Here is a 72,089-nt window from a genome sequence, read left to right on the forward strand (position 1 = left end):
GTCAGTGTATCTTTTTGCCCTTTGTAATGTATGAAGAAGCTGATCAGATTTGGTTTTAGCTTAGCTAGACATGCAAAGTATTTATTACAATTTTGCCTGGAACATGTTATGTTGTACACTAAATCAGTGTTTCCCAAACCAGGTCCTTGTGTATCCCCAACAGTACACATTTTTATTGTAACCCTGGACAAGCACACCTGATTCAACTTGTCAACGAATCATCAAGCCCTCAATGAGGTGCGTTTGTCCAGGGCTACAACAAAAATGTATATTGTAGGGGGTACTCGAGGACCAGGGTTGGGAAACACTGCACTAAATTATAATCTGAAGTCCAAAATACAAAAGGCTACAGGGGATGTACAGGACATAATGTATTGAGAATTATGTTACAACAAACTGTGATTGTTTTAAAATGAGCCAAGGAATTCTTTTGAATTAAAAAAAAAAACATTACAACATTTGAATTAGGCCTAATCTGATTATTGCCTTGGAAACGGACTGTTATTCAATTACACAAATTAATCAAAATTAAGAAGATAATACAGTGCTTATGTAAATTTCCCTCACTTACAAGCACAAAAAAACGAATCTGTGTTCATTCTTCACTCAACAATGGTACAAGGCAGGTAATTGAGCCTTATTCGCACATTGGACAATCAATTGTGCTGTCAGCAGACGACTAGGCTAATTGCGGTGCTTTCCGATTAACTGCCATCGTAAGTCAAATTTGATTTCATTTTGTTGGAGGTTATCACAATAAGCGGTCACTCTCCTGTCCATTAACTGGCTGAATTGTCAACACGCCAGAGACCTCCCTGATGCAGGAATCTGAAGAGAGGACCCCCACATCTGATTCTCACTCTCCCCATCTACTCAAATTGTTTCCTCACTGGCCTCACAATAATAATTTCACCCTAAACAGTGACAGGCTATCCCCTCATTGTTGTTTCAGGGTAGATTGATGCCTGCCAAGTGATCCACTTCACCATGTATGCCCACATTGTTTCAGTGAAAATGACCATGACAGATCCTCACAAAAGGGTCCATTTCAGATTGTCTGGCCTGAGAACAGTCCCTATTTCCGGCTCTGTCCTCAAAGCCGGGCTTCCCCTTTGACAGTGGGCATTTTACACCCATGTATAGCCTACTTGTCATTCAATCAAAAGCCTCCCCAATGTCCCCATTCAAGCACGTCTATTCATTAAGTGCAATATGCTTTTATGTTTACCTTGCAATTTCTTTATAATTCTGATGAAGAAACACATCTCTTTTTACTTCCCACACAGTTCAGTTTTTAGTCTAAACTGTTTTATGAAAGCAACCGAGTACCTATTGTGCATGGTGGTAGTGGTTGTGTGGCTGGTCTGTATCTCGGCTGCCATATAATAGCCAATGGGTGTTGTTTTGTGCACGGTAAAGAAGGTGTCGCCCAGCTGTGTTGCATCCATAAAACATTCTCCAGCTTGTTGCAGTTGAGTCATTACTGAGCCATCCCTTACCCTTTTGGCCTCATTGAGTGAAGTGCCCTACACCTAGGAAGCCCCACGCAGGGGCATCATGAGATGAGGAGTATGATTCCCCTCATCTGCAAAGCAGCACAACAAAGAGGCACTCTGCTAATTATTTTAATGAGATCTTTTCATCACCGTTAGAAGGGGCACATTAGGTAGCAATTCCAGTCCATTTTATCAGCTGAAAATGTCCATTTGTGAACCATTCACCAGTAGTAGTCTTCAGACACTCCCTCATTAGTGGATAAGGAGGTGAAAATACGGAGATTAGGTAGAAATACAGGCAGATAATGTGCTGATGTCAAATTCAATTTGAAACAGCGGCTTGTCTGTTCAAAGTAGTACTCACTCGCATTGCTTAAGGACACCATCAGCATCATTGCGATGTAAAGTAACACCTCTTGTCCTTCTGACCTTTCAAAGCTTGTTGTGTTCTAGTTTTCCCAAAATCTTTATTTCAGGGATGGTGGCCTACATGGTCCCAATACTTTTGAATTCAATGACAATAATAGGATCTTCCATTTCTCTTTTATTTTAACATAGGCCAGCCTATTGTGCCTTTGATGATGTTTTAATCAGTCACATTGAGCTTTGACATTATAGTGTTCTGATTGAGGTTGGTAACTAAAGAAAATTCAAATTCCTCTAGTTCTACTATTTATAGAAAGTATGTGGACACCGCTTCAAATTAGTGGAATCGGCTATTTCAGCCACACCCGTTGCTGATTGGTTTATAAAATCGAGCACACAGCCATGCAATCTCCATAGACAAACATTGACAGTAGAATGGCCTTACTGAAGAGCTCAGTGACTTTCACCTTGACACTGTCACATGATGCCACCTTTCCAACAAGTCAGTTTGTCAAATTTCTGCCCTGCTTTCACAGTCAACTGTAAGTGATGTTATTGTGAAGTAGAAATGTCTTGGAGCAACAACAGCTCAGCCGAAAAGTGGTAGGCCACACAAGCTCACAGAATGGGACCAGTGGGTGCTGAAGCGCATAGCACGTAACAATCTCCTGTCCCTGGTTGCAACTAGGGCTGTGGCAGTCACTCAATTTTGTCAGCCGTTGATTGTCAAGCAAATAACTGTCAGTCTCATGGTAATTGACCGTTAATTAACATAAACACATTTGGCATCTCCAAACACACAGCCTACAAGCTACAAAACCATTGGAACATTACATTTTAAAAAGTCCAATAAATCCATGTACTATAGCTTACACTTTCACAATAAATCCATTATTTATTTTAGACAGTTCTAAAGAAGCATGATTTGAAGAAAATGTAGTCTATTTCAGAAGAAAAGAATAGCATACTCTAAGTTGTTCTTATGTTAGGTCCTGATATGCCAAATGGCTGTGGTCTACACTAGATAATTTACCAGACAAGATTTGCTTAGAATTCCGTGGCATTACTTTATATTATTTTATAGTATGAAGAATACAATTGAACAAAGCTGAATATAATGTAAATATTTTCTCCAAACGATTTGAGGGAGTGTGCACATGCGGCTATCTGTGTTGAGCGGTTAACAAAGAAATAGCTACTCCTATATGCTTAATTTAGAGATATTAATATAACTTTAATTGTTCTACAAACGTTGGGCTATATGTTTTGATTTGAAATACATTGGAAGCCTGCCTGATGAGACTAATGATGATTTGAAAAAAAGTCACTTGAAGGGCATGAGTCTGCTTTAGTTTTTGCGCAGGCTGTACACACTTCAATAGTCTAATTTCCCGGTGACATCCCCTTTGTGGCCGTAACGCACACAAAAAAATCCATGTCTTTTGTGGCTCAGAGTGCTGGGTTGTGCCCTTCTCTCTGAGTGCCCTTCTCTCTGAATCCGAAGCGCCTCTCACTCACATGGCTCTCCATCAGGTGATCAGGTCTTTCTCACAGGCTACAAGTGAAGACAGACACATCAGGGATGCAACTGCACGTGTCCTTATATATCCCAAATTATTATTTTTTAAATGCTTTATGCAATGTGGCTGACGCAACAGATCAGAACGTTTAGCTTAAAATGTTGATAAACTATTAGGTTATTTCTTCACATTATAAGCGCAGCAATGCACACATGGCAATGGGCTATAAGCGTGAATATTCCATTAGAGGGAAAACACCATAATCAAAAATGACTGCACTTGAAACTCACCACTGCTTATTTATACCAGTTAGGCTCTAAACCCCTTGTAAAGTGGATTAATGTGCTTCAATTTAAGAAGTTATTTGTCCACTCTAGTTGTGATACAAAACATATAGGCCTATGGGCTAGGCTACGTGAGGTGTGTGACTACGATTAGAAAAAGTCACAAAAAAAGGCAGTTCCTTATGCTGGGCATCATTCACAAATTATAATATAGAATTCACAAGTGATAGGCTAATATTGTCACCGAACAGACTATTCTTGATTTAATCTTGTCTTTACATATACTAAATAATATGGGTGAAATTTGTTTTGATTTAGAATGGACCATTATCATGCACCTGTCTAGAAACAGGGGCAGCGGGAAAAAATACATGTCATCTATGCACTTAAATAGTGAATGGAGGACGTTTTTCCTGTGGTTCATTATCATGCCAGCCAGGTAGGCTATACTCCTGTTGTAAAGAGAAGCAATGTGCTTAATATTAAGAAAGTTGAGAAATAAATATATTAAACCTAGTCTATAGAAATCTAATGGGATCCTCCTATTTTTAGTTGAGGTCATCACTCTGTTTTCTCACGCAATTGCGTAGCCTATAGAAATGTTGCGCAACATGAGCTCATGGGCTCTCATGAAGTGTTTGATTAGATTTTGGATTACATTTGCATTGATGTCAGAGTGATTAGAGAGACAATAGAGTGCTGAGTACCAGGCAGTTAGCAAGTTTTGCAGGCTACTAATGACCATGAGCAGCATTACCATGACTAAACGGTCACGTGGAATTTGACTGCATTCATGACTCGTGACCTCCGGTGTAGTGGTAATACGGTCACCGCAACAGCCCTAGTTGCAACAGTCACTACCGAGTTCCAAACTGACACTGGAAGCAATGTCAGCAGAATAACTGTTCGTTGGGAGCTTCATGAAATGGGTTTCCATGGCTGAGCAGCCACACACAAGTCTAAGGTCACCATGCGCAATGCCAAGCGTCAAGTAGTGTAAAGCTTGCCGCCATTGGACTCTGGGGCAGTGGAAACGAGTTCTCTGGAGTGATGAATCACGCATCACCATCTGGCAATCCAACGGAAGAATCTGGGTATGGCGGATGCCTGCCCCAATGCAGGGCCAACTGTAAAGTTTGGTGGAGGAAGAATAATGGTCTGTGGCTGTTTTTCATGGTTCGTTCTAGGCCCCTTACTTCCAGTGAAGGGAGATCTTAACGCTACAGCATACAATGACATTCTAGATGATTCTGTGCTTCCAACTTTGTGGCAACAGTTTGCAAAAGGCCTTTTCCTGTTTCACCATGACAATGCCCCCGTACACAAAGTGAGGTCCATACACAAATGGTTTGTCGAGATCGGTGACATCATTGAATGCAACAAAGTGACACTGGGGATCAACTCAGCCAGAAGGAGGTGAAATCAGATAGATTTATTTGGTGAGGTAAGCTTTTCATTACAAGGTTTCTGAATTGGTGGTTTGGTAAGCAGTTATTCTAGGTTGAAGAGAAATAAGACCACATGTGGGCTCTCCTGCTGTTCACTCACTCCCTTCACTCCATTGCTCCATTATGTTTGCCTCTCTCTCCTTGAATAGGTTGCAGTTATAAAATCTGTCACTAGGAGCTGCACAAACATAGTGATAAATTCACTTCCTTTCACCTGATCTCTACTAAACCCACTCACTACCTGATGTGTGTGTAGTGTAAATCGACAGGATGTTTAATGGTTTGTTCTGTACTCCAATTTAAACGAGCTAAGAGGGATTAACCAACAGACATTTACACGTGAAATGTACATTTTTTAATTTTCCCTCAGGAAGGTGCGAAGATATACACATGCCGAATGGAAAAAGAAAGTCTCCCATGTCTTTCATTTGACAAGCTTCCAGTTCCCTCAGATGTAGCAGCAGAAAATGGCATTGTCCTCAAAGGGAGTTTTTGTTTTTACACAAGACATGATTATTTACACTTACACAAGAATAGACAATTATTTAATAGACAATTATTTAAGTTTCTTTAATAACATGACAATTTCAATAAATCAAACAATCTCACCGGTATAGTGAAAAACAAGTCATATTCTACTCATAGACCTACAGAATGAAGAGATTCTACTGTTGAAAATGAGTGAGAAAATGTTAGTTATAAATCCCCACTGTTCAGTGTAACCTATTACATGCCATTACGGACTTAGGCTATTTGCTATTGGATAATGATCATTTCCAACGGTTTGGATAGTTCACACTCTCACTGGATTAGTGAAGGCCATGTCCCATACCACTCATACACTAAGGCATTTTGTATTGTGGAAATTAACATTTGGGCTAGTCGTTTTGAAATTCTTGTAGTAAGGTGCTGTGTCTCTGTATAGGGCAATGGCGAAAGTGTGGTATAGATATTAGGATGGACAAACAATAGACATGGAGAAAAATTTGCAGTTTTATAGCTCATCTCGTGCTATTCTTCACATTTTGCTATAAGGATGAAAGATAATTCTGCCGTTTTAAAGCAAATTTCTTGCTACTCTACACATTTTGCCATGAGGCTGAGAGAAAATGTTGCACTTTTAAAGTAACTATCCAGTGAAAATCTCACTTTTGAAAGTACATATTCTGTTAACTCATACACAAATAATGTTGCTGACTCATCCTATACTCGCATTTGTGGTCAAAGCATAAATTGGATTTTTAAAAAACACTTAAAAAACACTAAGGAGGATGAGCTGGCCAATCAGCGGTCAAGTCGCATTAATATTTGTAATGACTGGTATACACCCACACCATTCTGTTGTTGGGGTACGCCCATTCCAACACAGGAAGCTGCTTTTTAACATACTTAATTAAAAACTTTTGGAAGGAAAAATATTTCACTCATATTGTAATTAATTATAAGTCATATTTAATAGTACTCTGGAAACACTGGGTTTAAAAGTTGACTTTGTGCAAAAATTCTAAAATAACGGCTTTAAACTGTATAACTGATCGATGCACCATAATAGCAGGTCATTTTAATGCTTAGAAACAAAATAAAATACGATTACGATATTTGGCTACAGAAGTGCCATTCTTATCAATGTCTACAGCTTCCGTCCAAAAACAAATCCTGTGAAATTACATATTTGTATTTATTAAGGATCCCCATTAGCTGCTGGCAAGGTAGTTACATCCAATGAAAAATATTACATTTCATAACACTTTTCACAACACATTAAGTGTGTTCCCTCAGGCCACTAATCTACCACCACACTACTCATATTTTATTTATTTATTGTAAAATATTTAAAAAATACTTTTTAGATCAAACTATACTAAATATAATCACATCACCAAATAACTGATTAAAACACACTATTTTGCAATGAAGGTCTACAGTAGCCTCAACAGCACTCTGTAGGGTGGCACTATGGTGTAGCCGGAGGATATCTAGCTTCCATCTTCTGGGTACATTGACTTCAATACAGAACCTAGGAGGCTCATAGTTCTCATCCTTTCCATAAACCTACACAGTAATTATGACAACTTCCGGAGGACGTCCTCCAGCCTATCAGAGCTCTTGCAGCATGAACTGACATGTTGTCCACCCAATCAATAGATCAGAGAATTAATCTAGTACTGAAAGCATAAGCAACAGCTAGCTAGCACTGCAGTGCATGACATGTGGTGTGTGGTTGACTCAAAAAGAGAGAAAGACAATAGTTGAACAGTTTTGAACAAAAACATTTCTTCCAAAATGAAGGAGAAGCAAGAGAGAAATAGAGGGAGCAAGAGATTGTCATTTTTTTTCAGTTTCACTTACTTATCTAGCAAATGCAGTTGGCTAGTTTAGCCTACAGAAACACCCTGCTCAAACAGAGTGATGCTATGTTAGCTAGCTTACTATGACTATGTACACTAACGTTACTGCATGATTGTAGCAGATGTACTAATGCGTTAGTTCGATTATCTATGCTGACTATGATGTTACTTTAGCTAAAACGGTGACAACTATGTAGGCTGTGTGTAGTGGTTTGGTTTGGAAAGTTTTTTCACCTGGTCACATACAGCTGTTGTGTTGTGCATTGAAGTCCTTTTATGTGGCTGTTATGAGAGTCAACTCTGTTTATGCGTGATCAGGAGTGTATTCATTCCGCCGATTCTGTTGAAAACCTTTTCTTTTAAAGAAAGCAAACAGAACAAAACGGGGATAAACATACCTGCATGTGTACAATAGAAACTATTGTTTGCAACTGTTGGACTAATGATTACACCCAACATCAACTAGAAGCAGGCAAGAGTCTAGTGTGCAAGGCAGGTATAGAATGTCACTGTCTGCCACTTAGTTTCTCGACCTGTGTGCACCTACTTTGTAAACTTTCATTCATAGACTAGTTTGTAGCAACCTCATAATGAGTATAGGGGAAATTAGAGTATTATGTAGTAGCCTAAACCTAGCAGCCTAAATTGCTGTCACATTGAACTGGGTGAATGGAATATGAATGAATGAGAGTCATCCAATATGCTGTTATAGAAATAAGGCCACTGACCGCCACTGGTGTAAGTGTGGTAGAGTGCATGTGTCATCATGTTTATGTGTGTGTGTGTGTGTGTGTGTGTGTGTGTGTGTGTGTGTCTCTTCACAGTCCCCGCTGTTCAATAAAGTGTATTTTTTTATCTGCTTTTAAAAATCTGATTCAACTGCTTGCATCAGTTACTTGATGTGGAATAGAGTTCCATGTAGCCATGGCTCTATGTAACACCATGTGCCTCCCATAGCCTGCTCTGGACTTGGGGATTGTGAAGAGTCCTCTGGTGGCATGTCTTGTGGTGTACCCTGTGGCAATTTTGCCTATGGAATAGGGGAGGGGAGGGGCATTGTCTTGGTCTTGGGTCAATGTCTATTTTATTGACATTCTATTGCACCGTAGTACACTGGTATTTGATACCTATGATGATACTTGTTATGTGTTTTTTAATTCCATAATGCTGACTTTAAATGCTGCCCGGCGTCTCTGAAGAGAAGTCATCTACATGTGCTAGGTCTGTAAACGTATACTTTGCCGCTTAAGAAAATATATATATATTACGCTGAGTTTGGCATTTATGACGCAGACGGAGGCTTTGACATTGACCACTTATATTCCATTAGAAGGATTGCAGAGTAGACTGCATCTCACTGAAATATATAATATATGAAATTCTTTTTTTTGTCACTGGTTTTTAAATTCTTATGAGAATAGCAGACACTCGTTCAGGCAACAACAACAATTGGCTGTTGAAGATGCCAGTGTCTTCACATGACATGATCCAACACCTTAGTGTCCACACTCTCCTGATGTGAAGATTGTCGGATTCTTTGGAAATAGCCTTCTCTAAACGTGTCCATTGTGTTCCTGAATATTAAGCGTTGCCATTATCAATAGTCAGCTTCAAATTTGGATGATCTTTTGAATCCTCTCAATTGCAAATATGAGCAAAATTATATGTGGTCCTTCTGTAGCTCAGTTGGTAGAGCATGGCACTTGTAACGCCAGGGTAGTGGGTTTGATTCCCGGGACCACCCATACGTAGAATGTATGCACACATGACTGTAAGTCGCTTTGGATAAAAGCGTCTGCTAAATGGCATATATTATTATTATTATAGACTGCCTTTCCTTAACCAGAATATTTGAACACATCTCCCTAGTTTATCCTCATATCTTTTTAAATAAAAGAACGCAAAAGGCTAAAACTTTTATCTAACCAGACTCACGCCCGTCCATTTCTATCATCCAAAACATGAATATGTAATTCCGGCTCACATGGAAACAAGAATATGCAGCAGCGGTCTCTGATCCAGTCTGGAAAATTAATTTGGCAGGAGCAATGCTGTTTTCAATTGCCATCCACTCTGAGAGGGGAAAGGGAGCCATGTCTGGCTATGTAGTGCCTATTATGAGTTGATCTGTACAACAGTAGCTATTAAGAACATCAGAGAGGCATGGTTACCAATAGCCTCTTAGATATCCCCCTGCACCTGGCACAGGGGCATAATTGGCTGAGGACGGTAACCTGCTCCCTCTGTGCTGGGGTATATGCTTCTCTGGTTGCTATATCTCCGAACCCTTTTCCCCCATCTACCATCTATCCATCTGAGCCCCTAGGCCTGTCACAAAGTCTTGTATCATCCAGATTAGCATAGTCAAGAGCCGTTAGCATTGTACAGCAAAAGGCCTTCTTCCTCCACCAAAACTGTCTGTTTTGCCAGTCTCCTCTGACTTAGCTTGTTAGTTTCAAATTGCTACTACTGACTACACAACATATTTTTCTCAAGGGCTGACATTGTGGATAAAAGTTTTGGTCAACCATTTGCATGTAGTGTAGACTAAATCCTATTTTAGTACATTCAAGAATGATCCAGCTTGTGGGTGTTACCGCCTCCTTGATGAAACTCAGTACCATGAAATGAAGCAGTCCAACATTCTTAGAACATTTGTAGAAGGATTTGTTGTTGTATAATTGGTATAAGGATAGCCATTCGGCGAAGATGGAGTTGCACTCTTCAAACAGCCAAAAAAGCAGAACAAACACAAGTCACAATTACCAGGCCTACTCATTCTGTTCTGATATCATTTAAGGTTTGGATACTTCTGCTGCACATTTTGCGCTTCCTTCTCTTTGTCCACAATGTCCTTCAAAAGAAGCCAATTCCCTAGCCAAATCGCATCAGTTTCACCACCATCATTATCCAAGCCCAGCTAAGCATGCTCCTTGGGCTCTCTTTAAAAGGCCCAATTTGGTATTTGACTGACGAGACCGTTCGAAACCAACTTGCGATAATTAGCAGTGTTATTAAATGTACACAATCTTGTAATGCGCCAACTTTGTAGCCGGCGAGTGGCAGGAGCAACGATGGGCTCCAGCAGTGGCCCCCTTTGATAAAGACAGAAGTAGCAGCAGCAATCTTCAGCTATTGCACTCAGCCCGCCGAGTCCCTCGCCTGTCTCTCAGGCCCTCACTTCAAAGCCATGGGACATAATGTACAATCTCTTAATAGCTTTAGACCAAAGCCTCCCGGGGGCTCTCTGCCACTATATACCCTACCTCAGTGTAAACACCTAATCAAGATTGCCTGGGCCTGGCCACAATAGCAAGCAAATAGCAATCCAAGATCCGCAGCCCTTTGAAGTCTTCATTGCAAAAGCTGATATTTCCTGGGCGGCTCGAGGTAAAATGGCATGCCGCGATTGCTTGGACTTTGTTGTGGCCCATCTCGCCGAGAGGAGGACAATTACGACCCCAATTTAGCAGAATAGATATTACACAGCTTACGATGCTCAAAATGCAATTTGGCTTAGATCATTTGGCTCCAATTGATTGGGACTTTTATAATGGCTGACAAAAGGCAGTGGCAGGGGGCACGGGCAGAGGTTGTGGCCTGTCTTGCCATGGGAGAGCTGGGGAGAGAGAGGTGGGTGGGTGGGTGGATGGATGGTGTATGTGGTGGAATCATTGACACCTGTTACTGATCTATACACAAAACAAATGCTGCTCCAACAGTGTCACACCTGGACACTGTTAGGATCACCTTGAGATGGATGTGCCAAATGACCAACAACTAACTTAGTTACAAAACCAATCTTTAAATATCAGCATTTAAAGAGACCTGTTTTTAAAATATTTGCCATTGAAATGATACAATATAGGTCTAGTTTCCCCTAGTTTCACGTTGAGAAGTTAGGCTACTACTCATAAAATGTATTCCTACTGATTTCTTTTGGTCCACCTAGATTATTAGCTGGCAGCCATTTTAGCACCAGTTTCTGTTAGAGGACAGGCCATAACGTCACATGTATCCTGCACCAAATCCCACCATGATAGTAATACAAAAATGTCCCTCTTCAGACCAAAATAGAATATCATTCAGTTACTTTAATTTGCTTTTTATTGCAACCGGTTCTGCTTTTTTCGCCGCTTAGCTATCATCTGTGTGCCTTCTTGCCCAGATAGGGAGGACACGGCATCGTGTTATCAGCCCAGCTCCCCGCATACCTGGCCTTTCAGCAGATAGACAGAACAGTTTGACGCCACACTTATTGATGGATATATTACAACTCCATCCACTCACTCTCTCTGACCTTCGCCTATTCACTCTCCCAGAATTAGTGGCATTCAACAAGGAACTCCTCAGTCTGTCAATACCATCGATCCTCTCAGATTGTCCTTGGGATGCCAAGGGAGGCCTCCAAGTTAACTAAATGATTTTCATTACGGCATTAGCTGAAGACATTCTCTCTCAAAAACGGTGCATTATAGGACAACATGAAGGAGAATGGATATAATGTGAGGGTTTGTGGAAGCTTAGGCCGAAACGTGAGGGAATTGATTGTTGTGCAGACTACTAAAATAATATATATATATATATATATATATATATATATATATATATATATATATATATATATATATAGCTTAGGCCTATGCTACAGATTTGACAGAGTAGAGTGGGTTTGGTGGCTAGCGAAGCATCAATACTATGTTTTTTGCCCAGTATTCTTGTAATACATTTTAATCATGCAGTTTAGTGCCTCAAAATGCATTCTCTCAAAATAGTATTTGTCTTTGGAGTGTTTTTGTCATTATTTGGAGAAAATAAGGAATATATTGGGCGGTTTTGAGTATTGTGCACCTGACTGGACTGTCATTGATTAACTCACAGTTTATCGTGCCTTGAAATGTTTACCTCTTTCGCAAACCATGTATTCATACAGTGTTACACAGCACAAATGTTCCCATCTAGATACCTGATGTCTTTCAATATGTCCCATGAGGGGCTCTTTAATTTTGAATGACACTTTTTGCCCCACTCTCCTTAATCTTTTCTCCATTTCTATCCAAAGATGTCAGATACTACTGAGGAGATTACCATTGGTGGGAGCCAGGAGAAGAAAAGCCAAGAGGACAATTCAGACCCAGAGCTGAGGTGGCTCCTAAAAACCCAGCAACTCAAGGTGGGACCCTCTCCACTCCTTTTCACATTATGATCCCATTGATTTTCTCTCCTGTGTGTGTTTTTGGTGGGGGTTGCTTACGAAAACACCCTCATTGCCTTATAACGCATAACTTCCAGCATGGGGCTTTCTGCTCAAGATGAAAATGTCTGCACAGTGGGTGCACTACTGTCACCTGGGATTTTCATTTTACCCCCACGACAGACCCAATCTTCATCTGATAGAGTTGTCGAGGCACAATAGGGCCTTCGCCCGAAAACACTCCTGAAACGGAGCCTCTACAGGCGGGAAAAAGCGAGGGGAATGGAGAAGCATCATTATTTTGAGCACTTGAGCGGTCACCCTAATGCCGCCTTGGCAGAGGAGAGGAGTGTAAATATTTTCCCATTAGAATGAGGGAAAGCTGGTGTTTGCTAAATCAGAGGCATTAGATGCTGAGGCACACAGCCTCGGAGCCCGGCAGAATAATTTGTGAGGGCCATGCTCAGAGGAGCTCCGACATTACATGAAAGGCCCTCTCTGTACATGGCCACGACAATAGCCACAAAGCATCAGTTACATAAAGAAAGAGGGGTATTTTTTCTGCATTTTGGGTGGAATCATCCATCCATCGTCCCACTGATACGTTGAGTTAAGGAACAGATGATACCCCTCTTATGTTGTTCACAATTTGAAAATGTGATGGTTTAAAATAATAATTTTAAGTGTATTTTTGTTTTTCTCAATCATGGGAAGTACATTATGAGGTTGTATTTTTCAAAATAATAATTTTAAGTACTTTTTGTTTTTTCTCCATCATGTGAAGTACATTGAGGTTGTTTATCAATTAAAGAAAGTGTCCAGTACATTGGAATCCTCTATATTTTCCTTGGTCAGATAGGGTCCTTCTTAGATGCATTACAGACTGTAAGACTCATCGTTCAAGCGTTATTTCCATTTCCTACATCATTGATATTGACCTAACCCTGAACTAGTACTTTGTTTTTTCATTATTGTTGATAGCCTATTGCCTATTGGTTACTGTGATGTTATTCCACATGTGTGTTCTGTTTTTTACAATCCCTACTCACAGGTTACTCAGATCTCCTAAGACAGTAAAGCTCAGTGGACAGTCAATCCCAAACTCAGGTGGGCAAAGCCAGACAGAAAGACTGCCACCTGAGCCCCCCCACTGACATCCCTAGACCCACAGCCAGGATCCAGGCTCACTCCCACTCCCACTCTTACTCTCACCACCAACCACAGCATTAACCCCGCCTCCAAGCACAGTGGCACAGACTTCCAGTCTAGCATACTGGAGACTGGCCACACATGTGCCAACGCATATCCTTAAGACAGCCCCCCACCGTCCACCTCAACATCAACCTCAACACCTCTCCCTTTCCTGTAACACAGTCACCAGAACGTGGTACTCACCACATAACCTCACCTCACCCTGTAGCGGTCCTGGGCCCCTATGGAAGCCCCAGTCTACAGATGGATACAGGCCTAATGCTAACGTACCGCTTAGGAAGGCCATCCTCGTCAAACCTGACTCCCACCCACCCAAGCACTCACTCCTTCCACCATGACGGTTGGGTACAGCTCGCTTTGGTTCCACAGGCTGCTGTGTCTCCACCAAGCCCAGGTTGGGGCTCTCGCTGCAAGTAGGGCTTCCAAGGGATGCACCTCTCTCCCAAGGCTGCAGAGAACCACTGCACCTCTGGCACCAGGAGAACGCCCCATGGCACAGTGAAAACCGCATTGTCCTGCAGTATGATGATGAGGATGGTCACATGTCTACTTGCACCTCCGAGACGCAATGCTCCTCCGGCTCCTACATAGTGCTGCCCTCTATAGGTAATACAATGATGGGAGCTGGTCAGTGACAGAACCCCCCAGAGATTTACCTCCATGCAGAGAAGCAGCTCTGATGGCTACCTTCTGTAGCTCAGTTGGTAGAGCATGGCGCTTGTAACGCCAGGGTAGTGGGTTCGATCCCCGGGACCACCCATACGTAGAATGTATGCACACATGACTGTAAGTCGCTTTGGATAAAAGCGTCTGCTAAATGGCATATATTACCTGGCTCAGATGAGGAGAGAGAAACAATTGAAATGAGAGAGTCACTTACAAGGTGTGTGTGTGTGTTAATCTGTAATTGCCACACTAACTAGCCAGGCTATTGTTACATTTCTCTATATGGTTACTGGGCTGATTACAGTACACAACAGTCATTTGTCTAATCTCAAATGGCATAATCAGTCACACAAGTCACACAAACAATGTGCTTTGACGACAGATGATATCCTCACATTCTCCTTTACAAACGGAACTACTAAAGGAGGGGCCCTTTAGTGGCAACGAAGGCAAAACAGCAGGTTAATTGTCTAATTCCTGTAAGATGCACTTAAACCTTTTACTGCAGTGGAATAAATCAGGGACACGTAGTGTTTCTTGTAGTGTTTCAGTGGGCACTGAAAATGTGTTATATTTCTTTGCCGTCAAAGATTTTCCACTATCCTTCGTTTTTGGTATTTTTGATACTTGTCTCACTTTAATTTAGGTGATTATTAGCGAGCTGGACACAGTCGATTTGGTTTTAGTCATTTTAAAATATATTGAGTTTTTCCTCCCCCCACAGTGGTTTAATTTTTAAAAATCAAACCACCCGCTGTCCAGATTTAACCCCCTCAGCCAGGATCCAGGCCGAATCCAGTTGTTAGAAAATAAGGTGAATAAAAGAGAGCAAGTGAGGCAAAGACGTCCATCTGCATGTAATGACGGCCTCTTTGTCATTCACCAGCTTGAGCCCTGCAGGTGTGTTCCACTGATGAACAGAGAAAGTCAGCCCCATAAGGTAGTGTAGCACAGACTGCAGACATCCACATCCAGTAGTAGATATTCACTTTAAGACAAAACACTCAGTTAATGTTATAACGTAACCTACTATTTTCTATTTAGTAGGTAGCTAACGTAAAGAGATACTCTACTGATAATTAAGGTACCAATTAGTTTGAGAAAGTGTATTTTATGACATTAACATATTTTAAGCATAGATTGGAAACCCAGTGATATAGCAGTACGGGCCAGTGTATGAAAGGATATCGATAGGTAATTGATGCTCTTACGGTGGTTACGTTTGCCAAGTTTGGATCTGACTAGCTTTTTTCCCCCTAACCCATCAGTGTATGTGTATTTAGAGGTCACTTTACACCACAATTGCCACTAGCCTCTCCGCCTGCCCCTTTTCTCTCCATGTATCCCCACTTTGCCATGTTCACCATCATCTGACAAGATTACAGGGTAGATTTGTAAAACACCCCAATGTGGAGGGTATCACAAAAGTGAAAGCGGATGAGGGTGGGGAGGGGGTTGAAAAGAAAGAAAGATAAAAACAAAACAAGAAGCCGTCCCACAGTGTCCATGACCAATGGCTAATTCCAAAGTGGCCTGAGCCCCTAAAAGGAGCCAGTCTGATCTGGAATGATTAGTCCCCTATTGTCTGGGGCAGCTTGTGGATTGCTTCTCGAGTGCACCTCAGACGTACATAGCGGATTAAGGCGCTTACCCTCTCTCTCTGCCTAAGAGAGAGAGCATCTCTGTCAACCTGTCCCTTGGACTCTACTCCCCAGGGTGCAATACACACTTCTTTATACTAAAAGACCCAAACATACAGGCACTTAGGAGTGACCAGTGTAAAGGAAAAATGTAATATTTTTGTACTTAGGCAGGCATCTTTTCCGGAACCAAATCTAATGTATGTGTGTGTTTCTCATCACCTGCCTGTATAATAACTATTCTCTAGTAATATTGTCACAATCTTGGAAATGAGCGGACCAAGGCGCAGCGTGAGTATAATTCCACATATTTATTTAAGTGAAACTAACAAAACAAAATAACAAAGCTTACAAAGACCGTGAGGACGTAGTGCCCAAACACACTAACACAAACAATATACCACAAATGCAGGTGGGAAAAAGCCTACCTAAATATGATCCCCAATTAGAGGCAACAATTACCATCTGCCTCTATTTGGGAACCACACAAACCACCAACCTAGAAATCTATAAACTAGATAACCCCCCCAGTCACGCTCTGATCTAAGCACCATAGAGAACCGAGGGCTCTCTATGGTCAGGGTGACAGTACCCCCCAAAGGTGCGGACTCTGGCCGCAAAACCTGAAACCAAATGGGGAGGGTAGAGGGGGTGACTAGTGTCGGTGGCAGCTCCGGTGCGGGTCTTTGCCCCTGCCCAGACCACGGGTACGGCCATGGAGCCAGGTAGAACGCCGTGCCCGGACTGGGCATCGGCGCAGAGTAGGACCCCGGCCATGGAGCTGGGTTGGACGCCGCACCCGGACAGGGCACCGGCGCCGAGGAAGACTCCGGCCATGGAGCTGAGTTGGCCGCCGTGCCTGGATTGGGCATCAGCACAGAGGAAGGCTCCCACCCTGGAACAGGACTGGACGCCTTGCCTGGAAGCTCCAGAACCGTCGCCGGGAGATTCCGGACTGTGGACCATCGCCGGAAGGTTCTGGACCGTGGACCGTCGCCGGGAGGTTCTGGACTGTAAATGCGCACTGGAGGCCTAGTGCGTGGAGCCGGTACAGGTGGTACCGGACTCGTGTCACGCTCTTCAGCACGCCTGTACGGCAGCATTCTCATCGCTACCACCTCTCTCCAGAATCTTTCATCAAATTCCTCCTCCGACTCCCAAACAGGCTCTGGCACCCTCCTCTGCTCGACCATCAGCTCCAAGTGCCCCCTCCCCCAAAGCATCTTGGGGTTTCTGTGGCTGTGGTCCCCGGTGTCGTCGCTGTCCTTCCATGCTCCTTGGCGACTCCCGCCAAGGAAGGGTCTCATGTCCTCCCAAGTCCAAAGCGTCCTTACCTCATTTTCACGCTGCTTGGTCCTTTGCTGGTGGGATATTCTGTCACGATCTTGGAAATGAGCGGACCAAGGCGCAGCGTGAGCATAGTTCCACATATTTATTTAAGTGAAACGAACGAAACAAAATAACAAAACTTACAAAGACCGTGAGGACGTAGTGCCCAAACACACTAACACAAACAATATCCCACAAATGCAGGTGGGGAAAAAGCTTACCTAAATATGATCCCCAATTAGAGGCAACATTTACCATCTGCCTCTAATTGGGAACCACAAAACCAACCAACCTAGAAATCTATAAACTAGATAATCCCCCCAGTCACGTTCTGACCTAAACACCGATGGCTCTCTATGGTCAGGGCGTGACAAATATTTAGCATTTACCTGTGTGTGTGTGTGTGTGTGTGTGTGTGTGTGTGTGTGTGTGTGTGTGTGTGTGTGTGTGTGTGTGTGTGTGTGTGTGTGTGTGTGTGTGTGTGTGTGTGTGTGTGTGTGTGTGTGTGTGTGTGTGTGTGTGTGTGTGTATTGTCTTAGGCCTCCTCCCTGAAGGACTACAAGCAGCTGTTTCAGAACGTGAATCTTGGCTGCCTTGGGCCTGATTACACCACCACAGAACTTACAGTGTGCCTCTTCCCACCTTATAAGCAGTCCATCATAATAATATGGCCGTGTGGCTTCCAGAAATCCTGTACACTATGCTTTACTTCATTCAGTAATCTTAAATTGAACATTTGAAGAAATTATTACTTTTAACATGTATAACTTGAAACACTTATTTAACTTTAACACTTAAATAATAAGTGCTTGTTTTAATAAAACAACAATGAAGGTAGTTATAAAACAGACAACAGCAATGACTAGATCGCCCATAAATCCATTTACCCAGTTCATTTTATTTGGCTGATGATCTTCAATAGTCTCTTTGTGCTTCCATTATCTCCCGCCCCTCTGTCCCTGTTTCTCATTAATGACTTGCCTCATTCTGAACAGATTAAATTGGATTTACAAAGCAAATGAGAGTATCCCTGGAAGGTTGAGTGGTATTTGGGGTCTGATGTATCTTTTGTTAATCCCTGAGAGTAAAAAGTGAGCATGTATGGCCAATTTGGACTAGATTGAGGCTGCCTCTGTCTCTAGGGCCGGCCCTATTAGTGAATGATATGTGTAAATGTTGATAGGTCCGCTGAATGGTTTGTTGTATTTGGTTTTGTCGGGCGGTGTGGAGAGGCTCCGCCAAGGTATACACAAAGAGAATAAGGCCTTAAGGGAGAAATGGCTCAGTTAATTAAACCCACTCTTTTGTAATCTCCCCCTCTGCTCTCGCTCTCTGTTCTTTCACAACATGGCCCAGGACAAGAAAATGAGACGACAGAAGCTGTATTCAAATGTGATCCGTGAGCAGAACAAGAAGATAAGTAGGATTACCTTTTGCCGGACGCCAAGAACCCATTGGGCAGTGACAACAAGGACAACATGGTTCCCAGAAGGAAGGTAACAGAGAGAGAGACCGAGAGAGAATCAGAGACCGACAGACAATCAGAGACCGACAGACAGACAGACAGACAGACAGACAGACAGACAGACAGACAGACAGACAGACAGACAGACAGACAGACAGACAGACAGACAGGCAGGCAGGCAGGCAGGCAGACAGACAGGCAGACAGCAGGCAGGCAGGCAGACAGCAGGCAGACAGACAGACAGACAGACAGACAGACAGACAGACAGACAGACAGACAGACAGACAGACAGACAGACAGACAGACAGACAGACAGACAGACAGACAGACAGACAGACAGACAGACAGACAGACAGACAGACAGACAGACAGACAGACAGACAGACAGACAGAGAATCAGATAGACAGAGAGAGAATTAGAAAGACAGAGAGAGACTTCGGGAGAGAGAGAGTGGGGGTGAGAGAGAAAATGACTTAGAGGTGAAGAGACAGAGACAAACAGAGAGAGAGAGTTAAAGAAAGAAAAAACAAACAGAAAGAGAGAGTACATTGCTTCATAACAAGTTCATCCATCTCATCCCGGTTTCCTCAGTCAATTTGTCCCATCATCATCATCTGTCAGCTTCAGTGTATTGCAACTCCAGTCCCCACTCTTAGTTATTTACAGTACCAGTCAAAAGTTTGGACACACCTGCTCATTCAAGGGTTTTTCTTTATTTTTTAATTATTTTTTTATACATTATGGAATAATAGTGAAGACATCAAAACTATGAAATAACACATATGGAATCATGTAGTAACCAACATTACTCTTAATGATTGGCCCCCTTTTTTAAAATGTTCACCTAAAATGACATACCCAAATCTAACTGCCTGTAGCTCAGGACCTGAAGCATGTATATACATATTATTGATACCACTTGAAAGGAAACACTTTGAAGTTTGTGGAAATGTAAAATTAATGTAGGAGAATAAAATACATTAGATATTGTAAAAGATAATACAAACAAATAAACATGCTTTTTCAACAACAAAAATCATCTTTGAAATGCAAGAGAAAGGCCATACATTCAGATAGGATTTTAGGTGTAATTTAGATGTTGTCCACAAGATGGCAGCAGTGTGTGTGCAAAGTTTCATACTAATCCAGTGAAGAATTACAACACTACACGACATTTTGTATCAAGTCTGCCAGGAGTTTGCCCAAATGTGAGAAATTGGTCAATTTATACATTTTCAAGTACAAAAAAATATAAAAAATGTAACTAGGCAAGTCAGTTAAGAACAAAATATTATTTATAATGACGGCCTACCCCGGCCAAACCCTAACCCGGATGACGCTGGGCCAATTGTGTACCGCCCTATGGGACTCCCAATCACGACTAGTTGTGATACAGCCTGGAATCAAACCAGAGTCTGTAGTGACGCCTCTAGCACTGAGATGCATTACCTTAGACTGCTGCGCCACTTAGGAGCCCAACTATAGAGAACATACAAAAATGCTATGGTAATAAAAAATGTACGTTTACACCTCCAGAAATGTCATACGTGATGGATCATTAGCTTTCCTACAGGAAAGACACTAACCTCCACACATCTAGATGGCGGGGGCGGGTGGAGCCAGCAGTGGGGTCAAACTGTAGAACCCAGTTCCAACATTTGAATTTAAACTAGATTTTTTTCAAACAAAACTATGCTACATTTTATCTCTGGGACCTCAGGATGACAAATCAGAGCAAGATTACTGAATGTAAGTACATTATTTAGCTTCAGAGGTAAATGTAGCAAACCAGTTGCCGTGATAAAAGCGTTTCGTTGTTGTGCACTCAAACAATAGCATGGTATTTTTTTTGTAACAGCTACTGTAAATTGGACACTGCAGTTAGATTAACATGAATTTAAGCTTTTGTTTTTTATTTTACTAGGCAAGTTAGTTAAGAACAAATTCTTATTTACAATGACAACCTACCCTAACCCGGACGATGCTGGTCCAATTGTGATTCCAGTTGTGGTACAGCCTGGAATTGAACCAGGGCCTGTAGTGACGCCTCTAGCACTGAGATGCATTGCCTTGGAATGCTGCGCCCCTCGGGAGCGTTTTGCCCATATACGTTATGTCTATGTCCTGGAATTGTCTGAATTGTCATTCTAGTCGCATTATCGCGTATTGAGCAACAACCGTCCCGGATTAGGGACACCGGTCCCTTAGAGGTTACAAATCAAAATATGTTTTATATTTGAGATTCTTCAAAGTAGCCACTCTTTGCCTTGATGAGAGCTTTGCACACTCTTGACATTCTCTCAACCAGCTTCATGAGGAATGCTTTTTTCAACAGTCCTGAAGGAGTTCCCACATATGCTGAGCACTTGTTAGCTGCTTTTTCTTCATTCTGCGGTCCAACTCATCCCAAACCATCTCAATTCAGTTGAGGTTGGGTGATTGTTGAGGCCAGGTCATCTGTTGCAGCACTCCATCACTCTGCTTGGTCAAATAGCCCTTACACAGCCTGGAGGTGTTTTGGGGTCAGTGTCCTGTTGAAAAAACAAATTGTAGTCCCACTAAGCGCAAACTAGATGGGATTTCTTATCGCGGCAGAATGCTGTGGTAGCTATGCTGGTTAAGTGTGCCTTGAAATCTAAATAAATCACTGACATTTTTTTTCACCAGCAAAGCACCCCCACACCATAACACCCCCTCCATGCTTCAAGGTGGGAACCATTCATGCGGAGATCATCCGAGAGATGACAAGGTAAAAATCTGAACAACGCAGTTAACCCACTGTTCTCCGGTAGGCTATCATTGTAAATAAGAATTTGTTCTTAACTGACTTGCCTAGTTAAATAAAAATATTCTTATTGGTGTCCTTTAGTAGTAGTTTCTCTGCAGTAATTCGACCATGAAGGCCTGATTCATTCAGTCTCCTCTGAACAGTTGATGTTGTGATGTGTATGTTACTTGAAGCATTTATTTGGGCTGCAATCTGAGGTGCAGTTAACTCTAACGAACTTATCCTTTGCAGCAGAGGTAACTCTGGGTCTTCCTTTCCTGTAGCAGTCCTCATGAGAGCCAGTTTCATCATAGCGCTTGATGGTTTTTGCGACTGCACTTGAAGAAACTTTCAAAGTTCTTGAAATGTTCCGTATTAAATTACCTTCATGTCTTGAGTAATGATGGATTGTCGTTTCTCTTTGCTTATTTGAAGTGTTCTTGCAATAATATGGACTTAGTATTTTACCAAATAGGGCTATTTTCTGTAAACCATCCGTACTTTGTCATAACACAACTGATTGGCTCAAACACATTAAGAAAGAAAGAAATTCCACAAATTAACAAGGCACACCTGCTAATTGGAATGCATTCCAGGGGACTACCTCATGAAGCTGGTTGAGAGAATGCCAAGATTGTGAAAAGCTGTCAAGGCAACGGGTGGCTACTTTGAAGAATCTCAAATATAAAATATATTTTCATTTGTTTGACTCCATGATTCCATGTGTTATTTCATAGTTTTGATGTCTTCACTATTATTCTACAATGTAAAAAAGTATTGAAAATAAACAAAAACCCTGGAATGAGTAGGTGTGTCCAAACTTTTGACTGGCACCTATAACAATTAAATCCCCATGCACTGAGATTGCGAGTCTGAGAACGATTACAGAAACATTCTGTCACAAAGTTCAATCGCCAAGTTCACTCAGCCATATGAAAGCCTAGTTGTTTATCAGCTCTTGCAGGTGTACCTTTCCCTCCCCCTCCATCTCCAAACTATTCTTCTGTAACACTTTACTTAAAGCCTACAGGTATAATGCTTTATTACTTGTTATAAGCATGAGCTTTTATGTCATCTTAAGTCTTTATAGCAAATGTTCAATTGACTCAAGGTGGCTGTTATTTAGACAATAGGCCTGATATAGGAAATTATAAGAGCACCATACAGTCTTACAATCAATTATAATGGTATTATACTGCATCGTCATTATACCTGTCAGTGCTAAATCAAATGTTACCTTTATTTCCATTGTGTTTCAGGCCCTGGAGTATGCCAGGTGCATCCTGCGGCCCAAGGTGGCGCCCCTGCCTCAGCAGACCAAGACCAGAGAGCCAGAGTGGGCCCAGGAGGGCCCCAGGGGCCACACTCACCTCCTGGAGGGCTTCGACATATCCCAGCTGGCCACACTGGAGGCCCTGAGGAAACGGCAGGGGCAGGAGATACAGACCATGGCCCACTTCAAGGTGGTGCACACCATCTGACACTACACCGGCCCAGTTACTTTACAACACACTAGAGTCACGCAACAACAGGTTTCCCCTTACAGCTGACATGGCCATTTAACTTTTGGGGAAAGGCAGTATATGGACTATATATTAATATACCTTATTGAAGTTTGAATAATATGCAAATGTTTGTACACATTTCAGATAAATAATGCTCTTGCTATTGACAATGATTCCACAATTGCTTGAATATCTCTCTGCTAATATTCCTTACAATTGCTCATGAGTCATGATTTGAGTGCACATGACCTGAAAATGTTTAATACAGCTGCTCAAGTCAATTCAGGCATAACACATATGGTTTGTTGTTGTACAATACTACACATACAGTGTTAATAGTACAATACTATATACAATCTGAGAGAACATGTACACCTTCTAAAGCTGTGTGTATGTTGTTTTATGACAAGGAATCGGCAACTGAGTACAGAGACCATGGCTAGACCATTGGTAGAGATCTAATGGTCAAATTGTTGTCATAATGACAAAGGACACTTATGGAAACACTAAAAACATAGTGCTCTCCGCCTTTTCTCTTTTTTTTATAGTTTTGATAGCACTCGACATTGAAACATCCTTTGTAAATTCAACAATACATCATTAAATCGGAAAGCCTTTGGTACTGCGGGCTATATTGTCTCATTTTTGGGGGGTACTAGTCGGTAATTCACACGTTGGCATTTTATCCACATTTCCAATTTGCCCCCTTTCACCCTCTCACGCACCTGGTTCCTACTGTTAATCTGAAATAATCTGCTCTTTTTGTTCTGTGCCTGATTATTTTCTCCCTGTATCCCCCAGTCTCTACTTCCAGATACAAATGAGTCAAACAAAGATGACCCTTTGAAGCCCACCTGATTAGGGCTCCGTAAACTAGTGATAATTTTCCCACCAATAAAACAAATCTCAAGCACCCCCCATTTCTTTAATAGAACCGTCAGATCATTATAAAAGAGATATTTACTCCTATGTAATATTTTAATTTGATTATAGTCTCTATTTAACCCATCATGGCGTCTTTGATGCACTGTGTTTTTAGTGTTTAAGCCTCAGATGCGTGGGGGTAATAATAAATACCGGACCTTTTGAATTAATGAGAAACACTGCCTATCCAGACCAACTCTCTTTGCATCTTTCCCCCCACCCCTCTTTTGCCATACAAATCCAGTTAATTGAAGGAGTCTCTCACCACCACACATGAAGGGGACTAAATTAGCATCCCTTTCTGCCGATTGGAATAGCCGGGGCAGACGCGCACGCTTTGATGTGAGGACAGCGCCTAAGTAGGCGGCAGGCCCCTGAAAATGAGCTGATGGCCCCACTATTAGGCCCAAATGCAGATGCATCCATGTGTTGCAAAACGCTTAATCTTTTAATTGATCACCTTCCGCACAGCCTATTCTCTTCAACGCTTTTTATTTTCTCAGTAAATCTGCATCACGTTTTGAAAATGACATGATTTGCTTTTCAAAGGGCGGGAGAGTGCTGTGTATCCTGTTTGGATGAGCCTGTTAATGTAAACCTTCTAAATTGATGGGGAGCTGCCTCCTGGTGCACATTTAAATGACTGAATAAATTAAATAATAGCTGGTATTGATGATTTTGGCCTGTGTGCGTGTGAGTGAGTACGTGTGTGTGTGGGTATGGTGTGTACACATGTGCATGCTTTTCAAGGCTAAAGCCCAGAAGGCTAAGGCCAGCTCTGACTGCAAGTGTGGGTATAGATGTGGGTACACAGACCCGCTAGACACTGCGGCCCCTCATGATGAGTTCAGATTTTTGTGGCCATCAAAGTTGCCCATGCCTGCTATAGATGATCACAGTTCACTAATTGAGCTATGAACGATGACCATTGAAGTTCCATTACGTTCTGATCAAACCAATGTGGTCTCAGGGATGACCTCTATGGATTGGAATCCACCCACTCACTCTTGTTACACTACTACTTTGGGTGTGCCAGGTCATCTAGAGGTTAGAGAGGCGGTGCAGCAACCGGAGGGTCACCAGTTCAATTCCCAAGTCTGATAGGAAAATCTTGTGACAAGTGGCATGCGGAAAGCCTTTGCACACTTGAGCAAAGCACCTAACCCATAATCTGCTCCAGGGGCAGAACCTGGCATGCAACTCCTTGGTGTAGGTGTTTGTGCTTCTCTGGGGTTTGGGTTAAAAGGCAAATTGTCTGAAAAGAAAATGGATAAGAAAGTATGTTTCTACTAGAGGTGATACCTAAAGAAAAATGTAGCACTCATTGCCATAGATGAAGAAATTGGCGTAGTTACTCAAATGTAAATCATTATATTTCTATGTTTACTCACCTGTAGGCCTAAAGGGTAGTGTCTGCATGCTATTGGTGAGTATTATCTAAGGTGAGTATCTTCTGGGTAACAGTTAAGTACCTTACTGCGATTGTTTTAAATGAAAATGATCAAGGTGGGGGTCAGAAAGGGATGCATGACAGAATTAGATGCATTTGAACAACAGCATAAATGCAATGAATGAACTTGTGCATGTCAAAAACAGAATGACCCCCCCCTACACATGCTGCCACTGTTTGGGACAGATTGATTATAACATTTAGAATGAGCAGCCAGCTCACAAAGGAAAGAGTGCACCAGGGAGAACGCTACAAAGCATGCAGATGCAATAAGTGAAAACACATGATCTAACTGGGGATAGGTAGCTAATATAAAGTCACAAAGCATGATGTGCTAGCCAGTTAACTTTCATTCTGAAATAGCTTAATATTTACGAGTTAGACAGATATTAGTTTAGATAGACTGTTTATCAGTTATATGACTGGTTAATTTGACCCCCAAAAAATCGACCAAACTATTTCTCAATATTTCTCAAACTGATTGTAGCTGGCTAATTGATTTGATTATGCTTTGTGATACACACGGTTTTATGCTGTTTTAGTCCACACAACATGTCACCCTGCCACCTACAGTACAATGTAACCTAATGAACACCACGGGGGAAACCATCAAATTTACCAGCCACATTCATGCTTTCTGTCCTACCAGATCCGCGATGAGAAGGTTCAAGCTAGTGTATCCCTCTGTCCTTTGGCTCTTGTTGGATGTAGATGACTGTTATGACAGGCTTAAATGACTGTTATAATCGTTTATTTACAAGTTAATTACAACTTGCTTTTTGCTTTCGCGCCATCGGTACCTGATAGCGCAGATCTAGCCTCACGTGCAGAAGTAAGCCATCTGGCTCTAGAGACTCTTTGGGAGGGAGACTAGATCAGACCCATAAGTTCTGAATGAGCGCACATGTGAATGACCAAGGACAGTCCATTTACTTTGACTGTTACATTTTATGCAATGAAATCCGGCAAAACAATCCAAGCAATGTTCGCACAGCCTATGTGCTCGTGGAGCTGCTGTTGCTGGCAGAGTCACTGAGGGGCAGAGTAGTTAGTAACATAACAGCTTGTTGTGAACAATATATTTTGCAAACAGAAAAAATGTACACATTTACTGCACTCTTGAGCATTTAAAACACAAGCCATCAATTATATATAGAGTTTTAATAATACAAAAATATCAAATCGACCTAATGGGCCACACTAAGATTTCATTAATCAATGCATATTGTTTTCAAGTGTGGCAGTGGTGTGCAAGAGCTGACAAAATTCCAGGACTGTAGGCTGCTGAATTACTTGCTTTTATCCTGAAATCTTTCCTTACTTCCAGAAAATAATTGTTTTACAACATTCCTCAAATGTTAATACAATTCTCTGAACAAATCAGCTGACTTGGGTGTCAAATGTTGTTTGTTTGGAGCGGGTGGCCTCAATTCATATTCTACCATGGAGAGGCAAAGACCAATGGTTGGTTTACTTGTAATTTCACCAACATTGTGCACACATTATTTGAGTTAAATATCTGTCCAAATGTCTCCATTTAGCTTAGCATTCCAATTTCCAAATGTCCCAAATGAGCTTACATTGAGCGCAATGTTTTTTGTGACAGACCCATGTTTTCTTGAGCTGGCTGCTTGAGTCAGTGGGCGAATTATATTATGCTGAGCCGCTGGGCATCGGTCTATGGCCCTTGACGTGAACGGGCAAAACCTGTGAGCGAGGAGCACCTTTCCCAAATCGAAAAGTAATCTGCACAGCTTGATCATGTTGTCAACAAGGCAGTATTGTGTATCGTCCCATATCGTCTCTTTCCCATAACACGATTGTTTTCATTTTCTGATTAGTTTTCGTTGGGAAGACAGATAAAGCGTTTTTTATCAAAATCAATTACTTTCGCATGTGAAAACACAGAATCCTATTCATGAATCATTGTGCTTAATTTACGTCACTTTTGTTTTGATCCGATTACGCCGTGGGCTTTGAAGGGGGCACTTTGTTCACGCCAGAGATGCAGCCCGTTCCGAAACGAAAGCAATCAACTTTCATCCGGTGCAAAACACGCCTACCCGGGCGCCCGGGACAGATTATTCGAATCCCCTCACTGGTGCTGGTGTGCCTCGTCAGCCTTTTGTGCGCGTCTTCTCTTACTGCTCCTTTCAAGACATGTGGTGATCCAGTAGGTCTAGCAGTAACCAATAATAGCCTAACTCAAGTTCAATAAAAATCATGACAATGTTTATGAATAGCTACCGCTCTACGTTTACATGCAACAACTATTTGTTATTGTATGATGAAATATATATTTGATTCCACAGCGGGGTCCCAGCTACCAAGGCGTCTACCACAGCATGAACACATTTAACACATAGCCTCCGATTAACATCTCCTCCACTGCTAAGTGACTCCTGTAGTAGTAGTGGTTCTGGTCCATGGCCTCGTTTCCCAGAGCCTTCGTAGCGTTAAGATCCTCCGATGTATCTTTAGTAGCCGAGCTGTTTAACACAGCCTTTGTTAGTAACGTGATTCTTAATTAAAAACCTTCACACATCTATGAGTGATCCAGATTATTCGTAGAGCAGCCAAAGTGCATCGTTAGATGCTGCTTTGCCCTTCTGCATCACTTTATCCACAGAAGATCTCCGCTAAACATCGAATCAAGATTATTATATCTGTCTGACTGACCGCAATAACCTCAGAACGAAGTTGACTACAATTACAAAGCTCACAGTGTTTGCACTTGTTACAAAAAAGTGAAAGATTAAACGATGCTTCAAATAAAAACCGACATGACTTCGTTAAACGATAAATAGGCTACATGTGCCTATTTCAATCATATTGAGTTACATTTTGTCAATAGGCTACTGTCTGTAATTGTAGCTTCAATACGGTTCATGACGTGTGACAAGATGTGCACAGTGATATGCCAATCTGTTAGTTAGTGCATTAGTATTGGGTAAGCATAATTAGCCGCCTCAATATTTGCAGCAACAGGTGGTAATATTTCTCTAGGAGCTGATCCTTCGTCGGTAATTTTGAATAATTCTAATGTTAAGGTAGATTTGAATGGAGAAAGCTGATCTGAGAGCAGCGCTACTTTTCTTTCGAGCCTATCAATATCGACACATGGTCTAATGACGCACTTAGCGAACGGCTTCTCTATGTGCATGTTTGGGAAAAACTGTTTGGCTCGTAAATAACGATGCATTGGGTAGCCTACGATCATCGCAATTCTTAAATTACACCGAAACTGGGAAACGAGGCCCTGATTCTTCAAGCAGGTGGGTTATTTTAGTAAAACGCTATTACAACTGACCCCTCAAGATACGGCCGGGGAATTTCCTGTAAGCCTAAGGTTGGCTATGTGAATGTCGAAAGGCCTATGCAAAATAATAGGCTACTTAAAAATATTCTTATAACCATAATTCGTAGGTATTATTAATTAATGATCATTATTCGAAATATTATTAAAGTACAAAGAGGTCGTAGAATCGGACTGCCAGGAAATAATCATTGGCTATAATTGTTTTTCAAAAGTAGGGTTAGGCATACTTCCGAAATATAATGAGTTATGGATAGGTATTCCAAGAAACTATTTCAATGAAATACAAATATTCTATTCAAATAGTTAAATCTCTAGTGTCCTGTAAAGATTGACTTATTGACTAATAGCTAACTAATACTAAAGTATTAATGGCATTAAATTGAAACATTGGTCAGTTCATCCAAGTTTATAGGAAAATGCAACTGCAATCCCTAATAATAAACCGGTAAATGTACATGATAAATGGTACAGGCTAAACAATTAGTTATGTTTATCATGCACGTTTTAATAGTAAAGCAATAACACTCCAAAGGGCATATGCTGCAACATACTTCGATTACCAGAACGAAAGTGCAAAAAAAAGGGTAAAAATGTGACATGCTGAAATTAAGAGCTAAGTTGTTTTTGTTTATCAACGTAGGAACATACAAATGTATTTTCTCACAGATTGTCTCCCAAAATAATCAACTGGTCCTGCATGGGTAAACGTAAGTCGTCTGCATAACTGGTGGCTTCAAACATTCACCAAAAAACTATCTTAAGATGAAAATGACTGTTTTTGGTTTGATTCGAAAATGATATTAAAAATAATGATAATCATATCCTAATAATGAACATGGCTTCAGATTATATTTTGTAGGCCTATGTACAATTGTTTGACATGATGCATTTTACACAGCCACGGAAAATATAAATATAGACAGCCTAAAGGGAATGTGTAGTGAGTGACATATTACGCATATACGAATAAATAATACTTTGCATTATTGTCATTGATTTGTTTAAAAAAGCAATATATTTCATATGTAGCCTAAAATACACGATTCAATATTGACATTTACACTGGGTTATGGCTATTTGTTTTTAAAACAACTTGCCACTTGCACTATAGTGAACGTTCTGGCGAGCAAATATCATCCTCGATATCAACATCGTCCTCATTTTCCTCTAACATGTATGAGTCTGGGTCGATTCCACTGTTTACATCATCTGTGTTTTTTTCGTTGAGTTCACTCTCACTTGAGTTCTCCATGGATCTATCTATGTCATTCGGATTTTTCTGGTCGTCTTGTGTTTTCCTCAGTTGCTTTTTATGCTTCATCCTTCTGTTTTGAAACCATGTTTTCACCTGTGTGACAAAGGTGGAATATTTCATAAACTTGCTTTGCAGCACAATGCGACCATCCCGAAAGGTATGATTAGTGTGATGTAGTTTAGGTTTTTACCTGGGTTTCCGAGAGACTTAACGCTGTTGCCAACTCCACTCGTTCTGGTGTGGATAGGTACCGTTGTATCTCAAATCTCTTTTCCAGACCAGATAGTTGCGAATCCGAGAAGACCGTTCTCGCCTTCCTTCGTCTGCAATGCTTGCCGGGTAACTCCGGATGATGCTGAAATAACCCCGGCATTTGCATCCCTGTGAAATATATAAGGCATTCAACATTGAAATTGCAACACAACTTTTGCAATTATATTAACAGTTTAATTGTTAAGTTAAATTCAATGTACTCCATGCAATTTCTTCACACTGTAGAATATTACTTTAGGCCTCGTTATATTTAGCACAACATTATATAATGGAGTATGATTTGTTTTTCTGATTGAGTTGGATTTATTCGAAAACGTTTTGCACGAACTTTTACGCATGAATTGGCCAATGTACCTGTTGCAAAACGCCCAAGACCCACTCCATCGTTTTGTCAGGCTGTTAGGATTGGTAGACTACTAAAATGGAAATTATACATGCACCAACATTATGAAATAACATCCTTTTGGAATTAAATCATTATAGGCCTAATGAAATGTCGACGTTGTCTTAGCTGTTCTTGCACTCTGTAACTGCCTTCGCTTCATTGAATGCATGAACCAATCCAGTGCCTTCCTACTTACTTACCAGACGTGAAGAAATACTGGTGATGGTCCGGCTTGTGTAGATGATGGTGCGGGTGAGGCGCTAGTATCGGAGTGGGCATCAGTGGGTATCCATATTCTAGGAGAGGCATCCGGGAAGCCAGAGAGCTTGAGAACGGCAAGTGGAATACCTCTCTCAGGGGCTTTGGTTTGTGTAATAAAATATCTTCGATGAAGAACGACGTTGACCTCTGGGCTGGCATTTGAGGCACCGGGGACGTGTAGTTTAGATTCATCTTATATCTCTGAAAACACCTTCACAATTGAGTCCGTGTGGTGTTGATTTTCTGTGCACCCTAACAAACCAAGGAAGAGAAGCACTAAACTTCTTGCCTCCGTCTCCTCAGTCTCAAACGCTAGAATGGTCGTCTGTGTGGCAGCCAGTGAGTGGTGCCAGGTAGATTAGCCTACTATTTATTCAGAGGGAGGTAGATTACTATTTATCCAAGTGGAGCGACTGTGGCAAATTATAAAACTGATATGTAATCAGCCAATAGCACGCCGGTGGGGCGGAGAATGGAATTAGTTGTGTATGGATTAATGATTGTGACGACGGAGAGGGAGGGTCGCTCGCCATGGTGCTGAAACAGCCTTCCCACCGGAGCCCTGCAGTCTTTCCCCCCTGCACCTCAGTCAAACTTGCTTTCATTCGTCCCCTTTCCAGTGAATATAAACTATAGACATATATCCTACTGTTTTAGGCCGTTAGACTATTATTTATATTGTCATATTACCAGTATTTAAAAAAATAAACAACATCAACATTTTTAACAAGGCATATGCTACACAATTAGGCAACACGAATGATTAACAACTGGAGGTGATTTGTATAACGTTTCACTTTCTACATGTAGCATATTTTATCATGTTTAAATGACCTCAATAGGTGGGATTGCAGTTGGCATCCCCAAATATACGACAGAAAACGAACATTTACTGATCTGAATAGCATTTTATTTTTGTGCAACAGTTCCTACCTGTTGTTTCCCTAAATACCTAGTAGGGTGTCTGTCTCCTACTATCTTTTCATAGTCATCCCCCGGATCACTGATGCGGGGGATGACAGGTGTATTTGCTAATTCCGCCATAAATTGGCTGTAATTGTTGGTATTAAAATCTGGGAGAGTACAAGTGGTGCTCCGGCGCCATTTAAGCGACGGAAGCCTTAATTTGTTGATATCGTGTTGTCATCACATTTCCAATCACGCTAGCTAATGTGAAAGTGTCTTAATGCAGGCAGTATTCTCGCTGCAATGCTATTAGGCAATTAGGGGAGATGTTAGAGCGGAAGTAGTAATCCTTGTGCGCGAGGACAGAATTTCCATTTGATCAGGTAGGCATAACAAATGAATTACTGAATTCAATTACTCCCGAAAGTGCATTTACTGCGCCAAATCTAAAACACGTCCTCCATATGCATGAGTTTATATAAGGAAAATGCGTGTAGACCTTGCAAATGACTCAAAGTGTCAGTTTAAAGATTGTGGAAATGTGACAGATTTAGACACTGTTCTAGTTTGTGTTTCTTTCCCTGAGTCCATACATCATAGAGTACACTTTTATGGCAACCACACAATTAGACAGTTGAACGAGTGAAATGGAAGAGTGAACAGAGACATTAAAGTGATGTAAATATAATATGACTTGAAAAGCTTAGCTCACTTTGGTAATGCTCTCGATGCCTATTTTTATTATTTTTATTTTACATATGGCCTATCTGTAGAAGGCTATTTGGATAAACATCTGTTGAAGATAATTGGCCTATAGGACAAATGATCTGTCGGAAAAAAACTTGCAAAGCATTTTAGGCCTATTATTTTAAATGTCAAAGTCTTTCCAGATACATTGTGGACTAATACGCGAAGGCCTCGGATGCACGTGCATCTCCACTATCCTTAAAGGGACATCAGGGTAACTAGTTGCTTTTAGATGAAAATGAGAAAGTAATTGAACAAATGACAATTACATCGTCTTTGCACGGATAGTCAATAGGATCCGTTCCGTTCTTAAGGTGGGGTTAAGCTGCTTTAACAGCCAACTTCATCAAGTAAAATGTGGTGCCTGGGAGCCATTGCGTCACTCTAAAGTAAGTGGCGTATTATTTTCGTTCGATAAGCGGCTTGCAGCATTGCATTTTGGTAATACGTCGGTTAGCTTCAAAGACGACGGGTCATTCTTAGCAGTTACAATATTTATTGATCTGGTAACAAGAGAAATCAAATTCAATCTAGTGGAAATAAGTAGTTTTTGTTGTTGTTGCAATTCATTTTTGTTTCATGTCAGGGTTAACATCACGCACCAGTGGCTCGGGCGCATGGATAGGTTATATTAGATCATTACGTTTCAGTGACTTTTTGGCATCAATAAGATGATTGATTGTGAAACACCAGAGGACATTGTTATGTCATATTAATTTAATATGTGTCAATTTTTCCAACACATTTATCTCAAAACATGGTCCTATAGGCCAAAACCAGCATTTCCCAAACTCGGTCTGGGGACCCCAAAGGGTGCACATCATGTTTTTTGCCGTAGCACTACACAGCTGATTTAAATATTCAACTCATCCTCAAGCTTGAATATTTGAATCAGCTGTGTAGTGCTAGGGCGAAAAACTAAATGTGCACTCCTTGGGGTCCCCAGATTTGAGTTTGAAAAACGCTGGCCTAAACATTTCTGACATCCATCAATTAACTCCAGTCAATGTTTAACCAATCGAAGTGACATCTTCACACAAATTTCACACACAATATGGCTGTGTTTTCACAGGCAGCCCAATTCTGATATTTTGCCTTAATTATTGGCAAAAGAGCTGATCTGGTTGGTCAATAGAGCAATTAGTGGAAAAATAATCAGAATTTGCCTGCCTGTGTAATCGCAGCCTACAGTATGTGTTTTGCGAATATGTATACCTGGCACCAGTGCATCATCTTGCATGCAATATATTTGGCTTCCTTGTAAGCCTATATGACATCTGGGTCTTCCACTTAACCAATCTTGTTAGCCTGGACAAAATATAATTCATAATGTTGTACAAGAATGCCTGCCACAGGAACACAACATTGGTGTATGATCCAAACACATACATGTTTTTTTTTACATAGTTCAACATAGTAACTTGTTGTGCATCCCCTACATACTATACTAAAATAATTTCAAGATGTACACATGAAAAATACTATGTTTATCTGCTGTAGGCTGACCCTGGACAGTAATGTTATATATCATTTCTTGATGCCTCCCAAACTCTGCTAAAGCGCTAACTAGGTTGTTATAGCTATTCCACAATATGGATTGTCATACCTGGAGACAGTGCATCTGTCACAATTTCTTTTAGGTACTTGGATCACTTAACTTGACCAGATCTGGGATAGTTTGTCTGTATATATCATATCAGATCTGTAGAGTCAAAATGGGCAATATGTCTGACGTGTAAAAATGGGCCATACAAATATAAAAGAACAAGCATTTAATCATTGAAAAGGTGACACGTTTACCCCCAACGTCCTTTATTCATATCATTTCAATTCTATAATCCATGTTCCAAAAGTAAATAGTGGGTTGATCCATCTTGACTCTCAAATACGGGGAACAGCCACAAGTCAGTGGCTCTCAAAATCATAAGAAATGTATGATCATTTCTGAAGTCTTCTAGTGAGAGTTTGAGTTTCTGGGGCATTCATGCATCCGATAGGCACACATATAGAATATACCTTTATAAAAAAAAAGACAAAGACATCATGTTGTACTTTTGCGCGCACACACACATACATTGAAGGACCTAGACCAAAATAATATAAAACACAATTCAGCTGCCATTAAAGATTCTATATTCCAAAAAAGCAGATAGTCTGTAAGGAGATTGAAGCATGTTGAAGTAAATAGGAGCTGTACATATTCAGTCTGGAATCGATGTAGCACACATTTGTTCTCAATGAATTACCTGGCTGAATAAAGGTTAAATAAATCTAACAAAAATATATGACTCCTTTATAATACTCTTGGGTCCGTATTCACAAAGCATCTCAGAGTAGGAATGCTGATTTATGATCGCCCCCCCCCCCTTTTATTCATTATGATTAAAAGGCAAACCTGATCCTAGATCAGCAGTCATTTGCTCTGAGACACTTTGTGAATATGGGCCCTGGATTGACCATTGACTATAATACATTTTCTTACATAAAACATTTGTTCACAACTGAATGTTATGTGGGGAGTGTGACCAGTGATGTCTTGGTTTTACCTGAAAAGAAGGTTAGCACTACTGACACCCAGCCGATGATGTAGGACCAGGAGAACCTCCAGTTGCCATAGCGTTTACCATAGTAATTAATCGTCACACCAGTGTATACTGCCATTGCTAGCAACACGAAAAAGCCTGGAGAGAGAGAGGAGATCAAACTACTTAATGTAACATTACATCATTTAATGATGGCATCCACAGGCATCCATGTTTTTGCATTCTTTGATTCTCAAAAGAGTTTCATGCGTTAGGTTTTAACATGGAAATTATTATGCACAATCATTTAGTGAACAGTTTGCATTGGGGGAGGCCCTGTGTTAAACTCAACTGCATGTAATTCTCACAGAAACCACTTTATGTCACCTCATATCCCTCCCAGCTGCCTCTACTTTTGCTCAACTAAACATTTCATCTGTCTCATTTCAACTTGGGAAGTCACTCCAACAAAACGAGGATGAGGTACATTGATCTTATATTTGTTATTTAGAAAATGTCATATTTAATCTAATGAAGTTAAATCTGTAAACATATATATATATATATATATCATGGGGGAGCCTAAAGATAAATCATTCACTTGATTAGAGATACATTTTTAAATCAGTTTTTGATAAAGTAGTAACACTTAAAGTTAGCAAGTTAACATGGGCAGTGACACATTTTTTTTTATTGTTTTGTACTTCTATACTTGATTTGAAATGATACATACTGTCACCTTTAATTTGAGGGTATGTTCATCCATAAAATGTGAACCGTTTAGAAAATTACAGCACTTTTTATACATAGTCCTTCCACTTAATGGAACCAAAACTATTTTGACAAATTTACTTACAGTGCCTTCAGAAAGTATTCAAACCCCTTGACCTTTTCCACATTTTGTCAAGTTACAGCCTGAATTTAAAATATATAACATTGAGTTTTATTTGTTCACTTGCCTACACACAATAACCCATAATGTTAAAGTGGAACTGTGTTAAAAAGAATAATTCTACAAATTAATAAAAGATGTTAAGCTGAAATGGCTTGAGTCAGTAAGTATTCAACCCATTTGTTATGGCAAGCCTAAATAAATTCAGGAGTAAACATTTGGGGAACACTTTATATGACACCTAGCATCATAACACACCATGACATGGTCACAACCATGTCATAATATGTCATAACAGGTGATATAACCTGTCATAACATTGTCATAACACTGTCATGACACAGACTTTTTGTGACAAATATTGCAATATTTTATGGCTGGTTATGAGAACCTACCACAAAAGGCAAACCATTCCAATCTACTTGTAAATAATATGTTATGTAACATTTCCTAAAATTGGCCATTTTTTTACCATTGTAATTGTACACACATTGATGTCCAACATTAGCCTAGCCTAATGCTCTGTCGCTGATGACTGGGGTGAATGCAGGAGCAGGACAAAACACGCTCTTTGGGACTTATGACTGACATATGGTCATGTAAGTGATAGGTCTATCTGGCTTATATTATTAGCCTTACAGCAACAACACATTTTCTATGATAGATTCTATAAAGGTCCATATTTTGGAATCAAAGGTAGTTTGTTCACAACAATTTTATTGGAGTCCTCCATGGTGTTGCTTTAATATACATGTATAATTAGTGCTACCACTAGGGGGAGACATTCAAACTGTTAGCAGCAGGCACGCACCTCATTCATTGGAAGAAGAGAAACAGGATGAGAAGCCCAGTGGAAAATGTATAATTGTCCATGTCTCATTCATCTTGTCTTCTGGTTTATAACATTTATAAACATTTATAGCGATAACATGTTTATTACAAAATCATGAGTTTTCTTGTCATTTTGATGGATAATTTAAGTGTTTTGACAGCGAAAATGGAGTGAGATTTTCCACTTCATATGAGCTAGCTAACTTTGTATGTAAGTCAATGAGACAAGATGACATCTTGGGTTAAATGTGTTTTCGTTAAAACATTTTGGCTCTTAAATGGTTTTATTTTTTGACAAAAGATGGCTTGTATTAAGTGTATTTACATGGGTACATATGAACCACGCTAATGATATGTATTTAAGAAGGTTACTTTTGAATGAAATGTGTATCTAACGGGGGTGCTGTGAGTGTTATTTAAGAGGTAGGGTTCCAGAAGTTTTGGAAGATGGGCAGGGACTCAGCTGTCCTGACTTTAAGGGGAAGGTTGTTCCACCATTGGGGTGCCAGGACACAGAAGAGCTTTGACTGGGCTGAACTTGAGTTGCCCTCCCGTAGGGGTGGGAGGGCACATAGACCAGAGGTGGCAAAACGTGCTCGGGTTGGGATGTAGGATTTGGGCATAGCCTTAAGGTAAGGTGGAGCAGTTCCCTTTGCTGCTCCGTAGGTAAGAACCAGGGTCTTGAAGATGATGGAAGCCAGTGGAGGAGCAGGTGACATGGGAGAACTTAGGCAGGTTGAACTCCAGGCGGACTGAGGCATTCTGGATAAGTTGCAGGGGTTTGATGGCACAAGCGGGGAGCCCAGCTAACAGAGAGTTGCAGTATTATAGATGGGAGATGACAAGTGCCTGGATTAGGACTGGCGCCTCTTCCTGTCTGAGGAAAGGTCATACTCTATGGATGTTGTAGAGCATGAACCCGCAGAAGCGAGAAACTGCTTTGATGTTTGCAGAGAATGACAGGGTGTTGTCCAGGGTCACACCAAGGTTCTTTGCACTCTGAGGTGGACACTGTGGAGTTATCAACTGTGATGGGGACTTGGAGCAAGCCTTCCCCAGGAGGAAGAGCAGCTCCGTTTTGTCGAGGGTGAGCTTAATGTGGTGAGCTGACATCCAAGCTGAGATGTCTGCCAGGCACACAGAGATGCGTGTCGCCACCTGGGTGTTGCTGTTGTTTTTTTGTCATCCTATTTTCTATCAATTGTATGACACTGTCACCATAAAGCATTATGACCATCCTGTGTCACTTTACTTGGACTTAGAAAATACACTTTATGACACTGTCATGAAGCATTATGACCAGGGTTGGGAAGTAACAGATTACATGTAAACTCTAACTGTAATCTGTTACTTTATCCCGCAAAAATATTGTAATCAGATTAGATACTTTTGAAAAACGAGTTGATTACTTTGAGGATTACTTTTGAATCCCAAAAGGGTGTTTGCATAAAAAAATCTTTGACACTTTTCTGTTTTCTCAATGTGATTCAAATCAGCATTTAAAAAATGTGCACGTTTAAATTTGTTCAATGTGAGCGAGTCTGACCATAAGTCAGAGACCAATAGGCTTTTGTAGGCTACAGCCCAAGCTATGCCTACCAATGGTGCGACTGCTGTCGGCATCCAAAGATTATCCAACTTGAATACACACTTGGAGGTAAGGAAAACAGCAATGGTTAAGTCTATGGCGATACGGATATCACTTATTATTGATATCTACACAGCGCATTGATGTGAATCACACTGCTGCTCTCTCATTTAGCTATTTGTGCCTTACGGCTTGTGATTGTTGTGGATGGCTGTTCACAAATCTAAATTTGCATTTGAACTCAATAATACAAGAAGTTTAAACTGCCTAACAATCATTGTTTTTGAAACCAGTGGACAGCTAGTGAAAAATGCACTCTTTCAACAGCTGCATAGTGCGAATCTCAGCCTATGGAATAAAAGTGTGGCTTTTGTTGCTTAATCTAATTCATGTTGATAAAAAAATCCATAGGCCTAATGGACACATGCTCAAACTCACACAGTTTTGATAGACTGAAAGGGGAAATCTGTAGTTGCTACATCCATTTTTGGACTAAATTATACAGTGCCTTGCGAAAGTATTCGGCCCCCTTGAACTTTGCGACCTTTTGCCACATTTCAGGCTTCAAACATAAAGATATAAAACTTTATTTTTTTGTGAAGAATCAACAACAAGTGGGACACAATCATGAAGTGGAACGACATTTATTGGATATTTCAAACGTTTTTAACAAATCAAAAACGGAAAAATTGGGCGTGCAAAATTATTCAGCCCCCTTAAGTTAATACTTTGTAGCGCCACCTTTTGCTGCGATTACAGCTGTAAGTCGCTTTGGGTATGTCTCTATCAGTTTTGCACATCGAGAGACTGAATTTTTTTCCCATTCCTCCTTGCAAAACAGCTCGAGCTCAGTGAGGTTGGATGGAGAGCATTTGTGAACAGCAGTTTTCAGTTCTTTCCACAGATTCTCGATTGGATTCAGGTCTGGACTTTGACTTGGCCATTCTAACACCTGGATATGTTTATTTTTGAACCATTCCATTGTAGATTTTGCTTTATGTTTTGGATCATTGTCTTGTTGGAAGACAAATCTCCATCCCAGTCTCAGGTCTTTTGCAGACTCCATCAGGTTTTCTTCCAGAATGGTCCTGTATTTGGCTCCATCCATCTTCCCATCAATTTTAACCATCTTCCCTGTCCATGCTGAGGAAAAGCAGGCCCAAACCATGATGCTGCCACCACCAAGTTTGACAGTGGGGATAGTGTGTTCAGGGTGATGAGCTGTGTTGCTTTTACGCCAAACATAACGTTTTGCATTGTTGCCAAAAAGTTAAATTTTGGTTTCATCTGACCAGAGCACCTTCTTCCACATGTTTGGTGCGTCTCCCAGGCGGCTTGTGGCAAACTTTAAACAACACTTTTTATGGATATCTTTAAAAAATGGCTTTCTACTTGCCACTCTTCCATAAAGGCCAGATTTGTGCAATATTTGACTGATTGTTGTCCTATGGACAGAGTCTCCCACCTCAGCTGTAGATCTCTGCAGTTCATCCAGAGTGATCATGGGCCTCTTGGCTGCATCTCTGATCAGTCTTCTCCTTGTATGAGCTCAAAGTTTAGAGGGACGGCCAGGTCTTGGTAGATTTGCAGTGGTCTGATACTCCTTCCATTTCAATATTATCGCTTGCACAGTGCTCCTTGGGATGTTTAAAGCTTGGGAAATCTTTTTGTATCCAAATCCGGCATTAAACGTCTTCACAACAGTATCTCGGACCTGCCTGGTGTGTTCCTTGTTCTTCATGATGCTCTCTGCGCTTTTAACGGACCTCTGAGACTATCACAGTGCAGGTGCATTTTTACAGAGACTTGATTACACACAGGTGGATTGTATTTATCATCATTAGTCATTTAGGTCAACATTGGATCATTCAGAGATCCTCACTGAACTTCTGGAGAGAGTTTGCTGCACTGAAAGTAAAGGGGCTGAATAATTTTGCACGCCCAATGTTTCAGTTTTTGATTTGTTAAAAAAGTTTGAAATATCCAATAAATGTCGTTCCACTTCATGATTGTGTCCCATTTGTTGTTGATTCTTCACAAAAAATACAGTTTTATATCTTTATGTTTGAAGCCTGAAATGTGGCAAAAGGTCGCAAAGTTCAAGGGGGCCGAATACTTTCGCAAGGCACTGTATATACTGTACACTACCGTTCTATATCTACATATCTATATCTCTATATCTATATCTAATATCTACATAGGCATATAGAGGCCCATTATCAGCAACCATCACTCCTGTGTTCCAATGGCATATTGTGTTAGCTAATCCAAGTTTATAATTTTAAAAGGCTAATTGATCATTGGAAAACCATTTTGCTATTATGTTAGCACAGCTGAAAACTGTTGTGCTGATTAACGAAGCAATAAAACTGATCTTCTTTAGACTAGTTGAGTATCTGAAGCATCAGAATACACTGCTTTGATTAGAGGCTCAAAATGGCCAGAAAGAAATCACTTTCTTCTGAAACTCATCAGTCTATTCTTGTTCTGAGAAATGAAGGCTATTCCATGCGAGAAATTGCCAAGAAACTGAAGATCCCGTACAATGCCGTGTACACCAGTCTCAATGTCAACAGTGAAGAGGCGACTCCCAGATGATGGCTTTCTTGGCAGAGTTGCAAAGAAAAATCCATATCTCAGACTGGCCAATAAAAATAAAAGATTAAGATTGTCAAAAGAACACAGACACTGGACAGAGGAACTCTGCCTAGAAGGCCAGCATCCCGAAGTCGCCTCTTCACTGTTGACGTTGAGACTGGTGTTTTACGGGTACTATTTAATTAAGCTGACATTTGAGGACTTTTTAAGGCGTCTGTTTCTCAAACTAGACACTCTAATGTACTTGTCCTCTTGCTTTGTTGTGCACCGTGGCCTCCCACTCCTCTTTCTATTAGTACACAGCGTTGTATGAGATTTTCAATTTCTTGGCAATTTCTCGCATGGAATAGCCTTAATTTCTCAGAACAGGAATAGACTTGACGAGTTTCCGAAGAAAGTTCTTTGTTTCTGGTCATTTTGAGCCTGTAATCGAACCCACAAATGCTGATGCTCCAGATATTCAACTAGTCTAAAGAAGGCCGGTTTAATTGCTTTGTTAATTAGAACAACAGTTTTCAGCTTTGCTAACATAATTGCAATTCGCCTTTTAAAATTATAAATTTGGATTAGCTAACACAACGTGCCATTGGAATAATGGGCACCTATTTTTTTTAACCTTTATTTTACTAGGCAAGTCAGTTAAGAACAAATTCTTATTTTCAATGACGGCCTAGGAACAGTGGGTTAACTGCCTGTTCAGGGGCAGAACGACAGATTTTGTACCTTGTCAGCTCAGGGTTTTGAACTTGCAACCTTCAGGTTACTAGTCCAACACTCTAACCACTAGGCTACCCTGCCACCCTATGTAGATATTCCATAAGCAAATCAGTTGTTTCCAGCTACAATAGTCATTCACAATGTCTACACTGTATTTCTGATCAATTTGATGTTATTTTAATGGACAAAAAAATGGGCTTTTCTTTCAAAAACAAGGACATTTCTAAGTGACCCCTTTTGAACGGAGGTGTATATCCATTGATTCTTGAAGAATATAACTTATAAATGCCTCATGAGCTTAGTTCAACGGTCGCATTCGATGACAACCCAAAATATAAGCTTGTTTTTCTCCAATGTTTGTAAACATTGTAAATGTAAACAAACATGGTATAGTCATAACATGGTTAAAACAATCATTTTGATGTCATGGAAGGTCGATTAATCTGAACAGAGTCAGCGGCAGCCATTTTGCCATTGTTTCATCTGTGGATTTACCCTTTAAACAGCTGCATATTATCAAGATATCAAAGTGTCACCAACATAAAGGTAAACAATAGGCCTATAGCAAATGCAGCATATGGCATTCATTTTTCACATGTAAATAACACGTTTCAGTAGTGCTCAAAGCATGCCATTCCATGAGCGCAGCATTTATTTTTCAAATCAATGAGCCCAATCAGTCCTCCATGACATCCATGACATAAACAACAGAGTAGGGCTGGCAAATAAGTCCTTAGTTTTGGGGTTATGCTCAGGTAAAACAATTTTGCTAATCTATACTTCCATATTTCCAAGTCCTATTCTTGAAGGTCAAGGGGTTGTTTATCAGAATGACTGAAATTCTGATAGACTTTGGTTTTGAATGTAAATATATAATTTCACTATTATATGTAGTAAAAGGAGATGAGTTCGAAGAAGCCTACATAACCAAACCATAAAGTAGAATTGAACATCCATATATGGCCAGCTATGTAAACTTAAACATTGATTTATCCTGCAATAGATGTCGTTCAATTGGTAACATACATTTTTGTCTTCTTCTAATGGCTCTTTAGGGGAAAGTAATCTGTAACTGAATGTAATCAGATTACGTTACTGAGTTTGGGTAATCCAAAAGTTACATGACTGATTACAATTTTGGACAGGTAACTAGTAACTGTAATCAATTACATTTAGAAAGTAACCTACCCAACCCTGATTATGACCATCTTGTGTCACTTTACTTGGACTAAGAAAATACACTTTATAGCACTGTCAAGAAGCATTATGACCATCATAATCCTATAAGCCAGATAGGTCTATCATATACATGCCTTTATGTCAGGCATCAGTCACAAAGAGGGTGTCTTTTCCTGCTCCTGAAATCTGCTCCTGCATTCATCCCAGTCATCAGAAACAGAGCATTGGGATAGGTGCATGTCTAACATCAATGTATGCACAATCTAGGCCATCTGCGTAACACTGTTGAGAGTTGTGCAAGACTTGAAAAGTAGCTTGGTTTGTTGTGTTCCTGTATTGAACACAGATAGACCCGTCTTCAATTTGATCGATTATTAACATTTAAAAATACCTAAAGTTGCATTACAAGAGTAGTTTGAAATATTTTGGCAAAGTTCATAGGCAACTTTTGAAATATTTTGTAGTGACGTTGGGTATTTTGGAAGCAGTTTTTTTCTGGATCAAACGCGCCAAATAAACTGACATTTTGGATATATATGGACGGAATTAATCGAACAAAAGGACCAATTGTGATGATTATGGGACATATTGGAGTGCCAACAAAAGAAGCTCGTCAAAGGTAAGGCATGTTTTATATTTTATTTCTGTGTTTTGTGTAGCGCCTGCAGGGTTGAAATATGCTACCCTCCTTTGTTTACTGTTGTGCTATCATCAGATAATAGCTTCTTATGCTTTCGCCGAAAAGCCTTTAAAAATCTGACATGTCGTTTGGATTCACAACGAGTGTAGCTTTAATTGAGTATCTTATATGTGTGATTTAATGAAAGTTTGATTTTTATATAATAAAAAAAAAAGATTGCAGCGCTGCATTTTCCCTGGCTTTTGCCAAAGTGGGATGCAAGCGTCCCCTATACCATAAGAAGTTTTAACAAGTCACATAAGTTGCATGGACTCACTCTGTGTGCAACAATAGTGTATCACTACATCATCTCTGTACCCCACACATACAATTATCTGTAAGGTCCCTCAGTCGGGCAGTGAATTTCAAACATAGATTCAACCACAAAGACCAGGGCACCTAATAAAAAGAATGGTCGATGGGTAAAAAAATAAAATAAATTGAATATCCCATTGAGCATGGTTAAGTTATTAATTCCACTTTGGATGGTGCATCAATACACCCAGTCACTACAAAGATGCAGGCGTCCTTCCTAACTCAATTGCCGGAGAGGAAGGAAACCGCTCAGGGATTTCACAATGAGGCCAATGGTGACTTTAAAACAGTTACAGACTTTAATGGCTGTGATAGGAGAAAATGGAGAATGGATCAACAACATTGTAGTTACTCCACTATACTAACCTATTTGATAGAGTGTGAATAAGGAAGCTTGTACAGAATAAAACATATTTCAAAACATGCCTCCTGTTTGCAACAAGGCACTAAAGTAATACTGCAAAAAATGTGGCAACGCAATTCACTGTTTGTCCTGAATACAAAGTGTTATGTTTGGGCAAAATCCAGTACAACACATTACGGAGTATCACTCTCCATATTTTCAAACATAGTAGTGGCTGAATCATGTTATCAGTATACTTGTAATCATTAAGGACTGAGGTGTTTTTCAGGACAAAAAAAGATGGGATGGAATGCAGCTAAGCATAGGCAAAATCCTAGGGGAAAACCTGGTTCAGTCTGCTTTCCACCAGACACTGGGAGATAAATTCACCTTTCAGCAGGACAATAACCTAAAACACAAGGTCAAATCTACACTGAAGTTTCTTACCAAGAAGACAGTGAATGTTCCTGAGTGGCCAAGTTACCGTTTTGACTTAAATGTACTTGAAAATATTGCTAGACCTGAAAATGGTTGTCTATCAATGTTCAACAACCAATTTGACAGAGCTTGAAGAATTTTGAAAAGAATAATGACAAATGTTGCCCAATCCAGATGTGGAAAGTGCAACATTGCCAAAGGTGCTTCTACAAAGTGTTGGCTCAGGGGTATGAATACTTATGTGAATTAGATGTGTGCATTTCACTTTCAATACATTTGCAACAATTTCTAAAAACCTGTTTTCACTTTGTCATTATGGGGTATTGTGTGTAGATGGGTGATCAATAAAATGAAGTGAATCCATTTTTAATTCAGACTGTAACACAATAAAAGTTAAGAGGTTTGAATACTTTCTGAAGGCACTCTGTATGTGTATTAAAGTAGTCAAAAGTTTAGTATTTGGTCCCATATTCCTAATGAGCAATGACTACATCAAACTTGTGACTACAAACTTGTTGGATGCATTTGCAGTTGGTTTTAGTTGTGTTTCAGATTATTTTGTGCCAATAGAAATTAATGGTAAATAATATATTGTCATTTTTGAGTCACTTTTATTGTAAATAACAACATAATATATTTTGGAACACTTCTACATTAATGTGGCTGCTAATAATTAATAATGATTGATTATTGATAATCCTGAATGAATCGTGAATAATTATGAGTGAGAAAGTTACAGAGGCATAAATATCATACACCCAACTAAAAGTTGTGTTCATCATCCAATAAAGTGCATAGATCCTCAAATAAGGACAACAACATTACATCACTTCTCATACAGTTACAACAGTGACATGGAAAGAAAATCAAGCAGTATAATGTGTAAAATAATTGAAAATAAGTAAATTAACCAAACTTACATGAGATGAAGAACAATATGCCTGCAGCAAAGGTTTTGTCAAACCTGTCGAAGGACGAGTAGTGGATGAAGGCCATGATACCGATGATGATGCCCATGAAACACGCCAAGAGGGAGAGGATCATGAGTGCTCGGGTGGCATCCATGTGGGCTGCAGGGATCAAAGGTTAACAGGGGTCGTCAGGGTACTAGAGTGGCTGACCCTGGCCTGTTCTGACCTGACAAACTACCCATATTGGTAAATCATTTGGATTGTGCTTGGCAAATTATAATCTTAATATGGAAAGCATGCCTTGATGCTTATGCTGTGACTAGGATAATGACACTTTTGTGTCAAAATCACCAATTCAAATGCAATTGTTCACTGATGGATAAGGAGTAAATGCAGTTTAGATACAAAGCATGATATAAGAATAGTTATAGTCAATGGAAGTTAAAATCAATCCTTTCTGGGGGTTTTCGGGTTACACTTTGCTTCCTGGACATTGTCTTTTTATAAACAGATGTGGTGTGATTGACATAGCTTCAATCACAACATATTGGGATGCTTAAGTGACAAGCCGTACCAATGACATGGCACAAAAAATTTAAATAGCACCTCTCATTTGTTATGGCTTGTTATGAACAGTTATGACATGTGTTGGGTGCTATCACAGTGTTATGACATCATTGTGTGCACTGGCCGTAGTCCTCACCAATACTTTCATTGTGTGTGAAGCATTTCCCCGGCATGCAGTACCGCCACAGGCCCTGATGCATGTAGTTGTTGGAGTGCCGGTACTGAATCCAATAATCGGTTGCCGTGGAAACAATCAGGAGGATGTTCCCCACGCCTGCACAGAACAGCCCTCCGCCCATGAAGCTGTACATCCTGCACCTGCAGACTGACAGAAACACACACACACACACACACACACACACACACACACACACACACACACACACACACACACACACACACACACACACACACACACACACACACACACACACACACACACACACACACACACACACACACACACACACACACACACAGGAGAATGAGGTCACTTAGCATACGGGGGTCAGCTGCGGCCCCCTCTCAACATACACACACACTTCAGGGAGAGAGGGCCAAAGTGTCTGTAATTGCATTGTAATGAACACATCATTTCCACTGGATTGAATCGAGGGGTCACAGGCATGGGTCTACTCTGAGGTCCACTTTGTTCTCTGGGAGATCAGTGGGAAAGGATGGGCCCTCACAGGCACCTTTTATATTATCGAGCTTCACTCAGGGCATCTGCCCAGGATGACTTTGATATTTGATACATGGATTGTCTACTTGTTCCACCTGAAAACAATATTGTCTAACAAACCCTAGTTGTTCTCATTTAAATTTCCCCATGTATTTCAAATTCAATAGATTTACATGGCAGGTTATGTCTAAACGTTGCAAATATAGTATATCCACATTTGAATGCAGATTTTTTTGTGGCTCTATGTATTGTTGTTCTAATAGCAGAATTTGTCAAATTAACATTAAATCTGTCACCCCTCTCAAATTCAGCTCCACTTTTCCTCTTACTGTGAGAACAGACACTAATTTGCCATAGATACTCCTATCAATCAGCTATCGGTATTACACTTGCCAGAAGAGGGCAACCTAGTTGTTTTTGGTGTCACCCATACGGATTAAATCCATATTACCCTAATATTCCATCCATACCCTATTTACACCAACAAAATGGCTGATTTTTACAAAGGTTTATAACTGATTCTAAAGGCTAAATATTTGGTAAATATTTCTCACAGTGGTTCAATAACCAGAGTATTCCCAAACACAAATAATGGTATTTCTCTTTTTCCAATATAGCATGTGCCGATATTATCAATGCAAGTTGGTGATATCAACATGTACATCTATATTCTCATGAATTTATGTAGTATAGTCATTCATTTGAATATTTAGAATATAAATCTACATTTATACTGGAAAAAAAGCAGAGCTTGACTGTCACACACAAACACACAAAATCATTATTTCCAAGATGCCATTATTGCATAAATTCAACCACACGCTGACGAGCTTACCTTTATTGACCCCTTTTATGAAGACCAAGTGACTCTGTATTGAAGTCGGGTTGCCTGACAAAATACAACAAGGCCCCTATAATGCCAAGACAGGCAGATTTCCAGCAGGCTAATAGCGCTAACGTTTGAGTCGGTGAATAGGGAAACCGGGGATAGAACAAACGGAGAGGGCAGACAAAGGGACCGCGGAGAGCTAGCCAATCAGCGCGAACTAGTTTTGTCGTTTGGGAATCTGCTGAAAAAACAGAAATGTCTAAAGCTGGCAGGTTGAAGTTAATACTGATGACTGGATGGTTTCTATTGAAAGTGGAGGGCTGAAGCAGCTATAGTGCAGAGCAGGCCAGGCGTTAAATCAGAGACTCTGCCTCAACCAGTAGTGCTTATTTTAATTTCCAAAACAAACAAAAGTCACAGGAAATTCAGCAAATATTCTCCCAATTAGTCTTTCCTTGTCCCATTTTTGATTCAAAGGTATTTGTTTATAGATGCAAGCTGTAAGAGGTACTCATATCATTTTGTGAGGCATATTCACAATTTCCAGAGATACTCTATATGAGAGTTTACCATGATTGGTTCTATATACAGTCAGGACCATCATTATTTACATCCTTGATTAAGATGAGCCAAAAAGACTGTATAAAATAAATAATACAAATACTGAGCTATATTCTATGCATTTTTTTGTTTAAATTATATTATTTTATATAAATACAATTGCTTAGAGAAAGAGATTTTGTTTAACAAGTAATACAACCATATCAAGGGGGGGGGGGGTAAAAATGATTGTGATCCCTGTTTTCAATACTCTAGCACCTTTCCCTTGTGAGGTAACGATGCTGAACCTTTTCCTAAAATGTTTTACGAGATTGGATAAGACATTGGGAGGGTTCTTAGACCATTCTTCCATACAGAATCTTTCCAGATCCTTAATATCCTTCGTCTGTGCTTATGGACTGCCCTCTTCAATTCAAACCCATTTTGATTAGTGTTCGGGGTTATTGCCTTGCTGGAAGATCCACTTGTGGCCAAGTGTCAGCCTCCTGGCAGAGGTAACAAGGTTTTTGGCAAAAATGTCCTGGTGCATGGTAAAGTTCATGATGCCGTTGACCTTAACAAGGGCCCCAGGTCCAGTGGAAACAAAATAGCTCCATAACATCAAAGATCCACCACCATATTTTAGTGTAGGTATGAGGTACTTTTCTGCATATGCTTTTGTTTTTCATGTCCAAACCCACCACTGGTGTGCATGGCCTAGGAGCTCTATTTTCATGTCATCTGAACATAGCACCATTTTCAATCCAAGTGCCAATGCTGTTTATAAAACTCCAGGAAGTGCTATGGTCAGATGACATGAAGATAGAGCTCTTTTATCCTCTAAAGGGGAGGGTGCTGGAGTATTGAAAACACAGGTGCCACTCATGTTGACCACCATCAAAAAAATGTATATAATAGTACTTTCTCTGAGCAATTGCATTAGTATAAAATATAAAATAATATAATTTCCCTTTTATTTAGCATACAATATAGCTATTTATAATATAGCAGTTCATTGTATACTGTCTTTTTTGCTAATCTTTATCAACTGTGCCAATAACAATTCATGTTCGACAAAGTTTCACCACTAATAGGTTTGTCAACCAGACAAAGCACTAGAATGTCAAAATATGTTGAACTAAAATGGTGCAGAATATGTCCAAAGTGAACCAATATGTATGAGAACCATGGTCCCCTACCCCCTTTTCTGGAAATTCACCAATAATTTGGCACCCAACATCCTTTTATCATCTATAGAGGGCCCTGGGGCACCCTCAACACCAAAGGGTATTTCCTGAAAGAAAGAATGTAACACACAGCAATAAAAATGGATGTTTTAATTTGCACACTCAAATGTTATGAATATCTGTGGCTGTAATAAAAACAGGATTCAAAACTTTTGTTTGATTTTACTTTTACTTACTTTAAAGTTGTAATGGAACCATTTTTTCTCAAGATCAAATCATTTCTGGGTAACAATGAAGTACCTTGCTGTGATTGTTTTCTTAGCAAAGAGCAATTTCTAAAGCAAGAATTTTGCTAAGACTGTCTGGGAGTGGTCTGCGTGGGGAGGAGAAAACTAATACTAGCTGTTATTGGCAGAGAGGTTTGGAACTGTCTTTCTTATTGATCTATTAATTAAGTAATTTACTGCTTGATGATGGCAACATGAAAGGCCAAAATTCCACATCACCAAAACAGGCTGACATTTCAGGCGGTCTTTTCAAGTAGCTCTTACACTAAAAGAGCATGATCATAATTTTCACATTTTCACAGTATTATTCCAAGCTCAGTGTGGAAATATATATCAAACACAGAAAAATCTTAGTTTTGACTGCACTGTGCCTTTAATGCACATTTCTTTAAATTGTACTCTTAAAAACAAGAGAAAAAGCATCAGACTGCTATATCGCTCTCCTCAACCACTGAAGCTCTCCCCAAGTGAGAGAATAATCATTCGGTAACTCTGCATCGAAAAGATACAAACTGCCCCCAGCATCAAAGCACATTTCCTCTGTATCATTCACCATCATGAGAGATTACAAACAAACACAAACTAGCTAGGCTAGTTGATTGCTCTTTTTAGAAGAAGGGTTTGTTTTTCCCTCATATGTCCATGCATGTCCGTTACGACTGATCTGCCTCTCCTGTTGGGCCTTCCCTCGTCTCAGCACACACTCACCCTGAAGATGAAAGGAGAAGAGTAGCTCCATTACCTGCATTACAGCAAGTTGCACAGACCAATTGACGACTACAAAATGTCCTGGGAAAAGGATTTCTCCTCCTCATAGATGTGAGTGGCGTACTTACTTCCAACTTCATTTTTATAGACCCCCGCCTATTTTTCTTTCATTTCAACTCAGCAGCCAGGAGGGTATTTGATATTATCCTGCACCATCAAAGTGGACAATATACCTCTGTGCTGGAAGAGAAAATCCATCTTCTACAAATCCATCTAGCTTTTGACAGATGAATGTTGTTATGGAAAGCACACATTTATGCAAGCTGGGGAACGATCAAACAAAATGTTTTAAGAGAGGTCCATAACATGAATGGTTTCATGAGCAATTAGAAATTATAATTTTGGCAAGCTTTGACTGAGAGTTACATGCATGTGTCCATTACGATGCCATTGACTTGTATCTCCGCTTGTTGCGTAGTCTTTTGGCTTGCCTCCCTCTGCCTAACATCACCAGACATATACTTCTCTGGTCTGACCAGTCTGTCTGTAAATCACCAGTGGCTATTCTACTGGTACGTGACATAGAGCTTCCTGGCCACTGTGTTCATACAGGACTCGGCCCAGATGTACAAAACACTGCTTAAGAAAAAAAAAGGTGAATAAGATAGTTTGTAAGTGCAATTCCTCAACAATAATGTTAATGTTTTTCTTATTAACTTCTCAAATAGCTTCTTACCAACTTCTTAACTATCTTCTTAGATGGGTGTTGCTAGGCAACCAATCTAGTTAGTTATCTAGCTAGTAATGGCAATAATGAGATTACTGTCCTAAAACATGTTCTTGGGTTTAAAACAACCAGTACTGAACATGTTCAATCTGGAAGTTCCGGTTCCGGTTGGAGCGAGTGGTCGCATCTGCACGTCGCTCCAACGGGTAGTATAACTTTTTCATTATATTTCGGTTTGATTTGTCTTATCTTAGCAATTTCTTCTCAGCTAGCTACATAGCCGTCTTTGTATCAAAGATAATTGCGTAATTATCGTATTTCGCCGTCCTAACGTAGTCTTCACTAGCCAGCTAGCTAACGTCCACTGATTAGCTGCACTGAGAAACTTTTACACTCAACTGAACGACTTGATTAGTTTAGTGTTAGCTACCTACATAGCTGTCTTTGCTGTCTTCGTATCATCGTATCATCGTATCCAAGATAATTGTGTTGTTTAGGTTTAGAGTGTGTAGTCTTAGAGTGATTATCTTAATTTACCGAGGTTAGCTAGCCAGCTATTTGTCGTCCTTAACGTAGGTGACTCTGCTAGCTAGCCAACAGCTAGCCAACGCTAGCCAACGTCTTCTGTATAGAACTCAACTACCCGGTCGCATTCACAGGTTGTATCACATTTTCACTTCATTTCATTACAGTACAACGGTTTGATTTGTTTGATCGTAGCTAGCTACTTAGCTAGCTACATAGCCGTCTTTGTATCAAAGATAATTGTGTAGTCTAGAGCGATTTTCTAGGTTCGCTAGCCATCTATTGTCGTTCTTTTAACGCAACGTAACGTAAACAACACTGCTAGCTAGCCTGCTAGCCCCCGAATAGCAACACTGCAGAAACTATTACACTCAACGGAATGACTTGATTAGTGTAGTGTCAACAACGCACCCACTGCCAGCTGGCCTACTTCAGCAGTACTGTATCATTTTAATCATTTTAGTCAATAAGATTCTTGCTACGTAGCTTAACTTTCTGAACATTCGAGACGTGTAGTCCACTTGTCATTCCAATCTCCTTTGCATTAGCGTAGCCTCTTCTGTAGCCTGTCAACTATGTGTCTGTTTATCCCTGTTCTCTCCTCTCTGCACAGACCATACAAACGCTCCTCACCGCGTGGCCGCGGCCACCCTACTCTGGTGGTCCCAGCGCGCACGACCCACGTGGAGTTCCAGGTCTCCGGTAGCCTCTGGAACTGCCAATCTGCGGTCAACAAGGCAGAGTTCATCTCAGCCTATGCCTCCCTCCAGTCCCTCGACTTCTTGGCACTGACGGAAACATGGATCACCACAGACAACACTGCTACTCCTACTGCTCTCTCTTCGTCCGCCCACGTGTTCTCGCACACCCCGAGAGCGTCTGGTCAGCGGGGTGGTGGCACCGGGATCCTCATCTCTCCCAAGTGGTCATTCTCTCTTTCTCCCCTTACCCATCTGTCTATCGCCTCCTTTGAATTCCATGCTGTCACAGTTACTAGCCCTTTCAAGCTTAACATCCTTATCATTTATCGCCCTCCAGGTTCCCTCGGAGAGTTCATCAATGAGCTTGATGCCTTGATAAGCTCCTTTCCTGAGGACGGCTCACCTCTCACAGTTCTGGGCGACTTTAACCTCCCCACGTCTACCTTTGACTCTTTCCTCTCTGCCTCCTTCTTTCCACTCCTCTCCTCTTTTGACCTCACCCTCTCACCTTCCCCCTACTCACAAGGCAGGCAATACGCTCGACCTCATCTTTACTAGATGCTGTTCTTCCACTAACCTCACTGCAACTCCCCTCCAAGTCTCCGACCACTGCCTTGTATCCTTTTCCCTCTCGCTCTCATCCAACACCTCCCACACTGCCCCTACTCGGATGGTATCGCGCCGTCCCAACCTTCGCTCTCTCTCCCCCGCTACTCTCTCCTCTTCCATCCTATCATCTCTTCCCTCCGCTCAAACCTTCTCCCACCTATCTCCTGATTCTGCCTCCTCAACCCTCCTCTCCTCCCTCTCTGCATCCCTTGACTCTCTATGTCCCCTATCCTCCAGGCCGGCTCGGTCCTCCCTCCCGCTCCGTGGCTCGATGACTCATTGCGAGCTCACAGAACAGGGCTCCGGGCAGCCGAGCGGAAATGGAGGAAAATCGCCTCCCTGCGGACCTGGCATCCTTTCACTCCCTCCTCTCTACATTTTCCTCCTCTGTCTCTGCTGCTAAAGCCACTTTCTACCACGCTAAATTCCAAGCATCTGCCTCTAACCCTAGGAAGCTCTTTGCCACCTTCTCCTCCCTCCTGAATCCTCCGCCCCCTCCCCCCCTCCTCCCTCTCTGCAGATGACTTCGTCAACCATTTTGAAAAGAAGGTCGACGACATCCGATCCTCGTTTGCTAAGTCAAACGACACCGCTGGTTCTGCTCACACTGCCCTACCCTGTGCTCTGACCTCTTTCTCCCCTCTCTCTCCAGATGAAATCTCGCGTCTTGTGACGGCCGGCCGCCCAACAACCTGCCCGCTTGACCCTATCCCCTCCTCTCTTCTCCAGACCATTTCCGGAGACCTTCTCCTTACCTCACCTCGCTCATCAACTCATCCCTGACCGTTGGCTACGTCCCTTCCGTCTTCAAGAGAGCGAGAGTTGCACCCCTTCTGAAAAAACCTACACTCGATCCCTCCGATGTCAACAATTACAGACCAGTATCCCTTCTTTCTTTTCTCTCCAAAACTCTTGAACGTGCCGTCCTTGGCCAGCTCTCCCGCTATCTCTCTCTGAATGACCTTCTTGATCCAAATCAGTCAGGTTTCAAGACTAGTCATTCAACTGAGACTGCTCTCCTCTGTATCACGGAGGCGCTCCGCACTGCTAAAGCTAACTCTCTCTCCTCTGCTCTCATCCTTCTAGATCTATCGGCTGCCTTCGATACTGTGAACCATCAGATCCTCCTCTCCACCCTCTCCGAGTTGGGCATCTCCGGCGCGGCCCACGCTTGGATTGCGTCCTACCTGACAGGTCGCTCCTACCAGGTGGCGTGGCGAGAATCTGTCTCCTCACCACGCGCTCTCACCACTGGTGTCCCCCAGGGCTCTGTTCTTGGCCCTCTCCTATTCTCGCTATACACCAAGTCACTTGGCTCTGTCATAACCTCACATGGTCTCTCTTATCATTGCTATGCAGACGACACACAATTAATCTTCTCCTTTCCCCCTTCTGATGACCAGGTGGCGAATCGCATCTCTGCATGTCTGGCAGACATATCAGTGTGGATGACGGATCACCACCTCAAGCTGAACCTCGGCAAGACGGAGCTGCTCTTCCTCCCGGGGAAGGACTGCCCGTTCCATGATCTCGCCATCACGGTCGACAACTCCATTGTGTCCTCCTCCCAGAGCGCCAAGAACCTTGGCGTGATCCTGGACAACACCCTGTCGTTCTCAACTAACATCAAGGCGGTGGCCCGTTCCTGTAGGTTCATGCTCTACAACATCCGCAGAGTACGACCCTGCCTCACACAGGAAGCGGCGCAGGTCCTAATCCAGGCACTTGTCATCTCCCGTCTGGATTACTGCAACTCGCTGTTGGCTGGGCTCCCTGCCTGTGCCATTAAACCCCTTCAACTCATCCAGAACGCCGCAGCCCGTCTGGTGTTCAACCTTCCCAAGTTCTCTCACGTCACCCCGCTCCTCCGTTCTCTCCACTGGCTTCCAGTTGAAGCTCGCATCCGCTACAAGACCATGGTGCTTGCCTACGGAGCTGTGAGGGGAACGGCACCTCAGTACCTCCAGGCTCTGATCAGGCCCTACACCCAAACAAGGGCACTGCGTTCATCCACCTCTGGCCTGCTCGCCTCCCTACCACTGAGGAAGTACAGCTCCCGCTCAGCCCAGTCAAAACTGTTCGCTGCCCTGGCCCCCCCAATGGTGGAACAAACTCCCTCACGACGCCAGGACAGCGGAGTCAATCACCACCTTCCGGAGACACCTGAAACCCCACCTCTTTAAGGAATACCTAGGATAGGTTAAGTAATCCCTCTCACCCCACCCCCCCTAAGTTTTAGATGCACTATTGTTAAGTGACTGTCCCACTGGATGTCATAAGGTGAATGCACCAATTTGTAAGTCGCTCTGGATAAGAGCGTCTGCTAAATGACTTAAATGTAATGTAATGTAATATTTCATTGTCTTTCACTGCCCTGGGTTTAAGACCGGCTATCTTTGAATTACGAACATTTCCAAGAAGAAATCCAAGAACATTATCAATAATCACATTTCTATGTAACTTTTGAGGAATAGTAATTTTTCACAAGTCTCTTAAGTATAAACATAAGGAAAAATAAGGTTTTGTGAATCCGGACCTAGGGTCAACATCACTCCCATCTTTCGAGCGCCTTCTTTTTTATACCGAAGTTAAGCTGCCCTAACTATCTTTAATAAGTCAATATAGATTTAGTGTAAACTGGGATAATTTAACATTTTAAGTTGACTAATCTGATGCAGAAAAAAACATGAACTAGTTATTTGAGACTACAAATAATTTTGCACAGTGTACTTCGCATATATCAGATTTTCTTGGCCTTTTTTTCCCATTCTGGATCATGACAACTATGGGTAAACATATTGCAGCCTTTATCACAACAATATTATGCACTGCTTATTGACGAGAAAACATAGGAAGTGACACACAGGCACTGTTGATTACAAAATTGGATGATGTTACATTGTTGTAAAACCAAAATGTATTCAGTGTAGGCCTATACAATTACCAGGGAATAAAGCCTAATATTCTATTGTTATCAAATAAATGTTAAAGGCTATGACGATATTATATTTACCTTATTATACAGAGGTGGGAATACATATTAAATCATTTAACCTCACTCTATATTCACTATCCTCACTTTGCATTGCATGAATAACAAACCATCATGCTAGCCATGACATGTAAAAGTTGTTGAATGCAGCTGGGAAAATGTTTTTGAATCCTTTAAGTTGCTAGCCGTATTCTGCTTAAATGCTTAAATCAACTCTTTCTAATTGGATTTTGAAGCCTTCGGATGGCTAATTTGGACGGCAAGTGCTTTCAGCGTTTTCCTCAGAATTTAAGTGGTGGCTTTAATCAAAAGAGCATGCAGACGATGCTCCCCCCCATCCTGCTAGACAGCGCCGTGGATGGGGAGATAAACCCTTCCACTTAACCACTTAAATGAATATATCAAGAAACTAATTTGCCATTTTAATTGCGTGATTTAAGGAGACGCTGCTTCACTCTCCCTCTTCCATTTTGGTTGATTTCCAATATGAGCGCACATTAGATTGATCTAGGAAAGACTGCAGAAATCACAACACTTAAGTCTTTTCATTTCCCCCCTAATGAAATAATTGAAATTCCTGTCACTGTCTGCACTTTAGCGGCACACATACACACACATACACACACCGGAGGCAAATGGATCGTGAAAGGTTTTTGTTCCCCCCCCCCCCCTCCGTTGCTTGTTTCCTTTTCTTTCCTCTGTCTCTATCTATTTTCGCCCTTGCAAGAGCCAAAGATTCATTCCCTCTGTCAAACCCCAAAATAGCTCAGTGCATGTCCATTTTGTCAACATTTGCTGGTCCCATTAAGTGATTGCTTGCAGAAATTACAGGGGACATTTCTCCTGATATTTTCCCCGAAACACCGCTGTGAACATTAAGGAGACATTATTGGGTCCCATTTTCTCCCGACTACAAGGTTATCCATTAGGGTGGCACACAGCCCTAAATTTTTCAATTTTCTCCCTCACCAAACTTGACTTCGCACATTTTTACTGCCTCAAATTATATCAGAAAAAAGCTCTCGCTCCATGTTGCTCCTCTTCCTTGGGCTATTTGCTGATTCTGAAGTGTCAAAATGGGGACATCATTAGGCCTAATAATGATTGATAGGTGGATGCTTTAAAGGGTAGGAAGCATGAGCTTTTACTCACCAATGTAACAACACAGTGTGGTCAAACACTTAGTTGTAGTCACAATCTGGTTACCTATACTACAAACATAGTTATGTTTTTGGGTTATTATATATTTGTTAACTTATTTCCGGATATCTTCTAAACTACCCACAATGCACTATTTCTCAACGTCATATGGAGGATCTACTCTGTACTACTGAGTTTGTATGCTAGCTTCGTAGCTAGCTCAAGCTGGCTAACGTTATCCACTAGCCATGCTAGCATGTAATTACTTTCCAGACCAAGCATACTCTTCACCTACTTTGTGGCTGTGTTATCTAGTGGGAACCTGTTAGCACAACAGGCTCTGGTGACTTCTTCCCGTGGGCTCAAAACAAAAGAGAAAATCCTACCTGCTTGCTCTAAGTTGGTACTATCTCATCTTGGCTTTGTGCTAGTGCGCTAGCTGATGGACATCTGGACTCTTATCTATTTGGAGTTTCCCTGACCCTCCATCGGCCGGTGAAGCAACCACCTCCCCCTGGGTTTGGTAGCTAACTCAGCCTGCATGCTTTTGCAAGTTTTAGTTGTGTTAGTTGGGCATGAACTTGCTGACCATAACTGTGGTTGTTGGCTAGGCAGACTAGGCTAATAGCTAGTTGGCTAAATAGCAAACGTTAGCTGGCTGGCTAGCTTGCTGGCTAAGATAATTGCATGATTAAATAACTGGTTAGATGGCATTACGCATTTCCAAATCTTTGGTTTACTTTACTTTAACCCCCTAAGGTCAATGTCCGCACACCCGTGGAAATCTAATTAGCATTACAAAAAATCCCCATAAAAATCTGCCAGTTTAAGATAGAGATATCAGTTTTCTTTGCATTGGAGGCGTCTCAATCCACCGCATCCGCCTGTCACACTTCTGTATCTGCAGTGAAAGGTGACAGAGCTAGAGCAGTGTTTGTCAGTCCATAAAACATCCAGAATATTGGTCTTCTCACAAAATTGTCTGTGGCCTCTAAAGGGTGTGTCCTATTATGGAAAGGCAACAAATAAATAATTTGCCTGAACTAACCCTTTAATTAACTGTGTGTAAACTTTTGGACTGTGAATGAAAAAACCTTGAGTATAGGAGTGATGAGAGTTCAAGTGATGGCTTGATGGTTTTATTGTAGAATAAAGTAATTTCCGCTTACCCTTTGCTGCTCCCACAAGTGATCTTTTCATAAAGCTTTTAGTGAGACAATTTTGACCGACAGTCTGTATTTCTATCTCACTAAAAGCTCTATTTTAAGATCCCTTGTGAGAATGGCAGACAGTAAATGAACATTACTTTATTCTACAGTTCTTTTATGTTCAGATCCTGTGCTAAGATGGCTGTACATAAAACACTCTCCTTTCATTTACAGTTTATTACCTCGGAGTCGTTTCAAAAAAATAATTAGCATAAGAATGTACTTTGTTTGGAACAAATGTTTTTGTCGTCTTCATACATCGTATGTCAGACACCCTTTTTCTTAAATGGTTTTACTCCCTTCTACCTTTTGAATGCATAATGGCCTTCCAACATGCATCTATATGCATACGTGGCGCCCCTTTTTTACAGCACATTCCCACTTAGTGAACAAATGACATATTACAGTAGTAAACATCTTGATACACTGTGGGTGTGTTCCTTGGACAGACTGAATAAACATAAATGATAAATAGAGATTCATTTAAAGGGCTTAATCTTGGATTATGGAACTAAACCAATGAGGAACAAGGTTTATGTTATGTACATATTCCTATAGACCTGGAGCTATTTTTAATAATAATACAAAAAAAATACACTTTCAAAGACTGGGAATGTGTTCATGCAACCACTTTCAGTAGTTTGGTTTCGATCAGTTTAGGCCAGGAGGGTGTGTAATCTACCTAGAAATGATGTAAGTCGCTCTGGATAAGAGCGTCTGCTAAATGACTTAAATGTAATGTAATGTACAATTTGGAAGATCACTTGGTAAGATAAACATTTGAATAATGTATATTTTTTTAACGATCAGCAAGCACATAGTTTCAATATAGTGTTCTTATTATAGCAAGCCAAATCAATGATATGCCGAATATTTAACTACATTTGATAAAATACTCTGCACCAATATTTTGTTATTCAAAAGATGACCTTGATGTGCAGGTCACTGGGTAAGCGACCAAATAACCCAAACTGAGAGAAATTGTAAACCCAATACAGAGACTTACGCATTCAAAACAAACAAGTAAACACACAAACAAACAGGTCAAGCCTCGTCAAAGCGCTTTGGGAGAGCGCAATCGTATTGGCGGTGGAGGCAGGCTCAAAGGCCACACACGCCCCCTGTGGAGCTGACATTCTCATCGTGCCTTGCCCATTAATTCTGCCATTGTTGATGCCCCGGTCTCATGGGGTCCTATCAAGGACTCAATAACCACTGCTTATCCAAAGTCCACTGGCAATTCCCCTCTCTCTGTGTGTCTGTCTCTGGCTAACCCGGGCCAGCTGACAACACATGGGAGTACATTGCAAAAGCCCGGGCTGCAAGCCTTTCACTGGCACTATTCAAAAGGCATTATTACCCTTTAATTGTAAGAGTCAAACTCAATTAAGCAAATCTGTTTTGGGGCAGATGCCACTCTCTGTATTTCCCTGTCGCTCTGCATGACCAAGCTGATCTCCGAGGCCTCCTGAAACAAGCCTCTGCATCGACCCCCGGCCGGGGGGGAGACATGTTGCTAATTGAGTTATCGCTGGTCATTTGCTCCCCTTAAGTGAGCAAGAAGAAAAAGGAGTTCGCTGCCTCCTCTGGGGAAGTGAGGAGTTTCCCAGCACCGGAAAGGGAGGGAGTGAGCACCACTTAATCCACAGGGATGGGACGAAGGAGAGAGGGGTGAGGGGATTTAGGGCAGCTCACCGGCAGCCCCGTTTCAGCAGGGCTCCAGACAGCCATGGATCACCTTTCTTTCTGCTCACACGACGGGACCCGCAGGCCCACTGCTCCTCAAGCACTCTCTAACTGTGTGAAAAAAAGAGCTTCCATCTACTGTAAATTTATTGTATACGTGAAACAAAAACTTTTGTGGGTTGACATTATAGTCATGTGATTGTTAATGCTATAATGCACAACTCAATACCAATGTTCGTTAGGCTTGTGTCCAAATTGTATATGGTAGCCTAAGTATTATGATTGCCTTCAATGAAAACAACCACAGAAATAGATGACAGTGATACGACTAGCAACACGTATCTTAATCACTTGTTATATAGCCGTCACTATATCCTCCCCATCACTTTATAATAGTGTCAGGCACACAACTGGCATATTGTCAGTATTCACCCCGGTGGGGATTGAGTGAATGAGAGCACCCACCCAGTTGATTTAAATGTGTGTGATATCATGCCTCTTTCACTCCCACCTTTGTTGCCGTCAGAATGGTGAGGTCGTCACGGGTCAGCAGAGACACATCCATTGACAGGGGGGCTGTTTTGTGTGTGACTCTGCCCCTACTGAGGGGATGGATGGGGTTTGATCTTCCTCAGAAGGTACAATTGTTTAAGCAGCCACGCAAACATGCCCCCCTCCCGACCCCTTCCATATTCACAACCAGAACAACCAGGAAGACCAAGACCCAGGGAAGTACAAGGGCTCATGTTGGGAGGATTACCCCTGAATTGGTGAGAGAATCTGGGGGGAAAAGCCTGACAACGCCACTCCTTCCTGCCTCCCGCCAGCACCTTTAGCTTAGCCTAAAGCCCCCTCACTCTATCCAGTCTGGCAGTTAAGCAGATGAGCAAACAGGCTAGACAAATGGTGGTGGAGGAGGTGTTAAGTGAAACAAGTGTTTTGTCACCTTCAACATGTGGGCTGAGGCTGCTCCATTTGGGGCCCACCACATGGTACATCTACAGGTAACTTCCAAAATAATGGAAACACCAACATAAAGTGTGTTAATATCACGAGCCAGAACAGTTTCAATGCACCTTGGCATAGATTCTACAAGTGTCTGGAGCTCAATCGGAGGGATGCTGCACCATTCTTCCATGAGAAATTATATAATTTGGTGATTGTTGATGGTGGTGTTGATGATGGTGGAAAGCACTGTCTCAGGCACGCACTCCAGAATTTCCCATAAGTGTTCAATTGGGTTGAGATCTGGCGACTGAGACAGCCATGGCATATAGTTTACATCGGTTTCATTCTCATCAAACCATTCAGTGACTACGTGTCATGTGGATGGGGACATTGTCATCCTATCGGGGCATAGCAATGACTGCCAAAATAATGGCCTACCCAGCATTTTTATACATGACTCTAAGCAACGGCGATGGGATGTTAATTGTTTAATTAACCACACCTGTGTGGAACCAAGTGCTTTCAATATAGCCTACTTTGTATCCCTCATTTTCTCAAGTGTTTCCATTATTATAGTAGTTACCTGTGTATTGCCACTGAAATGTTGCATATGGCTTCAGAAAAAAAACACTTTCAAAATGTGAAAGGTTACAGTTATGTCTGAAAGTATTAAGCTAAATAATTTAAAATAATCACAGATGTAGTGTAATGAAACAATACAGTAAGTTACCATGTACTAATGTTTAACACATACAACATGATTAAAAACATTTCCCAAGAAAGAAAATTTAATTTAACATTTTTTTCCATGCCAAATACATAGCATTTAATTTCAAAACTACTATCAATGCTTTATGAAGCGGTTACAGAAGTAGTTTTTAGAGGCTCACTTTTTGTCAAGAACTGAAATGACGACTAATTCAGAGACCTCCATGTTGTTTTTGCAGTCCGAGATAAGTGGCTTGTTAGTGCCACTGCACTCTGACTTTCCTTTGTAAAACAGCTTAATCATCACCCACATTAATTAACAACTTGTTTTGCGTTAGTAAATGGAACCCACAGTTAGTGCATAATTGAGTGTGCATTTACGTTTTTTTTCCCCCAGCCCCCCTCTCCTGGTTCCTCCTCCGTCAATCACGAAATGATGGCGGCTAAAGAACAAATGTGCCACTTTAGGGAGAATCGGGGCCAACAGTCAGCAATGTAATTAACTAGATCATAAGGCAATCTTTTTAATTATCCCCTTCAGTGGCGATGGCAAACTCTGGACTTCCTGATTACATGCCTATTGGCTCTGAATCCTATAACGAAAATGTTCAGGTCGTCGCTCAACTTCCTAATGGAGTCTAAAAGAGGAGTCATTTACAAATGTTGGGCGGCTATATTAAAGCAGAGTGCCTGCATAGGACCTTTAAAATGTTACCGCCAATGCAATTTAGCCTGTCAAGTAGGCTTTCATGTACTTAAGCTGGGGTTACCCAAGCATCAATGCAATTAGCGAACCCACATTTTTTGCCCATGTACAGTTGGTTGATTTGAAACATATTACACCTGTTCTGCATACTCCTTTAAATCATTAGGCAATTATTTTTCTGAGGTGGGATTTATGGCTATGAAAGACATGTTATTCATGTTGGTGTTGTATTGTGGACACTGCATGGGGCTCTTTGAGAGTTTTTGTTTGCCGTGGACATCATGGCAGGGAAATAGGAAGTAGTGTGGCTAGTCTAAAACCCAGATGGTTTAGTTCAGATTGATTGGCAGCCTTCGCTAGACAGCATGCCAATGATCATTCCAACGCACCTATTTTGTTTTATAGTAGGGTTTCTCTGTAGCCCAGCCTTCCCAGGTTCACAATGTGTGGCTTGATATGAGCAAAAAGCTCATCGCTTCCTTCATGTGTTGCTTTTCCTCGTGAAATATGTTTAGCAGTGGAATAAAGGGGAATCCGTTGGCATGATTATAAGCACAGAGCCAGGTAGCATTTCTCCATCAATTTGGACACCATAAGGGCCTCCCGGGTGGCGCAGTGGTTAAGGGCGCTGCACGACAGCGCCAGCAGAGTCCCTAGGTTCGCGCCCTCTGTCGTAACCGGCCGCGACGTCGGTAGGGATGTCCATGTCTCATCGCGCTAACTGTGCAGGCGTACCCTCCTACACATTGGTGCGGCTGGCTTCCGGGTTGGATGCGCACTGTGTTAAGAAGCAGTACGGCTGGTTGGGTTGGGCATGACTTTCAACCTTTGTCTCTACCGAGCCCGTACGGGAGTTGTAGCGATGAGACAAGATAGTAGCTACTACAACAATTGGACACCATGAAATTGGGGAGAAAAAAGGGGTAAAATTCAACAACAAAAAAACACACAAAAAAATTTGGACACCATAGTACAAGTATAGGATGTAGTTATTTAAGACAAAATATTGGTTGAATCCACAGCCACACTATCCACATTCTCGGTTTCCCCTCTTACAACATTGCCAAATTGCTCAATATTACCACTAAGTATTGTCATTTATTAGTAATGGGCATATAGTATTCCAATAACTAGTCGTAAGTAAGTATAAGTACATGTTCTCCTGTAAATATCAAAAATATCTAAGCAAACTCTAAACACAGAAAGCCATTGAATGAGCTTCCATTGGTTTTTAAACAATAAGTGCCTTCGGGCACAGTAGCAACCTGCATGAACCTCCCCTATCGTCTATGGCACTATCAAAAGCAATTAAAAACAACTTACTAGTCCATTGTGAAGCAGCTAGATGAAATGGTAAATGCAGGCAGGGCTGAAGTTTCTTGAAACCCCATCGAGACTCTCAGTGTGACTCTAAATGCAGATAATGAAGAAATGGAAAATTGAGGCCAAATTGACCCTTTCACAGCATGTTAAGTCTGTTTGTATGGGTACCTGTGGAGGCCATCCCCTTTCCCATCAATAAAATAATTTAAGAACACATTATACTTCTTTGAAAAGGCCCCATTTGTCTGACCAGGTGACTCCTAAAAGACCTGTTGGATTAGAGACACCCTGCTTCAGGTACTTTTAAAATCGACACACAATCAATGACTTAGCAAACCATTGTGTTCGAGTGAATATTAAAGAAAAACAAATAGAATATGCTGGTTGAAATGCTTTTAATTTGGATAAGAACTAGGTCAATGGACGGATAGGGGCTTGTCAATGCTGTGTGCAACAAACAATCAGACTAACTGACTACATGGTCAGGAAACAGATGCCATAATTACAAAAATATAACTTAGAAGGTTAAATGAAGCACAAAAGGCTGAGGTAGTTCACACATTTCTTACTGTTACACAAAAGCTAGATCATTTACACCAAATGTTCAAAATAAAGATAGTCAGTTCTAAAATAGACATCCATGATAAAGATCAGCAAAAATTCCTAAAATAATGTAAATACTGAGCTATATTGTATGCTCAACATTTCTCAAAAAGGTAGGGGTCAAAATTGACATCCCTGTTTACAATAACTCACCCTGTGAGGATAAAGGCGCTGAGTCTCTCTAAAACGTTTGAGTTGGAGAACACATTGGGAAGGATCTTAGACCCTTCCTCCGTACGTGGCCAAAGAACTCTACTTTCATGTCATTCTACAAATGTAAACACCTGGAATTTGTCTAAATGGCATGGGCATCCATGTTTTAATCATATGACATTAAAATAACACTCTTTGGGGTCACGCTCACTAGTTGTGGTTTTGGAGATGAAATTAGAATGCATAAGCAGATAACCCATACCTAGTATAAAATATAGAGGTGGATCTTTGATGTTATAGGGGCCTTGTTAAAAAAGTCAACAGTGTCAAACTTCACCCATACAAAGACATTTTAGCCAAAAAAACATGGTTGCCTCTGCCAGAAGGCTGAAACTTGGCCACAAGTGGGTCTTCTAGGAAATCAACCCAAAGCGCACATCAAAATGTTTAATTGGTTACAAAAGTGTACATTTTGTAATGGCCATCTCAGTCACCAGACTAAAAGCCCAGGGTTTAAATTGAGGAGGGCAGTCCATAAGCGCAGATGAAGGACAAAAGGATCTGGAAGGATTATGTATGGAAGAATGGTCTAAGATCTCTCCCAATGTGTTCAAGTCATAAAACATTTGAGAAAAATGCTCAGTGCCATTACCCTCTGAAGGTGAGGCATCTTTCTCTTAGCAAATGTATTAGTGTAAAATAGATGACATTTTTTTGTTGCATACAACATAGCTCAGGATATGAATTATTTAAGAACCCCTGGTTTATAGAGTAATCTTTGCTCATCTTTATCAAGGATTTCAATAATTTCAGACCCCACTATATAAACACAGCACTCAGGTTGGGCTTAATGAATACACAGCAAACTAGCCCAGCACACGTGAAGATGCCAAACTACAATACATTTAAAACTAATAAAAGCTACCAATGAAACAGACTGAAGTCAAAAACAAAATGGCAGCCTTGCCCTTTAAAAGGTAAAACTACACTACAAACATTAAATATAATCTTGTTAGGCTCCAAGCTGCAATACCAAGTTACAAACAATACACTTTACTTCACCAAAATGTCCAACAACAATTCACTAACGCTCAACCATCATAGGGGCCGCTACCTCTCCCTGGTCTGGCTTGCACCTAGAACACACCATGTGCTCCTCATCTATAAGAAGGGGCACGGGTGTGCTCAATCACCTCCTTACCTGGATGCAAGCACACACAAATAATCAATCCCAGAGCACATTCAATACAATAGCAACAATGCAAATGATGTAGACGTTCCAAAGTCCGAGGCCTGCCTGCCTGCCTGCCTGCCTGCCTGCCTGCCTATCTATCTATCTATCTATCTATCTATCTATCTATCTATCTATCTATCTATCTATCTATCTATCTGACTAAAATGTGCATATTTATTTCTTACCCTGTAAGGACAATTTCAGGCAGCTTTGTTTTTGTTTACCTGCCTGCTGTCACCCTTTAAATACACAAATTATCTTAAAGCAGGGCTGCCCAAACCTCTTCTTGGAGATCTACCTTCCCGTGGGTTTTCAGTCCAACCCTAATTTAACACACATGATTCTACTAATTAGCTGCTCAACAAGACCTTAACTAGCTGAATCAGATACGCTAAATTAGGGTTGGACTGAAAACCTACAGGACAGTAGATCTCCAGGAAGAGGGTTGGGCAGTCCTGTCTTAAAGTAATCCTTGAATACATTTTCCAAAAATGTGGGCTATGTGTGCTGCTCAATATGCTTTATGGGGGTTATTGACTTGTCCTTTTTTGTTTCATTTGCAAATTTTGGAAAAGCATAGTATTTTTAGTGTATATTAGGATTGGACGTGTTATTTGCACATATCACAAGGTAGCTCATTTTGACTATTTCCAAGCAAATACTTATCAACGACATACGGCACTTGTCATGGCACATCTCCATGTCTCCACCTGTCTGGCGTCAAGTAGAACCCTGTGTTACCTTGCCTGTCTTCCCCGATTGGAGCTCTCGGTGGCCAAACAAAGCAGTGATTTGGCATGTTAGCGTGGGTGTTGAGGCTAATAAGACAGAGGGGCCGCCGTAATGGACAGAATCTGGGCGGAATCACAGCTAGCCTTGTCGCAGCAGGGAACCAGTAATACAACTAATTTCTCCTCTGCCTCAGTAACCGCACAGACTGAAACGGGGTCAGCAAAGGTGCAGGCAGCACCAAATGAACAGCTGTTGCCTTCACGGAGCAGAAGAAGCGACACATACCAAAGCATAGAGACAAGACAATACCCCTCCCTTTCCCTCTCCCCCTTTTTCTATAAATGCAGAAGTTTGTATGTTCAAATTAAGGTCAGGACCTGTGCATATTTCTTTCATACTTCGGTAATCATTTTACAAAGCCTTCCCTATCACCCACACAGTGTTTTTGAAACACTCAATATGGGGATGTGCAATGAAATGTAGGCAGGGGTCATGGTAAATTGCTTGGCCAAGGTTCGGATTGTTTGTTGGGATGTGGAAGCAATTGGTTATTACATAGATGGCTCTCGTAGGGAAATAAGGGACAAGAGTCTACATTGGAAAGCCTTAAGGTGGCTACATGGAGCAAAAGCCATGGTGGTAAGAAGCCGTATATACACTAATGAAACAATATACAGGTAAATTTGTAGGGTTCTGAGTGAATACAGTGTCCATCTTGTTGTTTGATTGGAATGTATTACAAAGAACATGAAGATATGAATTTCTATTTTACATGGTGATTGCTACAGTATGTCATTGGAATATTGGCAGCTGTATGCTTGAATGTGTTGTATATACAATTCTAGTGCTGTTGTACTAGAGCAGGGGTTGCCAAACTTTTTCACTCAGCTCCCCCCTGCGCTCACCACATTTATTTATATTGGCACAACCAATGTTCATGACACAGACTGTTCACACCCCTCTTGCAGGTGAAGAGAAGATGTTGCAGGTTTAAAGCTTATTTCCTGCAATTATACACATTTTGTCATGGGATGCAGATACTTCTTTTTCAGTTTAACAGCTAATTGTCTTGCTATTTTATACTTTTTCCCCATGTCTGATGTGTATTCATGTGATATTTGAGTGACTCAAGCATTACAACAAAATCTATTGGCTATAAAACCAAGCTAAAACACGTTATAAATAGCTGTCTAAGGTATGCAATCACTGACATGATAAGAGAAAAACTGGTGATGCACTATCCTACTTCGAAATTGCACCGTGTGCATCTTACCATTACAACTTTCAAGAGTAAGTTTAAAGCCGGACCACACCCCACCCCCTGCCAACCCCACATTTTGGGAACCACTGTACTAGAGTATTAGTGCTTTAAAAAACAAATTCAACACTTTAACTAAAGGTATTGATCAGAATCACACTGCCAAGCTTGGTGGTACGTATCATTCAACGCTAGCTACATCATCATACATACAATGCCTTGCAAAAGTATTCATTCCCCTTGGTGTTTTTCCTATTTGTTGCATTACAACCTGTAATTTAAATGGATTTGTATTTTTATTTCATGTAATGGACATACACATAATAGTCCAAATTGGTGAAGTGAAATAAAAAAAATAACTTGTTTAAAAATTTTTTTTTAAGAAATTGAAAAGTGGTGTGTGCATATGTATTCACCCCTTTTGCTATGAAGCCCCTAAATAAGATCTGGTGCAAACAATTACCTTCAGAAGTCACATTATTTGTGAAATAAAGTTCACCTGTGTGCAATCTAAGTGTCTCATGATCTCTCACATGATCTCAGTATATATGCATGTTCTGTTCTGTTCTGAATAGTCTGCAACACCACTAAGCAAGGGGACCACCAAGGAGGCGTCATCATGAAAACCAAGGAGCTCTCCAAACAGGTCAGGGACAAAGTTGTGGAGAAGTACAGATCACAGTTGGGTTATAAAAAAATATCAGAAACTTTGAACATCCCACGCAGCACCATTAAATGGAAAGAATATAGCACCACAACAAACCTGCTAACAGAGGGCTGCCCACCAAAACTCACAGACCAGGCAAGGAGAGGACCAGGCATTAATCGGCAAGGCAACAAAGAGACCAATAATAACCTGGAAGGAGCTGCAAAGCTCCACAGCAGAGATTGGAGTATCTGTCTACAGGAACACTTTAAGCTGTACACTACACAGAGCTGGGCTTTATGGAAAAGTAGCCAGAAAAAAAGCCATTGCTTGAAGAAAAAAATAAGCAAACAGATTTTGTGTTCACCAAAAGGTATATGGGAGACTCCCCAAACATATTGAAGAAGGTACTCTGGTCAGATGAGACTAAAATTGAGCTTTTTGGCAATCAAGGGAAACACTATGTCTGGCGCAAACCCAATACCTCTCATCACCCCGAGAACACTATCCCCACAGTGAAGCATGGTGGTGGCAGCATCATGCTGTGGGGATATTTTTCATCGGCAGGGACTGGGAAACTGGTCAGAATTTAAGGAATGATGGTTGTCGCTAATTACAGGGAAATTCTTGAGGGAAACCTGTTTCAGTCCTCCAGACATTTGAGACTGGGACAGAGGTTCACCTTCCAGCAGGACAATGACCCTAAGCATACTGCTAAAGCAACTTTTGAGTGGTTTAAGGGGAACATTTAAATGTCTTGAAATGGCCTAGCCAAAGCCCAGACCTCAATACAATTGAGAATCTGTGGTATGACTTAAAGATTGCTGTATACCAGCAGAACCCATGCAACTTGAAGGTGCTGGAGCAGTTTTGCCTTGAAGAATGGGTAAAAATCCCTGTGTGTGACACACTAGGCGTAGTGGGTGTGGAGTCAGGCGCAGGAGGCAGAAGGTACGGAATAATGCTTTTATTCCGGCACAGAGCAAATCGTACACGCCAATACCGGGCGCACATAAACGATTGGCCCAAAACCAGGACCCAACTAGTCCGGAGAAAAAAACAAAATGTAACACACTACCACACAATAAACACAAAGGAAAATAAGTCCGCACAAAGAGCAGGCGGGCCTTACCGGCTTAAATAGCCCAACTAAAAACCTAAACAAGAAACAGGTGTAACCAATGAGATAAAACCAACAGAAAAGGGATCGGTGGTAGCTAGTAGACCGGTGACAACGAGCGCCGAGCGCCGCCCGAACAGGAAGAGGAGCCACCTTCGGTAGGAGTCGTGACACTGTGGCTAGTTGTGCCAAGCTTATAGAGACACACCCCAAGATATTTGCAGCTATAATTGCTGCAAAGGTGGGTCTACAAAGTATTGACTTTGGGGGGTTGAATAGTTATGCAACACTCAAGCACACTTTTGTCATATTTCTTGTTTGTTTCACAATACAAAATATTTAAAGTGATAGGCATGTTGTGTAAATCAAATGATACAAACCTCCAAAAAATATTTTTTAATTCCAGGTTGTAATGCAACAAAATAGTTAAAATACCAAGGTGGGTGAATACTTTCGCAAGCCACTATAAATCCTTACAAATTATGGTAACATACCAGCATCATAACAACACATAATAAATGTTATAAGATGGCATGACATCTTGTACCAACTGTTATGTCATCATATAATATGGCACCTGTCATATCTGTTTCCGATGCATGCACCATGACACGATCTTGTCACTTCAGACGTTCAGTGAAATAAGATGTGTTTTCTTGTTCCTTGACATTTGGTGACATTTATAACATTGTTTATGTCTTGTTTATGTCAGTTAAAATAAAGTGTTACCAAACTATTTATGTCATAAATTTCCTGCAGCTTAACACAAATTTATCCACTTAGGGCTGGAAAACCAGGTGAACACGACAGGAATCAATTAAAGCCTGTTCGTTCAGTCAGGATACAGCACTTAATGCTGATGCAGCGCTCTCATAGCAACCAACCACCAGTTCAGCCCGAGAGCAAGGGAGAAAGGGGGATGAAGGAGGTAGAAAGGGACTGAAATGCAAATACAATCTACACTGGTGACACATTAGGCCCTCCCCGTTAGGAGCTGTAATGTATTAAAGGCCGCAGTCGCTCCACAGTTTTCCAGTCAATGTTCTTTATTTTCTTTATTTTCCATATCGTCCCAAATCTCATCCCCCTTCCCCATTCGTTCGGATGCCGTTGGAAAGAGTCGATTTGCCGTCAATCGCCATCTCGGCCAGCGGCATTAATGCGAGCCCACAAAAGGATGACACGCCGCATTATCACCTCACTTGCTTTCAAATTAGAGGGGCGAGCAGCGCTCCGGCGCAGCTTGTGACTGGTTAACACTATCAGCTATTTGTTGGGGATTGGCCCTAATACAGCACCGTCTAAAGATTTCATCAGGCATTTGATGACGGAAATAAACCACTGCCCAGAGGGAAATTGCTCTGATTAATGGAATTAGGAGTTGGAGGGGAATCAATAAGGACAGGGCCCACTCACATGGGGGACGAGCTGCAAATCATGGCAGAGGGAGACGAGTGTGGCTGCTCCAGTCCAAGGAGCTCCGCCCAAGGCCCACGGCAGCACACGGTGGCCCACCGGCACACGGCCCCCTCGGCTCTAATAGGGTCGGGGCACCACCGTGTGCGCCTCGAAAAGCCAGGGATTAGCGCCGGGCCCCTCGCCATGGTGGCCACTAGCAGCCGGTTCCCTTCAAATGGCCGACCATATGGGTCCGTCTAGATGCGGAGCATTTCAATACAATGCAATTCATCTCCTGAGGAAAAAATATACTGTAAAGCTTTTAAAGCAGGAGACAAACAAGCATAAAAACCGTGTGCCTATTACCAAGGCATTGTACTCGCGGGGTACCGGGGCCCATCTCCACCCCTCTCTCGTCCGAGCATTCTTAGCCAGTTAAGTGCTCTCATGGTGGAGCCTTCCCCTTAATGCACCTCTGCCCCTCACCCCGACTCCCCACCAACCCCCTCACCCCGAACGGCTTTGTGTCCAATTCCGGTCCTTTGCATGAACTCCTGCTGGCGGGTGACTAGGTGCAGATTGGGGTGGAGGGTGGAGGGCGGGGGGACTCTCTTTCTTCCCTGCCCCCGTTTGTCCATATGATTCTTCCATTACTGAGTGACAATCAGATGAGAGAGGCATCATGCCCATTGAAGGCCATACACTTGTAGCTAGACATTAGAATATTAGAATAGTTTGTGTTATGTCAGTCACAAAGAGGGTTGTTTTTGAAAGTACTACTGCTACAGTAAATTTACCACCACACCGGTCTTTTGAAAACTGTTCTGGAAATTCACACAGATTGGGTTGATGCATGGGCTGTTCTCAGAAAACCACTGTTCACATACCAGAGTTTATTATATAGTTTGTATCTAAATAAATAGTATAGTAAAGAGTTGCTATTTTAAATAATTAGGCTACATATTCTGTAGTTCAAGTCTGATGAATAACTGAAAAACAAGAGAGTGTTTGCACCCTAGAAATGAGGAAGATCCTGTATGTGTGTGTGTGCATGTGTGTGTGATCGCAGATCATTGATATCATTCAATTGGCTTGCTT

General features: G+C 41.3%; 3 protein-coding genes and 1 long non-coding RNA gene across 5 annotated transcripts; 1 reads left to right on the forward strand and 3 right to left on the reverse strand.

Annotated features, from left to right (window-relative positions):
* Nucleotides 1–18,843: 18,843 nt before the first annotated feature.
* On the forward strand, nt 18,844–23,614 carry LOC124000219 (jhy protein homolog). Its single transcript, XM_046306431.1, has 2 exons — nt 18,844–18,999; nt 22,996–23,614. The coding sequence occupies exons 1-2, from the start codon at nt 18,982–18,984 to the stop codon at nt 23,215–23,217; spliced, it is 240 nt and encodes a 79-aa protein (XP_046162387.1). The 5' UTR covers nt 18,844–18,981; the 3' UTR covers nt 23,218–23,614.
* A 5,531-nt stretch (nt 23,615–29,145) lies between these two features.
* Nucleotides 29,146–31,447, reverse strand: LOC124000901 (brain-specific homeobox protein homolog). The gene is made up of 3 exons (XM_046307585.1): nt 31,048–31,447; nt 30,380–30,570; nt 29,146–30,282 (listed from the first exon to the last, which is right to left on the reverse strand). Exons 1-3 carry the CDS (start codon nt 31,298–31,300, stop codon nt 30,040–30,042), a joined length of 687 nt encoding a protein of 228 aa, XP_046163541.1. The 5' UTR covers nt 31,301–31,447; the 3' UTR covers nt 29,146–30,039.
* Nucleotides 31,448–34,516: 3,069 nt separating this feature from the next.
* On the reverse strand, nt 34,517–48,017 carry LOC124000556 (lens fiber membrane intrinsic protein-like). 2 transcript variants are annotated; one of them, XM_046307029.1, is made up of 5 exons: nt 47,859–48,017; nt 46,478–46,666; nt 45,784–45,933; nt 35,308–35,442; nt 34,517–34,777 (listed from the first exon to the last, which is right to left on the reverse strand). In XM_046307029.1, the coding sequence occupies exons 2-5, from the start codon at nt 46,650–46,652 to the stop codon at nt 34,716–34,718; spliced, it is 522 nt and encodes a 173-aa protein (XP_046162985.1). In that variant the 5' UTR covers nt 46,653–46,666; nt 47,859–48,017; the 3' UTR covers nt 34,517–34,715. The 2 variants fall into 2 exon arrangements, with proteins under 2 accessions (XP_046162985.1, XP_046162986.1); XM_046307030.1 differs by having other exon boundaries at nt 46,478–46,659; nt 47,859–48,012.
* Nucleotides 48,018–49,800: 1,783 nt separating this feature from the next.
* On the reverse strand, nt 49,801–57,499 carry LOC123998733. Its single transcript, XR_006832323.1, has 3 exons — nt 57,281–57,499; nt 50,703–50,814; nt 49,801–50,575 (listed from the first exon to the last, which is right to left on the reverse strand). It is a non-coding gene; the product is annotated as an uncharacterized LOC123998733 (long non-coding RNA).
* Between the last annotated feature and the right edge of the window lie 14,590 nt (nt 57,500–72,089).

This window comes from Oncorhynchus gorbuscha, linkage group LG16, assembly GCF_021184085.1.
Source record: "Oncorhynchus gorbuscha isolate QuinsamMale2020 ecotype Even-year linkage group LG16, OgorEven_v1.0, whole genome shotgun sequence".
NCBI lineage: Eukaryota > Metazoa > Chordata > Actinopteri > Salmoniformes > Salmonidae > Oncorhynchus > Oncorhynchus gorbuscha.

Bases quoted from the DNA above. Each gene is read 5' to 3' on its own strand.
- LOC124000901 (XM_046307585.1), bottom strand. From the start codon at position 31,300: ATGAATCTAAACTACACGTCCCCGGTGCCTCAAATGCCAGCCCAGAGG. The intron at 30,571-31,047 runs GTAAGTAAGTAG...TATATTTCACAG, and splicing joins CCAGTATTTCTTCACGTCTG to GGATGCAAATGCCGGGGTTA. The intron at 30,283-30,379 runs GTAAAAACCTAA...TTTGTCACACAG, and splicing joins TAAGTCTCTCGGAAACCCAG to GTGAAAACATGGTTTCAAAA.
- LOC124000556 (XM_046307029.1), bottom strand. From the start codon at position 46,652: ATGTACAGCTTCATGGGCGGAGGGCTGTTCTGTGCAGGCGTGGGGAAC. The intron at 45,934-46,477 runs GTGAGGACTACG...TGATCCCTGCAG, and splicing joins CACACACAATGAAAGTATTG to CCCACATGGATGCCACCCGA. The intron at 35,443-45,783 runs GTAAGTTTGGTT...CTCTCTCTCCAG, and splicing joins CATATTGTTCTTCATCTCAT to GCTTTTTCGTGTTGCTAGCA.